At 35.2% G+C, this 72,089-nt stretch overlaps 1 protein-coding gene and 1 long non-coding RNA gene across 2 annotated transcripts; one reads left to right on the forward strand and one right to left on the reverse strand.

The window, feature by feature from the left end:
- Positions 1–26,505: 26,505 nt before the first annotated feature.
- Positions 26,506–37,139, reverse strand: LOC107877077. Its single transcript, XR_007042662.1, has 2 exons — positions 36,815–37,139; positions 26,506–26,996 (listed from the first exon to the last, which is right to left on the reverse strand). It is a non-coding gene; the product is annotated as an uncharacterized LOC107877077 (long non-coding RNA).
- Positions 37,140–41,209: 4,070 nt separating this feature from the next.
- LOC107876415 (glutamate synthase [NADH], amyloplastic-like) lies at positions 41,210–43,584 on the forward strand. The gene is made up of 3 exons (XM_047393942.1): positions 41,210–41,226; positions 42,293–42,598; positions 42,694–43,584. Exons 1-3 carry the CDS (start codon positions 41,210–41,212, stop codon positions 42,965–42,967), a joined length of 597 nt encoding a protein of 198 aa, XP_047249898.1. The 3' UTR covers positions 42,968–43,584.
- The last annotated feature ends 28,505 nt before the right edge of the window (positions 43,585–72,089 follow it).

The raw sequence follows: 72,089 nt of genomic DNA on the forward strand, positions 1-72,089 counted from the left end.
ACTCACTCGTAATGACTCGTCATGAGTGGATATGACTCGTTACCTTGTGTCATAGTCATAACAGTGAATTAGGCCATTAAGGGAAATCTTCTATAACTTCTTTCCACAGAATCAGATTAAGAAGAGGCTTGAAACATTCGAAAGCTAACTTCATGGCCTATCTTTTAAGAGGTCTAAAGCTTAAAAAATTTATGGTATTACATGAATAGTCAATTACCATCCATCTCAAAGATGAAAGACTAGACATAGATAAATAGAATAAAAAATGGTAAATCCAACTCCAAGAGCTCACTAATCTCCAAAAACAACCCTGCACGAACGTTGAATCAGCGGCAACAACTATTACTCAGATCTACACCAAAAAGGTACAGAAGTGTAGTATGAGTACCAAAACCATGGGTACTCAGTCGCATCATCAGCCAGTCGAGATAAATCATGATATAAATATAATAAGATAAAAGATAAAATAAGCTAAGTCAGAGTAAAAGGAGAAAACCTAGAAATAAGCTCCAACGCCGTTGTACATAAATAATTAAGAACATACAAAGTAGTAACATAAAGATCACACCCTTATAACTACAAGATTAGCCCCATAATCCAATGTGTATAGAAAAGTAAATAACCCAACACAGGCCCCTACAAGCTTGGAGGGTAAAATCAAGGAAGCTAAGCAACTAAAGAGCCGAAAATTACCAATTTACCATGCCATAACAAAGAATTCATTCAAACCATACCATCTCACACATAATCCCCAATGCTGGACTTGAATCGAAACTCAATATTATCATCATCATTATTTTTATTACCAAAATTGAACCGGAAATTATATTTATAAACCGCATCAATGAACCTGTCAATAAGTCACACCGATAAACTAACCCAATAAACTATACCAATACCACATCTATTAATTTATGTCATTAACCATGCCCATAATCTATGTCAATAGTCATAATCATAAGTTATTTCATAATCGTATCTATAATCCATATCATATCTATGAGGCATACCATATCTATAAGCCATTAGTCATATCTATATGTCATTAATCGTATCTATAAGCCATATCATATTTATGATCCATATCTTATCTATAAGCCATTAATTGTATCTATAAGCCATATCATATCTATGTCATGTTATATCTATAAGCCTTATCATATCTACAAGTCATATTTTATCTATAAGCCATTAATCATACCTATAAGCCATATCATATATATAAGTCATATAACCCATATCATATCTATGAGATATTGACACCCAATTTTAGCTCTCTGTGCTTAAAATTAACGTTTTCAAGCTTCCTGATCGTTAAAAGGCATGGAACACAATTTTCACAATTGTTAATAAATTATTGATAATCATCCTTACTTTAGGATTTTATCAATTTATTGTCATATTTTTTGTTTTCATAACTTATTTACAATTCTCTGTATGTTAGAATTTTTTATCAATTCATTATTACTTTTCACACAATCATCTGCAGACGTACATGACATGACATTACATTTTTTATTTTTTTAAGTTAATTACATTTTTAAATTTTTATTTATATTTTTATATAATTACACATCGATACCTACATTAGTACATTATTTAATATTGTCCACAAATATTAAGTTGAATTAATTATTTTACACAACATAATAGTTAGTTGTCTTGTCACATCTAACAAGACTACACAATAATATTTTGTCACATCAGACCATAACTACACAATAATGTCATGTCACATCCGACAATAACCATATAATAATGTCTTATCACATCTGGCAATGACCACACAATGACACTACCTTTGGATCATAACTTTACCTGTTGGTAGTGCCAGCTTTAGCCTAAAGCCACTAAAGCTACCGTTTTAGACTCTCAATTTTTGGGGTCTCATTTCTTTAGCAATTATAAATTTATAATTAAGACAATTTTTTATTAGAAAATATTATTTCATTTTAATGTTATTTTAGCTCAAAGAAAATATCATATCACGAATTTAAGATTAAAGTTGACAATTATTTTCAACTTTATCCTTAACATCAAAGAAGATTTATTTTTAGTACTTCTCAATTCTAAACAAAATCTAATAAATAGGGCAATTCTAAATAAAATCTAATAAACAGGGCAATTTAATAACTATACCTTATATTTATTATTTTATATAATGGACGTGAAATGAATTAAAATAATAGTTATAGTGGGATGGAGGGAGTAGAATGATACGAAATATTTCAATAAGATAAAAAAGTTTTATTATTTTTCAAATTCTTATACTACACATAGAGTCCCTATAATAATTATCTCAATTGAAAGAAATTTTTTAAATTAAAATTTATAAAATAATACTTATGATCAACATCATCTGAACAGAAATGAAATGATTTAAGTATACAATTAATTGAAATGAAAATTATTGAGAGAAATTGATTGTAAAATAAATTTATTCATAATTTTGCATCTCAAAAATTTATAGAAATAAACTTCAAATAAAACAAGTATACAAAAATCTTTTTTTAAGGCCTCATTTTAATGTTTCGATTTAGGCCACACAATATATCGAGTCGCCCCTACCTGTTGGTGTAAAGGATGAAAAATCCTTTGATCAATAACTAAAGGACCAAAGGGTGTTCTATAATAAAAAGAAGGAACACCCTTTTATCCTTTGGATAATAAAGGGAACCCATTTTTATTATAAATGGGGGGGGGGGGGGGGTTCAACACTTTGAAGAAAAAATATACACACATTTTTTATAAGCACAAATAAATTTTTCCTCTTTTTCCTCTCCCAAAAAACACAAAAAATACACATACTTCAACTTACCCGTATTCATGCATATACACAAACCTACACTTCATAAATCAAATTTCTAATCTTCTTCTCTTTATCCCTCAATGCTGTCACCACTGTCGGAGCTTCAACCAACGAGCTCCGACCACTACCACCATACTGCCTTTCCTTTTTCTTTTCCTTCCTCCGCTGCTCTACTATTGGTTAGTCGAAGGTGGTGACCGATGAGCTTTCATCTATCAGCCACTACCACAATGCTTCTCCCTCATTTACTTTCTCTCACTGATCTTCCTCTGTTTCTCTACACTGTTGAAGCTTTGCAAGAGTTGATGACCAGCGAACAACCCATCTCCATCACACTATTGCCGCTAAATTTGAACACTAAACGGATATGAGCGACAATGGAGCTTCATTACCACTCTGTTACTCTTTCTCTCTCCCTTTGGTTTGGAAATGGTGGCCTACACCACGAATGGCCGGATCTGGCTAGTTTCATACATATCCAGCGTTGCTCCGACATCCAACATAGAAGCAATGCCAATCCTTGTCTTTAATGTCTCCTATTACACGATTTACTTAGTTAATATGTTTATTTCTAAAGATTTGGGGCGTTTGTGGTGTACTAATATTTTTCACTATTTTTGAGATCTTTTGATATTTTTCAGTGACTTTAAATTTTTTGGCAAGATTCTTATTTAGTCCGGCGAACATCATGATACCTTTTGTTGAGTGATCTATAATTTGCTGATTGTTTTGCTACTGCTTGAATTGCCATTTTACATTATTTTGTTAATATGTCGATCTTTGATGGAAAATCTTACTCCGGCGTCTTGGTTCACGGTATACTATATTCCAATTGATTTGCTATTATTTTGTATTTGCTGGAACTAATTTTTAGATCTTTTGCGCCTTCGCACTTTGTACACAGATAACAAATAAATACCACATTACTTTCGCCAATGAAAATATCTCTCCGTCAAATTTTTTAGGATACCCTATAACAAAAGATGGATTTTATTTCTCAAATTTACTTATTTTATATCAAGTACAAATACATGGCCAACGAAGAAACTCTTGTCGATTTTCGAGGCCTCCACAAATAAAAAGACGGACATTGCATTTACAATTACGTAATAAAAATAAATAAAATCGGGTGATGACGAAATTCTTATAACATCACGACAACACAAAGGTTTTTTCGATTCGTATCTTGGCAAGATGATTTTGGATGACCGATATATCGAGCAACCACTTCGTAGCCATGGCGTATCTAAAATCTAATCTAAGCCCACGCTTTAATAAAAAAAATCTATTTTTATGTATATATGCACACATAATTTTTAATTTATTTTGATTTATTACCAACGTATTTGTATAGGTTCTCAAAAATGATTGTCAAAAATAGAATTCCAGGAGAGTTTGAATTTATGTTTATATTTTCTCATTATTACAATTGTACAAATATCATCCATAGTGAAAACTTTACTTTTGGGGTGTCGGGTGGGGATGTTCTTTATTTATATAATTCTCATCTCACGTTTAGGCAATATTTAGGCCATCAATATTTACATAAAGGAATTTAGTTAATCAAGTAATTCACATATTATGTAGTCTTTTCTTCTCTAATAAATCTTTACTTTTCTCCGTAATTTTAATCAAGTAAAAAATATTATTTGTAAGTACTTTTTCTCTTGATAGCACATCCAAGATACTTTTCTTTTCATACATCATAAAATATTTTTCTTTCAACATGTATCTTATATATTTTTTATACAAATCTTCTATAACAATAGATTCATACTTAATACACATACAACTTTTACATTATTATACTTATATTTTTCAAAAAATAATTTCTCACCACCTCCCTCTTTGATAAATTTAGTCTAGTCAGGTACCACATTTGTGAATTCTGAAGGATGTCAAACCCCTTCCCTTCGGAATAATTTGAACCCTTACCTAGAATCTAAACTAGTTTCGAATACTAAAACATAAGACACATATTAACAAATAAATAGGTTTTCTTATTTTTCTTTAAAAATTAGGTGGTGACTCTGCACAAAATTATAATTCCTGTAGAGTCCATACGTCATATTTTGTTTAACGCTAAAAAACTAGGGCATGACAGAATGGCGAATCTGCTGGGGATTAACAGCAGGTTCTAACCATGATAGACTCAATATTTTAATTGAGAGAGGTATTTTTACATTTTTTGCATACGTTAATTCTTTGATTCTTTATCTGTTTCAAATTGCTTATTGTGTAGGTTTGTTCATTAAGTTTTTAACATTTTTTACACAAATTAGTTTTGTTGTCTTATCAATTCTTTTTTAATACACTATATCTGTATATTGTAAAAACTACTACGCATCATTTTTTACTTCATTTAATGATAATCACAATTTCATCCAGTCTTTGTCTTTGCACTTCACATACTTTGGTTCACGCCGTCTTACACTCCCCAAACCTTCTTTGAATTCTATAGTTTCAGAATTGGTGCATTTAGATTAGTGTGCGTTTTTGCAGTTATTCAGTCCCTCTCTTGACAATTTAGGAAAAAATTCTATTCTTGAAATAGGTCACGTCATATACAAATTCACAAATTTACTTGAACTATATTTTGACCTGATTCTTGTCCTACCAAGATACGTAGGCAACCCAGCATAAGGGATCGGTTTCTTCACTATTTCATAATGATTTTTCGATATTCAAACCGAGGAAATTTTTTTATAATAGTTCAAAGACGCTCTCCAAAGTTCTTTAAAGAGTGTGAATAAATAACTCCTAAAATCATAATCTAAAAAACATTAGTGCCTAGCTGGCCTACATCTAAATCCTCACCTGATTTGGGTTCGAGAACACCTAGTTTCTTCTTTTGAACATCACAAACCATTAAATTTGTGACGTATCATCTCCTCTTTCAAAAGTAAGGGTTAAACACTCTTTCATTCATTATAATCTCGTCAACTGTAGCAAAATGATATCATAACTTCTTCAATGTCTGGCAGTCTCAATCTTGTCAACATATTGAAGTAGTGTCAAAACTCTCTCATGCTTGACATCCATCCTCTCGGTCGTCTGATCGAAATAATTTTGATCCTAAGAGAAGTTCCTTCCTGGTCATCTTTCACATTATTCTCAAGGATGACCATCACTTCTTGACAATCATACATGTCACAAGCAAATTCATAAATTTACCTGAACTACGCAGACCTGATTCTTATTTTCACAAGATACGTAGGCAACCCTCATTTGGGTTCGGCCTCATTCTTTTTCTAATAAATAACAATCAAAATTTTGACTTGGTTGGCACCAAAATAAGTAGGAATGTGCATGAGAAAAAAAAAAGTGGTATGATGGAGAGGAGCGACTTCACGATAAACCATAGATTCTTTTGGTACCTTTTAGTCAAATTTGAGTGACACCTTAAAAATTCTCTTGCATATATCTAAGACAAGAATGAATCCAACCTCATCATTTCATGTGCATTGTGTGGTGAGCTCTAAATTAGTTCATTGCATTGCATTGATGATCTAGAACTTGGCCTAAATGTCTTTTGAGGTGAAATTCTAAGTTACACTTAGTTTGGCAAAAGATTGTAGGCCTTATTTAACCCAATTGTGCCTTCCATAACCAACAAAATGCCATTACTCCCTAGAATCCCCCCTCCCTCTTTGATCCTGAAACTTTTCTTTGGATAACTACATCTGAGTCTATACCTTTTGAGTTCTTACACGCACTATCCCTCTCTTGGCCCACCTCCTTTAGCGCACTAAGTATGTGTAAATTGCGAGTGAAGGTTCAAGATAAAAATGATCGAAGACAAAGAACATGTAGCCATATAAGAAAAAAATGAAAAGGCGACTTCAAAGAAGAAGGAGAAAAATCCCCCCACAAAAAAAAGGAAATGAGAGAAAACTCCAACAAAGGTGGAGAATCATCGAAAGAAAATGAAAATATATTTATTGAAATAAAGGAAAAAACTCCAACAAAAGATTCAAAAGAAATTGAAGAAAATACAAAACAAGGGGCAAAGAAGCACAACAAAGAAGATCGAACGTCAAAGTGCAACAAATGTTAAAAGCACAGATACAGTGCAACGCTCATTAGGAAATTAGTCACTCTCATCCCAGATATCATCCTACCCGTCCCCAAGCGTACATTACAAGTCGATAACAAGTCCTACAAGATCTTATTCTAAGTGTTCTCACATTAGTGGAGACTTAAATGAAGATCAAGCCTATGGTATCACAATTGCATTCATTGAACCTCCTTCTAAGTGTGATTGTGTATATTTGAACGTCTTTGAATTCAAAAAAACATAATACTCAAATAGGTGTGAAAATGAGACATTCTTTCTGAAGAGGACACTTGAAACATGAAAGTAAGCATAGTTGAAAATTTTTATTAGAAGCAAGATGAATAAATCTTGTTGATACTTAGGTATGTCTGAGGTACCACTTGAATCTAAGTAGTTACCCAGATGTCGATCTCGGTTAGCTAGGAAAGATATGTGTGAATTATTATACACACTACTGATTGTTTGTACCAACTGCAGTCAAGGTGTGATCATGCCTTTTCCTTTGAACATTCCTACAAATAAAATACAGTATAATTTTCTACATTTTCATCTTTTAGCATTTCTCACAAAGAAAATACAAAATAATTTTCTACATTTTCACCTTTCAATATTCTTACAAAGAAAATACAAACCAATTTTTTGCATTTCACCTTTCAATATTTCTCACAAATAAATACAAGTCAATCTTTTGTATTTTCACCTTTCAGCATTTCGTACAAAGAAAATACAAATTAATCTTTTGCATTTTCACCTTTTCACATTTCTCACAAAGAAAACACAAAGGAATTTTCTGCATTTTTTTCGCCTTTCAACATTTTTGCAAATAAAATATAAAATAATTTTCTTTCTTTCTCATGACGTTCACCTTCAAATACATGCACTATGATTTTCATTTAAGGCGCCCACCCCCAACTATGGGAAATTGGATTTTCCTTTCAAAGAACATACCTTCACATACATGCATTACACTTTTTATTCAAAGCGCCCACCTCCAAATACAGGTAATTGACTTTCCTATTCAAAGCTCTCGTATCCAAACACAGGCATTCTACTTTTCTATTAGATTTTTTTCTTCTAATTTAAGCATTTTACATTTCCATAGCCCCATCAGTCGAGAGGCTATTGCATTTCCATAGCCATGCCAGTAGAGAGGTTATTACCTTTCAAATAGCTCTGCCAGTCGAGAGGTTATTACATTCCATAGCACCGCCAGTCGAAAAGCTATTACCTTTCAAATAGCTTCGCCCATCGAGAGCTCCTTTATTTTAATAGCCCCACGAGTCGAGAGGCTATTACCTTTTAATAGCTCTGCCAGTCGAGAGCTTCTTTATTTCAATAGCCCGACCAATCTAGAGGATATTACTGCCATGACCCAAAGACACCCCAAGTTGCGACAACGGTGCCTACGGTCACAAGTGACCACAAGCTAACCCATGAGCTAGTACCTGCTGAGAGCACTAAATAAAATAATAATAAAACATGTGTGCAGATGATAAACTACTGAAGTAATACCAATATAAATACTAATATGTGATTACATCACTAGTCTAAAACATCTGATAAATACTAAAAACTAACCGTCTATCTGAATGATAGAAAAATACTGAAAGAACTAGTAACGGACTAACTGCCTGACTGACTGTTTGATTATCTAAAAGCCTCTAAACTGAGTGTGGAGTTGATCGGACAGACCTTCAACTAACTCCAATTAACTGAACATAATAAAGTACTAAAATAACTAAAATAAACAAATTATGTCCTCGATGGATGAGGACTAACCACTACTCCTGCAGAGTATGTTGAGTTGTCTAAGAGCGGTCGAGAAACTAAGCGTCTGACCCTATGTTATAAGACAACATAGCACAAAGAAAAGTATATGATCAGTACTTTGAATATACTGGTACATGGGATAAGGACTGACTAAATTGTATGAGATTACTAAGCATAAATGCATGAACATGTAAAATCTGAGAATACAAGACCAAGCATAAACATGTTTCTGATATAATTTATAAATAACTGAATAACTAAAAATTTGTATGCTTTGGTCAAGCAAACCTAAGCTGAGAGATACTGATTACTAGTATTTGTAAATTGATTAACTAATGTCTGAATACTGATCATGTAATACAAAACTGTACTTAGTCTGAATAACTAGACTGAAACTGTGGGAGGTATTATGTAATAGACATGACTCGATCTGAGCTAATCAGGAATCCAAACTGTAACCCCAGTTAAAAGGATGTCAATACCTTGCCATGGGTACTAACACTGGCTATGTGGATCCACTAAACGGGTGTCCCAAAGGACTAAGGAGTCACCTCTACTGGCAGGTACTCTAATGAGATACGTGTCAACCCTCGACTGGCAGGTGGACATCTCAAACCTATGTTGTCTACATAGTTCTGTAACTCAGGGATTACTACTAAGTTTTACAACCTCTACTGGCAGGTGAGCCCCCATCCCTCGGTTTGCTCAGTGCTAAATTCTACTCCCAACTGAACTGACACTAGCACTGAACTGAACTAAAGTTAAGTGAACATTATTTTTGATAGTGCTCATCATGATCATATCAACTGAATAAATAGGAATAATGGTTTAACTGAATCATTACTTGAAAGATCTGAAGTCATGTAAAACACGTAGGTATTGGGTGTTCATTAACCGCCAGCACTGAAAGACCATAATTTACGACAATAAGCTTTTAAAATAATAATATAGGATCATGGTTAAAAACCCAAAAGCATAGACATTTCATCAATGTTAAACATAGGATATCAACATGATTCACATGGCTAAGTTCATAAATTGGGGAATTTATCATGAAATTCACTTAAACAAGACATGGGAACTAAAATTTAAAGCATGAGGAAATCAAATCTTTCATGGGATCATACATGGGCTGAACTGAATTTGAATTACCAAGGAAAAACATGAATTAAACCCATCATGAACATGTAAAATACCATAGTAAAGGAAAACTCCATAATTTAATTAAAAGAGAAGGTTTTTGGGCTCAATGAATGAAAGGGACCCATTGATGAATACCCCACATACCTTGAGCTTCTTAACTTGAAAGGAAAACACTAATCTTGATGCTTTCTTGAAGGTTTTTGAACTTGGGGAACTTGAATTCTTAATTTCTTGGGGGAAAAAGAACTCAATTTTGTTCTTAGGGATAGGGGAGGGTTTGCTTGAGAGTTATTTGGAGAAGAAGGGCAAATAATGCCTCAACTAATTCCCCAAGTCATGATATGAACAATTGGGTTGAGAGGTAAATGACCCAATTACCCCTTAGTCATTTTAATTCAGAACTGGATGCAACAGGCTCACCGCGATGCGGTCTTATCGTGATCATTGATTTCCCACACCATGAAGCGATCTGCATGACATTAGCACTAATGCTACATCGCGGGCTTATCGCAGTGACCCACTAGTTTCATGATCCAAACTTGACCCAAAACTTGTCCAAAAAATTAGAAATTCCCCTGAGATATACCTTTTACATCTCTGAACATGAATCAACTCAAAAACCAATGTCTTCGAGTCGGGAAGACCAAAATAAAAATACTCAAAGTTAGAGGGGTCTTGAAAATAACTAAGTCCCCAACATTTACTAAAAATTTCAGGCCTTAATCCCCTTATGCATGCAACTAAAAGCTGAATCGAGCTAAGATTAGTACTGGTTATTACAATATCTCCCCCATGGAAACATTTATCCTCAAATAAGACTGATTAGACTAAGAGTACTGTACTAATGTAACTGAGATCACATACTGAACATGCATGACTTGGAACATAATGATATAACTCATTTTGAAACATAATACATGAACTGAACTAATTTTCGTAAATGCGTGTAATGACATGGGAATGGTTACATAGCAGAAACTAAGAATGGAAAAGAGTCAATCTAAGGAAAAATCATTATCTCAAGCTGAATCTAAGTTTGCGGAGAAAAGATGAGGGTGCTTAGTTTGCATATCTGTTTCTGCTTCCCAAGTAGCTCCTTCAATAGACTGATTCCACCAAAGAACCTTAGCCACGAAAAATTCTTTATTCCTTAGCCTATGAATCTGATGATCAAGGATCTCAACTGGGACTTCCTCATAGGAAAGTCTACCCTTAACGTCCATATCTTCTAAAGGAACAACTATAACTGAATCACCAAAACACTTCTTTAACAAAGAAACATGGAACACTGGATGTACGGACCCCAAATCTGCAGGCAGCTCTAGCTCATAGGCTACCTTCCCAAAATGGTTCAAGATTCTATATGAGCCAACATAGCAGGGACTGAGTTTCCCCTTCTTGCCAAATCTCTTCACTCCCTTTATATGTGAAATTTTAAAATAGACTAAATCACCAACCTAAAACTCAAGATCTCTTCTCCTCACATCTGCATAAAATTTTTGACGACTTTAGGCTGTCTTCAGCCTCTCTCGAATCAACTGAACTTTCTTTATTACCTCAAATACTGAATTTGTCCCTATCAAAGAAACCTTACCCGCTTCAAACTAACCAGTAGGAGATCTACATATCCTTCCATAGAGAGCCTCAAATAGAGCCATTTGAATACTGGAGTGATAACTATTGTTGTAAGTAAACTCAATCAAAGGTAAATTTTCACCCCAAATACCTTTAGAGTCAATAACACATGCCCTCAACATGTCTTCTAAGGTATGAATGGTTCGCTCTACCTGACCATCTATCTGAGGATGAAAAGTTATGATGAGATAAACTTAGGTACCAAGACCCTTCTGAAAATCCTTCCAAAAGTGAGAGGTAAACTGAGTACCTCTATCTGATATGATAGACAACGGAATCCCATGTAACTTAACTAACTCTTGAGATAGATTCTAACATAATCCTCAGCTGAAAACTACATATGAACTTGAAAGAAATGGGATGACTTGGTCATTTATCAATAATCACACAAATCGAATCATATTGGCGATGCGTACGAGGCAACCTTGTCTCAAAATCCATGTTCATGACTTCCCACTTCCAAGTGGGAATGCTAAACTCTTGCAATGCACCACTAGGCCTTTGATGCTCAACCTTCACCACTAGCTCCACCACACAACCACTGTCCAGGGATTGAAGTCCCCTTCTCATGATGGAACAACTCTAATGCCCAAACATTTATCTGACATGAACAAACTCAGAAGAAAATGCAGGACATAATTCGCTTCCATAAATGCTTTGATTCTGCCCTTAACATTGCCAGTAGTTACAAACCTACACCTCCGTCAAGCTGAGAAAAACTGAAAAAGCAATGTTTTATTCTTGTGTGTGCGTGGTTATTTTTTGGCTGAGAAGAATGTTAGCATTAAAATACAGGTTTACAATTTGTTATTCAAATTTAATGTGATAAAGTTTTATTTGCTAAATTTGAATTTGGGTCATAAATTGACAAATTAGAGTGAATTCTATATCAATTTTGAATGTTTACTCATCATCTTTGATGTTGATGATGATTACTTTCTTTTTATTAGTTATCAAAAAACTTGGAAGAATCAAAAGGGGAAAATGTTGTTTTGTTGTTTTTCTTTTTTCTGCTGAAAGAATGTTAGGATTTCAAATGCAACTTTTCAATTTGTTAACTTTTTTTATAACTGTGGTGTTCGGGCCAGCTTGTACGTACCTCAACTAATTCCACGAGATACTTGCCACCTTCCGTCAACCCAGGAACCAGGTAACTCGGTCCACTATAGGATAGAACAAATGAGAAAAAATCACCTAGTGTTTGCCACACCCTTGGGTGCTTTTTCAATTTGTTAGTCAACTTTTATGTAATAAAGTCCTCTTTGCTATGTGAATTAGAGGTTACATAGAGGCTATGGTATTATTAGTTAATATGAGAAATTGGAGTGAATACTTCATCTATTTTGAATGTTTTTTCGCCATCTTTGAGATCATTTTGCTTTCTAAGTCGAGGGTATATCAGAAACAACTTCTCTATCTCTACGAGGTAGGGGTAAGGTCTGGGTACACTCTACCCTCCTCAGGCCCCACTTGTGGGATTGTACTGGGTATACTAATTTTTGATGATCAATTTTTGTTTATTAATTATTGAAAAATTGAGAGGATTAAAAGAGGAAATGTTGTGTTCTTGGTCATTGTTCTTTGTTCGTTTTTGTTGATAAAATTAGACTAAGAATGTTACCATTAAAAGTGCAGTTTATCAATTTATTATTCTAGTAGTGCATTTTCTTTTTCTTCATTAAGTTTCACAGTGGGTAATAAAGGTTTCATCATGCTATATGAAGGAGTTGGTGGTTACAAGGAGGCTATATAATATTATAAGTTAAATGGAGGCTTGTGGCGGAGCTGCAGTGATGGGTTATTCTATTCAACAACCTATTTTGGTAAAGTGATCAACTTTCCCTTTAAGGTGGTGAAATGAAACTAAATGAGAATCCATTTGTAATGGATAATTTCAATTTTAAAGGGGAAATTTTGGTAAGATAAGAGAAACTATTAGATTGAAGGGTATAATTGACAAGTTTGCTCACAATGAGGGTATAAATAGCCCCATAGTATAATAAAGGGCAAAGTTAGTCAATTAACAAAAGTAGAAGGATATATTTGACCCTTTTCCCTATTAATAATCATGATCCAAATAATTGAATACATGTTATGAATAATTTAAAAGCTAAATAAAGAGAAAATAATAACCTAAGAAAGTGTGCACCCACCTCATAATTTGTCCACATCGTCGAAAGAATTATCCAAGATTGTCCCTAGTGCTGATCTGCCTAACAAAGTGTATATATATATAATACACTAATCCTACTCCTTGTAGGATTACAGAATTGTAAAGACTAAGATTTCCACTAGCTGCCTTAAAATGTGTGCAACAAAATTTTCTAACAATAATACAAAGCCCAAGCAATGTATAATTAGTAGTGCATTTGGTCGTGGATGAACCCAGTGACGCGGTGCAATACTCAGTACGTTGGGCACATTAACGCAGTGGGTTGGTAATAGCGTTGCTAGACTGGTGCGTTGCTTTGGTATCGTGTTGGCTCACTGGAATTAGCCTCTAAAGTTTAGGTTAAGTGTTGAACGTCCCTCCTTTTTCCCATGCCTTTTGTAGTGTATTTCCAATGAATTTCAAGCCTTTTTATCATCAATATATCACAATATTCAGCTCACAAAGCTTCCTACATCATCACACACCATAATTTAGAGATCATAATTTAGTGTACTAACTCAGCTGATACATATGGAACATGAACACATACCTAGGAATCATATCGAATAATATAAGCATGACGTGTCCATTAATGGATGATATAGCTAAGCTGAAATGATAAAACTTCAATCATAAAATTAATTTCTAAGCAAACTTCAATATACGCTAGTAAATTCACCGTAAGAGTTCAGAGTTAGTCCTTGAAGTGGTAAGGCATGTTATACTTAGGACGAGAGCTTTGAAAAGACATAGAATATTAAATCTTGTGGTTTAGACTAGTATTATAGTGTTATGTATAGAAACTTCTGATTTCAAGTTAGGCTTGAACATGGTGAGAGATATAGTTCAACTCAGAGTTTGGTTGGGGTAGTCATATACTCATGTAAGAAGTATAAGTTGCATCTAATGACGCGTAATATTTAATAGGAAAAATATAGTTGGGGAGAGTGTTTGAGAAGTGTGGATAAGCTTTAAAATTAGTAGTTTCATTGACTAAGACATAGTAATCATATTCTAACTTCTATTCTATATGCCTATATCCCATGTTATAGAGTTGTATCCATGTACATATTCCTTACTCAACTTTCATACCCAAATTATTTCAAAAAAAAAAATTCTTCTCAATTGTAATTAGAAGTTATGATAATAAGAGTCTGAGGGAACTCAAATTTCATTCTTAGTAACTCTTTAAAATTTTATTGCATTAGTTACCACTTTACAGTTCTATATGTATGATCGTATCATGAATGTTTCAAGTAGGATTTAAACTCTCCGTATGAATCAGCTTTTTATACATCAATCAAGTTAGCTCAAAAATAAGTTTCAAGATAGAAGTTTTACCATTTCATCTCAGCTATATCCTTCATTAGTAGACATATCATGTATGTTATTATATATAATTCCTATGAATGTGTTCATATTTCATATGTATCAGCTGAGTCAGTATCCTATTAAGAGGTGATATCAATTACTAGACATGACAAATTTTAGAATTTAGTTTCAAATAGTAACCAGATTCATTTCATGCAAAGTTCAGTCTTTATTCGAGGATGAATTATCCCAAAAGGGAGATATTGTAATATCCCACAAACTCCTATATAAGTTTCTAACTATCCATCATATGTTTAAAGGCCCCAAAGTATTTATGTTAAACCATAAATAAGTCTCATGACCATTTATCTTGAGTGTGAAGTGTTTTCAATGCGATTATGGTAATAAGAAGCACTTTGAGCAAAGTAGAGTTGAAAACATTTTTATTGATTGAGTATTAATATTGGATTCTCCTAAGGTCACATTTAAACAAGTGTAACTCATAGAATATAATTAGTTAGCTGCCATACTATGTATGAAATGAAATATCTTCGAGTCTTCTTTCCAAATCATCCGATTTTACCATAATCTGATATCGGAGTAGAAAGTTAGGCTCATTTTACTTTGGAATGTTTTTCTGTCAGAAGGTGATGACTAAGTTGACGAGCTATCAACAGGTGAAGACTAAGTTAACGAGCTGTCAACTCAAGTTGTCAACCTTAACCAGTAAATGTCAAAATTCAGCTAGATATTGACGACTAGGTTAACGAGCTATCACCAAACTGACGAGTTGTCAACTAAAACCTCCTACAACTTAAGTTTTCTTTGGGGTAATTTGATGTTTTCCTCACATCAAACTCCTCTTCCATGACTTAAATTAGCCAGTAAGTGTTATTTTCCCATTCTTACTCAGTTTTCAAAACTCGTTCTTCTCTCCATTTTCAAGAGAAAGAAGTTAGGGTTTCTTCCTAAAGTTCAACTTCCAAGGATCCAAATTCAAGTTTTCCTTCAAGAAAATCAAGAAATTCAGGTATGTGGAATTTGAACAAGGATAATCTTCCATCCTTGTGCCCAAAAGATTGATTTTTCATTGATTTTAAAGAATGTGACTCACTAGGGTTGATACCCACATTTGTTATGCTTTCAGATTTTGATGCTTACTCATGAAATGAACATTATTTTGCATATGATTTAATGTTTATTTATGTTTTCATCCCTGATAGTGATCCTTAGGCATTGAATTTAATATTTTGATATGAAGTTTCTATGAGATGACAAATAATTTAAAGTTTAAGAATAAATTACTAAGCTTACAAGAAGTTCAAGCTTATAAGTTCAATTTACAAGTACAACAACATTATTAAAGCTCAGTTTTGATCTTATGATCTCAGATAAGACATGAAATCCACAAGTTTCCTTATGAATATGATTTACGTAAGATAAGAATAGTTAGTTTTCAGTTTATAAAATTGTATGCTATTTTAAGATGGATTTCACAAGTATGAGCATTTAAGTATATGTTTTGGGAGTAGTATTTAGCACTGAGAGAAGTGTGGGTTTAGCACATCTTATTTCATGGAAACTACGTGCCACTATAAGTTTAGGGGCCTCGCAAGAGAGTGTCCCACTTTTCCCGAATATGGGCTAAGTTTAGTGATCACTCTAAGTTAAGGTTCTGCTCAGATGGCAAGGATAGAACAACTCTCCTCAACATGGGTAAGACGTTGGACTCTATGACAGCTCACATGGTTTATGTTGGTTATAAGAATCTCCCATAAAATTAAATATTTTAGAAACTAAGTGTAATGACTCTCTAAGTTTATCATATTAAGTTTTATTATTCATGTTTTATGATATTTCAGCTTTAAGCTTTATTCATGTTTTATGATATTTCAGCTTTAAGTTTTATTCATGATCAAGGTGAATCCTTTTACACTTAGCATGCATGCTTTTAAAGTATATTTAGCTTTAGTTTAACTTATTGCATTCACCTCCACATACTCAGTACATTCCAGAATACTAACCACATATACGTCTATGTGGCTAGATTTTTTCATAATGTAGGTATCAGTTGTAGCCCACACATTATAATCAGATAGTTTGCATTTTCCAGCCAATAGGTGATGAGTTTAGAGATTTTCATTAACTGGACTTGTTTAATACAACACTATGAGAAAACTTACAAGATTGGGTATACAAAGAAAACTGAAATTGAATACATCAACTCTGAAAAACTATCTATAAAACCTCTACTAACACTAACTATAGCTAGTTGAGACATGACCCCAACTATCCCTAATCAATACAACTGAAAAAAAACATATAATATTGTAACTATAGTTGACTCGAGTCCTCAAATCAAAAGAACTTATCACCTTCTAGTTGAAAACCCCAAACCGTCTGACCCTGATGTGTGGGATACAATTGTTACCTACATTATAAAACAATGTAGCCATATAGACGTATATGTGGTCAGTACTTTTGGAAGAACTGTGTATGTGGTGGTGAAAGTGATAAGTAAAACTGAACTTGAACATACTTTCAAATCATACATGATAAGTGTAAAAAAGACTCACCTTGATCATGAATAAAACTTAAAGCTGAAATATAATAAAACATGAATAATAAAGTATAATCTAATAAGTTTAGTGAGTCATTACACTTAGTTTCTAAAATCTTTACTTTTATGAGAGATTATTATAACCGACATAAACCATGTGAGCTATCATGGAGTCTAAGTCTTACCCATGTTGAGGAGAGTTATTCTACCCGTACCATCATAATAGAACCTTAAGTTGGAGTAATCACTAAACTTAGCCCAAATGGGGTGAGGAGACACTCTCTGGCTATAAACCTATGGTGGCACGTAGTTTCTACAGAATAGGATGCTTTAAACTTACATTCTCCTCTCGATGCTAAATACTACTACCAAAATATATACTTATATGCTCATACTTATAAAATCCACCATAAAATAGCATATGGGTTTATAAAGTGGAAACCAACTATGCCTCTCTTATATAAATCATATTCATGAGGAAACTTGTGGTTTTCATGTCTTATCTAAGATCATAAGATCAAAACTAAACTTTAAACATACTGTAATACTTGTAACTTGAACAGATATGCTTAAACTTCTTGTAAACTCTATAACTTATTCTTAAAAATTGAAATTATTTATCATCTCATGGAAGATTCATATAGAAATATCAAACTCAATACTTAAGAGAACTTTCATGTATAAATCATTAGCAAACATGAAATCATATGCAAAATGATGTTCCAATCATAAGAAAGCATCAAAATCTCACATCATAAGAAAAGGTGGTATAAATCCTAGTAAGCCAATTTCTTCAAAATTAATTAAAAATCAAACTTTTGAGCACAAGAATGGAAGAACATCCTTTTTAAAACCCCACATACCTAAATTTAGTGAATCTCTTGAAGGAAACTTGAATTAGAATCTTGAAATTTGAATTTTGGCAAGAAACCCTGATTTTTTTCTCTTGAGAGTGAAGAGGAGAATGAGTGTTGAAAAGTTGATAACCGATGAGTACATAATGTTTAAGGGTTATTTAAGTCGTGGTGGAAGATATTAAAGTGAGAAAAAGACCAAAATACTCCTAAAGAAATAGGATGAGTTTTTAGGAATTTCTCAGTTGACAACTAAGTTGACAGCTTGTCAACTTAGTCGTCAACCACTAGCTGGATTTGGACCCTTTCTGGTTAAGGTTGACGACTTAGTTGATAGCTTGTCAACTAGTTGACGACTTGTTAACCTAGTAGTCACCTTCTCTATAAGATTTAAGTTTATTTCTAGTTAAGGTTGATAACTAAGTTGACAGCTCGTCAACTCAAGTCGTCACCTTCTCGAAGACAGACACTCCCAAGTAAAATGAGCATAACTTTCTACTATAATATCGAATTAAGGTAAAATCAGATGCGTTGAAAAGAAGACTCCAAGATCTTTAATTTGGTTAATTTTTCTATTTTCTTTTTTGGTTTAGCATTGAAATTTGATGTTATTATGAAAAGGTTTTTCTGCGTTTTGTTCTTTGTTCTTTGTCAGATTTCCTTTTTCTATAAGTTTTATGTTTCTTTGGGTGTTTAGAATTAAATTGTCCTTTTTTACGAAAAGGATTTTGATTAATTTTGTGTGATGTTGTGCTTTTTTAGTGGTATTTTGGATGTTAATGTGATAGTTTGTTGATGAAAAGGATTATTTTACAGATATTACTAGATTGTCTAGTCTTGTTAATATTGATTGTTAATATTGATTTTTACGCTGCAATTTTAGAAGTGTGTTTTTGAAGATTTAAGGAGGCTGGAGTACAAGGAGATTTACTTGTTCCTAACTTCATGATTCTGTTAAATTCACATAAGTTTTTTGGGACTTGTGTATTTTGTTCAAGGATGAAAAATGGGGTGGAGCAGTTGCGTGGAAAACCAGCAATGCTCTGCCTAACAATCTCAACATTACTAATTTCATGAAAAAAATTCTAACTTGTCCTTACATCACCAACCAAAAATGCCCATAAGCACGCAGCCACCTCATTGTTCACTCTATCACAGAAAAGCAAAAATGGTCAAGTTTGGGTAAAAAGAGTGTCATTCACATCAACGTGTGTCCTTATAACGACATGTTTTGTTGTAACTGAAACTATTTATGGTAAATGCATAAGAATCTCATTTGTCATAGGTTATAGGATCAATGTGCACTAGACATGAATTAAATTCATACAATATCCCTAACACAAATTAAGTTGGGAGTGTCCTTACCGATTGAGTTTCGATCTAAGTTTAAACTAGGGTCAACTTTAAACAAACATTCGTCCTAGAATATAGAGAATTAAGGAGACCAATATCCACTACATTAAAAAAATTTGAGTCTTATTTGCAACGCCTTTGATCGTTTGTTAATCTGCTTTTGAAGTAAAAAAATTATGATAGTTTTACTGAAGACTGATCATGCTAAAAATATTGAGTCGCTGCAGTGTTATGATCCAAGCCAAGGACTTGGACGTAACAGGAATCCCTATTCCAAAACTACAAGGGGTCGAATTCCATAGAAAATAAGGTGTTAACTAAGTTGTATGTAGTTTAAATGACGATTAGCTGACAATTTCCATATAATTGGGGGTTGGATTGAAAGTTTGTTGAAATTTCACTTATTTCAAGTTATGACGTTTAAATTTGTAATATTTAAATCAATAAAGAGAAGACAAACTAGGATTGTGTTCACCTTGACGTCCAAACACTTCGCGTTAAGTGAAATATGAATTTACATCAACACATGCAATTATAAGGCAATTGATTCCAACTACTCATGTAAGTGTTTTTCTACCTAAATAGATGATTTTCACTTTAATTATTTCGAACTTAAAGTGATGGGATTATAACTCCATTTAAGCCTTAAGAGATTAATCTTATCAAAGCAGCAATTTTTAGACAGAGGTTAGAAACCCCGAATTCTTATTATCAATTCCTTATCCTGTTGTTAACATCTTTGTTCAAGCAAATTAAACTTAGAGCTTGTTCCAATATTGGCAATTATCAAAAATTTAATAAACTGAAGGAACTAGCAATATAATTACAAGATTAATCCAAATTCACCAGTACATTATCTCTAAAATTAATTTTCTATCAAGGACTTCATAACCCTAGTTATAGGACTTTTAGACACGCATGGTAATAAAAGAGGTGAAAGAAATATATTTCATAATGTAAAGATAAAATTTTACAGAGGAATTCAGAATTCTAATCTTTGACAAGAACTAAGTTGTGTTTTTCTCCCTATTAATATCGATTCTTCATAGAAATAAGTGATACAAAAATATTCAAAGTATGGAAGATGCCTATTCTAAACCCTAGGTATTTATAGTCTTCAATAAAGTAGAACTGTAAAATTCAAATCTGGGTTGTCATGTCACCCTTAACGGGTTGTCTGACGGTTCCAACAAGGTGACGGTTCTTCACCTGAGCAGTCACTTGACTCTAATTTAGCTCATATTTTGTTTAAGCCTGGCGACTCGGTGATGGTTCAACTAGGCTCTGAGGTCCATCAACTGAGCCGTCACTTGACTTAAACTATTCGATTATTCAGCTTTAGGCACAGCGGATGTGGTGACGGTTCATCGAGGCCCTGATGGTCCATCAGCTGAGCCATCACTAGGCTTCAGTTTCTCAATCATTTTGCTTAAGTACGACGTGTGATGTGGTGGCTCGTCAGAAGAGCCGTCACACCCATTTACAGCATAATCTCCCTTATTTTCTGTTGACTTATTTCATTAAAGTACACACTAAACAGATTAAAAACACCAACAATTGCTAGAAAACTTGCAATTATCCTTAGTTAAAAGTGCAAAATGTATCGGCGTTAGTCGACACATTAACATCCTCAACTTAGAACGTTTGTTTGAGCAATTAAACCAACACCATATCATGCTGGCATCCAGATTTCAAAGGGATAAACAACAGTTTTACCACAAAATGGACCTCATATGCATGGACTATTTATCCACCAACTAACAAAGATCCATGTTTGAGATTACACTACAAATGAGCAATACTATACGTACTCAAAATACCTAATCCAGTAACTGACAGGTTCAAGAACTACTCACATGGCCTCATAGCAAAAAAGTCCCTCACCTAAAATCTAGACATTATTCAGAGACTCGAGTTCAAATCCCTCACTCTCACAATGAACTTCAAACAGTGCTTATGCATACCATAAGCTTGCTCTTACCATTCCACTCAATTTTTCAGTTGGTTGTTTAGGATCACTACAGGACCTTATTTAACTTGTACGAAGGCTTGGGTGCAGGTAGGATGTATTTAGGATTTGTGACTCAACCCTCGTTGACTTACATTATTACACAAATCTACTTTAATTTATGATTCCGGCTTTTACATGTGCCGTAATTCTTGAATCTTTTATTCTTCTTTTTCTTTTTTCATTTTTTTACTTTCTTTTTCACTCTTCAAAATTTTTCCTTCTTTGTGTGCACTCCTAGGATCTTCATTTATTCACTCCCCACTCTTTTCATATCTTTCTTCACTTATCAAACCTTCTTACAGTAGTCACCCTCAACTTAGGCAATTTGCCTAAGTTGAGGTGCACGATGTCCAAGAATGGATTAGGGTCAAAATCGAGGTTTAACAATAGAGAAGGGAAAGGCTAACAGTTGTTGAATAAAAAAGTTTAAAAAAGCTCAAATAAGGATCAAAGGATTTATTTCATTATTTGGACAGTTCTTTTAGGTACAGTGGACTAAGTCAAGCAAGGCCTATGATCCTCTGCTAGACAATCAATTTATCACCTAACAGAATGAACTAGACAAAATCTAGATGCATGCATAAAGTAAGAAACATTACAAAGGTCTTACACACTCATGGAATGGAATAGCACAATCGATGCCAACTATCAGACTTAGAATCAAGTTTAAGCATGTTACACCCACCTATAGATTGCTAATGCCAAGTACAGATCCACAACAGTCAATTATTAAACAGAACCAACACATAGCTATAAAAAAATTTCAATAGGTCCTCATTTTTTCAAAGTCAAAAAAACAATAACAAGAATTGTGACTCATTAATATCATCCTTTTGCATACACAATATACGCATAAAAACGTCATGATGAAAAATATAAACACGTAACCTAAATATACAGGTTCTACTAGATAGCACACTAGGAAATAGAACAAAGGAAACCAAAACCGTCATGGTGACAGACTCACAAGTACCCTACCCTACCACAATAAAAATGCATTGTCCACAATGCATAAATAGTAAAAGTACAAGCTCAATGGATGGAATATTTGTGAAGCCCTTAGGCTTAGGAATCTAGAAAGTTCTTGATGGCCTCCAAATCAGCAACAGTGACCCCGATGGTGATCAGGGTGCTCAAAACAACCTCATCAATCACTAGTGTAGGTGTTGGTAATAGAAGTAGTGTGGTCCCACCTACAGGTGCTGAACTAGAAGATACTCCAGCTAACTCATATTGTACCTACTTTATCCTAGCTTCTTCATCTTTCTTTGATTACTTATCGTTTTCTTGATAGCTCTTTCTTCATTCATTTTATTTCTATTCTTTTTCTTTCTCGATCTCATATTTTCTCCACTTTCACTCTCTGTTGCCCTTATCTCTCATGGGACGCCTCACTAAATCCAGTTTGCACATCCTCACATGATTCCACAATTGTAGGATCCAAGAATCCAATGGTGAGGACTTTTTCAATGAGGTGATGTCATCTTAGGCCTACTTTAATTCAACCGTGAACTTGGCTAAATCAGTAATGAATAGCTCTCTAAGCCTACCGTATACTCTCTCCTCTATATCATCCATTTGGGCATGCAGATTAGCATATGGCTTCAAAGACTCTAAGATGATATGATTCATGAATGGCTTAAATTATTTTGCGGGCATTCAGTTGCTTTTCAAATTTCTTTTGAGTCTTAACTACTTTTAGAAAATTCTCGGAGGTGAACTGATATTTTGAGTAGGTAGGTGGCATGGAGGCAGTGTCGACAGTCTCAGCATTTGTGGGCATAGAAGCAGCCCTGGATGCTGCAGAAGTACCCTGTGGATCAACAACAATAAGTGGTAAGGTCATACCTACAAGAACATCAGATGTTTCAATAGTAGTTTGAGATTGGGGTGTAAATAATGATGGCTTGAGAACTCTCAACTCAAACTTATTGTCATCCCTTCTCTTTTCAATTTCTTACCTCTTGGTCACCTTTACCTCATTATCAACTCCACTGATGATTGGAACCTTGGATAGCTTACATAATTCTACGATAAGACATGGGAAAGGCAGTGCACTAGAAATTTTGTGAGCTCTCACAAATAGGCCATCCGCAGTTACTTGGCCAAAGTTATCCTTTAGCCTCTCTATCAAACTCTCTACTAGTACAACTTTCTGTGGGTATAGGTTAGCATTTCCATTAGTAGGCATCAATCATAACCTAACTAACACCCACTAAAATTTTGAATCTTAGTAAGGATTTAGCTATATGCTTATTGTTATATAATCAAGATGGTTCTCCATTATTTGTTATTACTCAGGCCAACAACGGACATTGAGTTGAGGTCGTGCTCATCTAATGCCTGAGCTCTAAAGTGTATATTGGAGTTGTATAAAGATGGTTGAATAGGATTCAGTTGATTGTGTGATCTGAAATATTGATTGAAACCCCTCGACCTGGAATTCTCAACCTATTTCTCATGTCAGACACCTTTTGTCCATTTAGGCAATCTTTCCCAAGAATAGATAATTTGTGAAAAACTCCCAGACAATAGTGGGATAGTACAACTTCGGAGGTTTGCTCAAACAGCCTAGCTCACACTCATTGAACCTCCGGTCAATTTTCGGATATTCTAGTAGTTTTGTGGTCACTCTCTGAAACTTTTCTACATATGGACATTTTATGCTCCTTGATTGTGTTGGATCAAGGTCGTCATACTAAAACTTTTTTACCCTTTTCAATCTGTCATATGATGGCCTCTCGTACCCCTAGATCTTTGCTTTAAATCATTGCCTCATCGTCCTATTAGGTGCTTCTTCCAGGTTGGAAGTCACCTCAATATTCACTCCTTTATTCAGGCTAGAGCTCGAGCTCTCATTACTCACCTCATCACTACTGTAATCCTCACTCGACGACTCGTCTTCCTCTTTAGACAGCTTTTCACTATCTGAAACTTTTCTAGTAGAGATATTCTGAAACTCCTCTTAGGAGGTATGAGTGTGGATATTCTAGTAGTATTGCGGTCACTATCTGAAACTTTTCTACATATGGCCTTTTTATGCTCCTTGATTGTGTCGGCTCAAGGTCATCATAATAAAACTTTTCTACCCTTTCAATCTGTTATCTGATAGCCTCTGATAGCCTCTCGCACCCCTGGATCTTTGCTTCAAATCATCGCCTCATCTTCCTATTCAGGTGCTTCTTCCAGGCTGGAAGTCACCTCAATATTTGCTCCTTTATTTGGGCTAGAGCTCAAGCTGTCATTACTCTCCCCATCACTATTGTAATCCTCACTCAAAGACTCATCCTTCTCTTCAGACAGGAGGGATGAGTTCGGTTCTTCTCACTCTGTCTGATAAAGACTAATTATAAATATTAGGAAATTGGAATGATTTTTGTAAGAATTTCTTCGTACTAAATATTAAAATGATGTATGTGCTAACTGAAGTAAGTTATATATGAATCTCCTGTTATTTAATTTTGAAAAACCCTCACCGTTGCCACCATACCATCGTACTTGAACTCTACTAGTGAACCGCTGGTGGTATGGCTGATCCAGCCACAAGCCAGTTAAGTGGGACTGTCCAACAAGCTCGTTTCACTTCGCTTACATCTATTAAAGATTTTTTGAAACGATATCCTCTTTCTCCTAGTAAACAACCTAATTTATCTAATGAGAATACAGTTGTGCCTGGTGATTGCCACTTAATGCTCTGATTTAGGAAAAAAATCAAATGTTGATGAGATAAAAATCACAAAGCCAAATTATGTAGATTTTATTAAACCTAATAATTCAATGAGACATGGCATCAAGGTTAATCAGTTATTTGTACCTATTAAGGAAGTGGAATACAATAATGGTGTGCCAAGAATCAAATGGACAGAAGAAGAGGTGGAGAAGATGAATGTTATCGAGGAATTACCATTGGCAGTGATAGGGAAAAAAAATTATGACTGGCCTGAATTAGATGATTTACGAACTCAAATCCCAAAATAATGCAAAATTAAGGGTGATTGCAAAATAGGTCTTCTTAGACACGGACATATTCTCATGATATTTAGCCTAATGGAACATTTTGTTAACACTTTATCTAAAACTGTGTATTACATTACAGCAAAAGATGGTGTAGCATATCAAATGAGGCCATCTATTTATGATGCAAATTTTAAGCCTGAGGTTGAGACTACAAAAGCGATGGCTTAGATTTCATTCCCTGACTTACTATCTATTTTTTGGTGAAAGAATCATTGTTTTCATTGGCTTCAACAATGGGAAAGCCTATCCATTTGGATTCAGCTATGATTAATAACACTAGACCTAGTTGTGTGAAAGTTAAAGTTCAAGAGGATTTAGCTACTAAATTACCAGAGTATGTGAAATTGGAAGTTCAGAGTTCCAAGACAAATGAAGCAACAATTCAAAAAGTTAAAATGCAATATGATATATTACCAAAATATTGTCATACTTGTAAACTTCAAGGGCATATGAAGATGAGTGTAGAAGCTTGCATCCGGAATTAAAAAGGAGGTTACACTTGAGCAGCAAGGGAATGGACTAAAGGAGGATTTATTAGATATACTTGTTCCGAAAAGGCATATCAATGGTAAATTGGTGTTGGCAAAGTTGAATACAACCAGCAGAATGTTCAGATTATAGAAAGGAACCACCAAGCTAATTAGTGATGCAAAAGGAGGTGACATCTAATAAAGGGGTTATTACTGTAAATCTGTTTGATGTATCACAGTTTGAGGAAGTATGAGAGGGATATGGAAAAAAGAATGAGAATTTAAAGGTGCAATAAAGAAATGTTCAGAATGGGGATGATGCAAAATCAGATGAGAAGAAAATCCATCATCAAGACATGAACATGCACGAGAGGAAGAAACAAACAAAATTTCAGGAAAATGCTAATCAGGAGAAAAGTGTAGGGAAAGGGTGTTAGGAAGGAAAATACAACAATGACAAAGTTCAAGACAATACACAACAGTGGCAAAATACTAAAGAAGAAGACAACAACAACATTTGAAACAAAAAAATACAAAAAAGTGAGAAGCTACAAGAAACTACAGAAGTCAACTTGCTTCAGATGATGGTAACTGGTGAAGATTCTGATGAGTTAAATAGAGAACCTGTAAATTAAAAAGACTGACAAAAAGGAGATAATTAATTTGAGCAAAGAGGATATTGACCAACAGTTAGCTCAGGCCACATTCCACACACCTTTACAAGTTGATGCATCTGATGCAGTGACAAATGATCAATTAGATGGATCATACCCAGAAACAACTCTCATGTTAGAGTCATCTAACCCAAGGTTGGAATTAGCAACAGTTAATGTTGAGACAGCAATTGCAGGTTCCTGCACAAAATCAACACCCATACAGTCACTATATAATCTGGTAACTCATTAAGTTGGCACAGATGAAAAGATTTTAAAAGTTGATGAAGGAGATGTTGAGGTAGAAGATAAGGAGGAAGTAGATTATTGCAACAGTGATATTCAAGTAATGTTGGAAGCAGGTTTATCAGGAAAAACAGCCACTAAGGTTCTCAAAGGCAAAAACAAGGTGGAAAATATGACTACTAGGACCAATCCTAGGAGGAATATGAAATCTTATAAGGAAGATGAAGGCTTTATTTTGGAATTTAAGATCTATAAGAACTCAAAACGCATTCCATAGAATACAGATGCTGCATAATTTCATAAATTTTTCATTATTGCTTTAGTAGATACTTTTCAAGAAGTGAGGTAGATTCGTAAGTATAAAAGGAGACTGGGTATGAATTATGTCAATACAGCATTTAGGGGTGTACATACCGAACCGTTAAGTCAAACCGAACCGATGAATCAAACCAAACCGAGGAAAAAAACCGACTTATGGTTTGGTTTGATTGGTTTGGTGTTCAAAAAAAAAACCCGATCATTCTTGGTTTGGTTTGGTATTAGCAAAAATAAAATCAAACCGAACCTAAACCGAACCAACATAATACATACATAATTTTAATTTTTTATACGTAAAAAAATATTACTTATAATCTACTTTCTAATTACTTTTGTAACTATTTTATATTCAGAAAATAGATATATATTCTTGGACCTTTAGTTATAATATTTAGGGAAAAGGACATGAACTGACCATTTTAAAAAGAAATGGCCCACACTATGAAAATATGAACAATTCAAGCCAGTCGGCCCAATTTATTTCCTTTTTTTAACCACTTGGCCCAAAATCACTCTCCTTACACAATTAAAAAAATTAAATGCTCTTTATAGTTGTTACTCTTAAATCACTTTTCTTTTCTAAATATACTTTCTCAAATCTTCTTTTTTTCTCCTCTATTATGCATCGATCAATCTACTGTATTTTATGATCAATATCAAAAATTGATTTGTTGTTTCTTGCATTGGAGCATTGAAAACTATGGACATGAAGCAAAAAATAGGAAATCAAGGAAAGTTAAAATTAACGGGTAAAACGGTCAATTTCGACCTCAAATTTGTTGTTAATGATGATTATTTTACAGAATCATTACATACAGGTTTGTACTTGAAGCAATGTCATAGTTCTTTAAACTTGAAGAAGAAGAAAATAAAATAATGAGATCTCAAGGTAAGAGAAAAGCCAAGTCTTGGTCCATGTTCTTCTCAGAGGCTGATTCAATCACGGTGAGTCGGAGATGTTCTTCTTAGAGGCTGACTCAATCACGGTGAGTCGGAGATGTTTTGATGCATGTAAAGATAAAAAAAAAAAAATATGCCAATAGATACTCTTTTATACCAGATTGATACACATTTTTTAAAAGAGAGAAGGGGAACCTTTGCATGCACATACAGTCTCTATACCCAATTGATACTCTTTTATACTAGTTTGATACACTTTTATACCACATTGATACACTTTAAAAAAAAAAAAAAAAGGAGAACCTATGGATGCATATACAGTCTTTATACCCATTTAATACATTTTTATATCACATTGATACACTTTTATACTACATTGATATACTTTTTAAAAAAGGGAGAGGGAATTCTTTGCATGCACATGCAATCCCTATACTCAGTTGATACTCTTTTATACCACATTGATACACTTAAATTCAACATCAGATATCCACTGACCTCCGTATTTTATCATTATTGAAACTAAAACTGAAGTTGAAGCCATTATTTTGTATCAATTTTGAGCAAATTTACAATGGGAAAAAATTATAGGAAGCTAATTGAATGCAGATTTTTGGAGATTTTATACAAAATTTATGGAATAAGAAAGATTAATTGAAGTATCGAAAAAGGTAAAAGAATGGAGGTTTGGGAGTTTGAATGGAAAGGAAATTGTGAATAAAAAGGAAAGAAAGAAAGAGAAAGTTACTTTAACGACATTTTCGATTATGTTTAAGCGTATAACAGTGAAGGTTAGCTACTGAAATTAGTTTGTGGCTATTAATAGGGTATTTAATTTTGAGTGCTATTTTTATGATATTATTTTAGTTTTACGTGTTATTGTTGTCCTTTTTCCTAATATTTATCCATTAGTTACAAATTAATACAAAACCCAATATTAATATAAAAACCTATAACTCTTCAATTGCTTCACTTTACATTTTACTTTCCAAGTTTTTACAAAGTTCTTATTATTTCCTCATCTTACTTTCATCTAACTTTTCTCATTCTCCTCATTCGTCAAGTTTTGATTTAGGTTTGTTTCTCTTCTTTCTCTTTTTTCTTGTGGAATTATGTTATAGTTAATTATTTTATGGAGTTAAATTTTTAATAAGTTGTCTCCAATTCTTCATTCTTCTTTATGCTCACATTTTATGTGAAGGAAACTTTCAGACAAGCTATTGTGACTAGTGACTTACAAATTGAACCACTGAGTATCCACATAATATTACTTTGAGAGATAGTAGTTTAAACGTCTTAGTAATTTGTCAACTTAATTTTAATTGGAACTACTCTATGACCATTATTTTTATTTTTTTATCGTTTTAGTGAAAACATTTAATTTTTTCTTCAATCACATTATAATTGTAAAAAAACTGAGAAAAACCGAAAAACCGAAAAAACCAAAAAAAATCGATTAAAACCGAAATATAAAAACCTATTGTATATTGGTTTGATTTGGTTTATAGATTTAGAAAACCGACATTGTTGGTTTGGTTATATTTTAATGAAAAGCCAAACCAACCCGACCTATGTACACCCCTAACAGCATTAATGGCAAAATCTGAATTTTTATTCAAGAGCATGTATATGTTGGTGTGATTGTTGATTCAAAACAACAGTTGACATTAAATCTTCAGTTTCAAGAGTCAGGTCATTCTTTGGTTGTTACTGTAGTTTATGCTAAATATTATGCTACTGAAAGATTGGAGTTGTGGAATGACATTTACAACCTCAGTAATAGTATGTCTCTTCCTTGATTGGTAGGTTGTGATTTTAATGTCATCCTTTTGATGAAGAAAAGATTGGAGGTCTTCCTGTTTATCCTCAAAAATATGAAGACTTTGCTTTCTGCATAACTTCTTGTGAGCTTTTTTGTAACACCCCTCATTTTTAGGCTAGAATTCAAACCGTCGTTCCTATGCATATGGACCCGAACCTAATGATTCATTGTTAATATATGTGTGATGACAAATTCTATAGTGTGGGAATACCTTTGAATATGAATTGAGGTCACAAATATCTCCTAACTCAGAGATGAGTTGAGAATGTTTCTATCGATTAAGTTTTAGTGAACGCTTCAACTTGTGTCAACTTTAAGCGACCATTACTCTATGTACATAATGAGTTACATGGCCTACTTTATACCAAAAGAAATATCTTTTAAGACTTCTTTCCAACTCAACTGGTTTCACCTTAATTCGATATTGGAGTAGAAAGTTATGCTCATTTTACTTCGAAGTATCTGTCTGTCAACTAAGTGACGACTACGCTGATAAGCCATCACTTAGGTGACGACTAAGCTGACAAGCCGTCAACTAAGTGAGACCTATCAGCTCTAGTCGTCAGCCTAGGACAATAAGGGGGAAATTCCAGTCTGAAAGTGACGAGCCGTCACCAAAGTGACGAGCCGTCACCTAAGTGACGGGTCGTCAACCTTGGTCATCAACTGAAGTATTTTTGTATTTTTCTTTGGTTTCTTTAGGGGTATTTTGGTCTTTTCCTCACTCCAAAAACCTCCCCCACGAGTTTAAATCATACCCTAAGCTTTATAATCTATCTTCTATCAGTTTTTAACATTTCAAATCCTCTCCACTCTCAAGAACAAGGAGATATTAGGTTTTTCTTCAAGGCAAGAATTCAAGCCTTTCAATCCAAGATTTCCCAAGAAAAGTGTCAAGATTAGGGTTCTATTCTTCAAATAAGAAACATAAGGTACGTGGGCCTATCCTAAAAACTCTACGGGTATAAGTTATTGTTTTAAGCTTTTGAAAGCATGTTATGATGTTTATACAAAGGTTTGAACAATTGTTTTGAATAACCAAGTCATGAAACCCTTTTCAATGATATATATATATATATATATATTTTTATTGTTTTGGTCTTGAGGCCTCCCATTAAAATTGATTTTTACTCGTGTACATGTAAGTATGCATTTTGGGCTTTGCAAAGATTAAATCGAGAGCATGAATGACGAAACCCCTCTCATGTTATGATGCCTCTTGATTTTACATGTTGTGGGTTGTTCAAATGCATGTTTTGAAGCATGAGATAAATGTTTTACAATTGTTTTGAACTTGATATTGATTATGAATTAAAAAGAGGATGCTTTCTTGTTTATAAATGTTCAAAATGATAATGGAAAGAGTTGCATGGATTGTTATAAAGGAATTGACCATCATATGTTGAAATATTTAAAAGGGAGAATCTTTGAATAAGTTCTGCACATGTTTTGAAATAAGGACTCCCTTGCATTGTTTAAATGTTTTTGGTGGTCAAATGACTGAGTTGATTGAAAAATCTAAGGAAGAACATTGTATGGCTTAGACATACGACTTGCAAGTCTTGGTATGAGGATACCAAGCAAATGAATGCCATAGTAGATTCAGAACAGACTAAAATACAGATTTTACTCAGATTTTAAATTCAAAAAGATGCATGTTTAAAAAAGGTTAAAAATGGGATTAAAGAGAGTTACATAATTACCCAAAGAAAGTACGAGTTGAAAGACTCAACGCTAGAAACCGTGATTTGCCGACACGGGATTATGGTACCCTGCTTTGTGATCTTGTGTACCTTGATTCATGTCGTCCCAAATTAGGACTATGGTTAGGAGCCCTGCTTTATGATCTTGTGCACTACTATGACATGTTGATTTGATTGGGGATTTTGTCACCCTGTTGTGTGATCGTGTGTGTCCCCCTTATAGATACTCCAATCCTTGCGACAGACTTAGATTGGGGTCTTGGCCGCCGAGTCAAGGGTGGATTCCATATAGCCCGTGGAATTACATATTGTAGGGTGTACCATCTAGCTTAGAAGAATAACAAAGAGTAGAGTCATGATCTCAAGAAAGTGTTCTAAAATTTATCAAATTATGCCCATGTGTTTTCAAATGTTTTAAGATGATATGTTTTATGAAATGTTCTCACCTATGTTGTATAAAAATGTATTTTGTTTTTGGATTGTTCTACGTACCAGTACATTTGTATTGACCCTCTATATTTCAAGATCTGAGGATCAGTCCTAGGGGCCAGCTAAGCAGTAAATCATTGTCAGACGATTGGAGTTGGTGAGCCTCCCTTATTTCGGAAGGCCTTGTCTTAGGGGATGATTTCATTGTTTTTAGTTCATGGTCCGATCGGGGCCTTGTCCCGATTTCAGACAAATGTTGCTTTCAGTTGTCAGTAGAGATTTCACTGACTTGTACAGATGGTTTTGAGTCTTGTTGAACTTATACCGTGTTGTTAGTTGATATAATCAAACGACCATGTTTCCGTTTGTTTTTGTTTTTTTCGCATTTTATAGTTTCTGAATTATGTATATGACTGCCAGTTACAAGGGCTCTTGGGCCTTCATGGTTTGGGATGCTCGTCGCAGCCAGGGCCTCGGTTCGGGTCGTGACATTTTTTATATTAATTTTAAGAGAAGTCCTTTGGTGCAATGAAAGAGCAGGACAAGAATGTTCTTTTAAAAGCCTTGATAGAATGCTTATGAATCAAGTTTTTGGGGGATTATATGGTCAAGTAGTAGTGGAACACCATTACAGTTTAGGTTCTGACCATGCTCCAATGCTATTGACATGTGAACAACAGTCTACCTTTGTTAGGAAACCTTTCAAATTTCTCAAATTTTGGGTGGAAGATGAGGAATTTCAAGATATTGTAAAGTAGAGTTGGGTGTCTCATGATGATGCAGATATATTTATCAGCTTAAAGCAGAAGATGAAAAACACTATATCTGCTTTGTCTAGCTGGAGAAAATAAAAGTTGGTGATATATTCAAGCAGTTAGTAATCAGAGAAGATATTGTGAGAATAAAGGGCATCACTATTTGAAAAAGACTGTTCTTTTGAAAATAGATGTATTTTACAAAGAGCTCAGGCTGAATTAAAGAAATATCTTCATTATGAGGAAGAATTCTCGAGACAAAAATCAGGGATTTAATGGTTTACTGAGGGTGACAAGAACACTAGATCTTTTCATAATCTAGTAAAGGGAAAAAGAAAGAGATTGTCCATACATAGAATTCAAAAAGGGAATGGTCAGTGGATTGACGATGGAGATCAGGTGGTTGTTGAGGTTGTCTCATTTTTTTAGAATCAATTCACAGATTGCAGGGAGGAATCAGAACTATCTCTATTAGATCATATCCCTTCTTTTATTACTGATGAGCGCAACTCAGGTCTTAATGCTCCTCCATATAAAGAAGTTAAAATTGCAGTTTTTGACTTGAATAGGGATAGTGTTTGTGGTCCAGATGGATTTTCTGGTCATTTCTTTCAAAATTGGTGGAGCATTGTTGGAGAGGATGTGAGTACGCATGATATGGAATAGTTACAGCTTACGGAGGACATGACCCTTGATAGAAAGGTGTGGAGGACGCAGATTAGGGTAGAGAGTTAAGGGGTGAGAGCGCGTCGGTAATAGTAGGGGAGCGTCCTTTTGTGTCTGGAGTTTCTTGATCGTGGTGTTGTGGCAGTGGTATTATCGTGTGGCTATTTTGCGTACCGTATTAGTTTATATGCACTTATCTTTGGTGTTTGTTATACTGTTAGTTTATTTTGCATACCGTACTAGTTTATATGCACTAATCTTTTGTGTTTGGTATACTGTAAGCCGAAGGTCTATCGGAAACAGCCTCTCTACTTCATCTGAGGTAGTGGTATGGTTTGCATACACTCTACCCTCCCCAGACCCCACTATGTGGGAATACACTGGTATGTTGTTGTTGTTGTTGTTGTTATTGTTGGAGAGGATGTGTTCAGAGTAGTCTTGGCCTTCCTTGATGGGTGCATATTACCTAAGGCTATTACCCATATTAAATTGGTCCTCCTACCATTAAAGGATGTGATTCAATCCTTTTTAGGTATGAAACCAATTAGTTTAAGTGATTTTCTAAATAATGTCATTTCTAGAATTGTTCATAACAGGATGGATTGGTTACTTCCTTCCTCAATTTCTAAAAACCAATCTGATTTTGTGAAAGGTAAAAATATTACTGAGAATGTGCTTCTGTCTCAAGATATAATTATTGATATAAGTAAAAGGGGTAAACCAGCTAATGTTGTTATAAAGCTGGATATGGCTAAAGCTTATGACAGAGTTAATTGGAGATTCTTGATGTTGGTGCTTCAAAAAATGGGTTGTGATGTTAAAGTGAGAGATATGATTTGGAGGTTGGTGGCTAATAATTGGTACTAAATACTAATTAATGATCAATCTTATGATTTCTTTCATTCTACAAGAGGTGTAAAACAGGCTGATCATTTATCTCCTGGCTTATTTATCTTGACAGTTGAAGTATTATCAATAATTTTTGTACCTGCTAATTCAAAATCTCTAAAACTAGTCGTGAATATTCTGGAAGAATATGAAAGCAGTCTGGGCAATTGATTAATAAAGAAAAAAGTTTCATTTTTGTCTATCATAGGACAGCCCAGGCACTATCAGTTAGGTGGAAACATGTACTGGCTTTAAAAAAAGGTAACTTTCCTTTGATGTATCTGGGTTGTCCAATTGGACATGCAAAGAAAAGGAAGATTCACTTTGCAGATTTGTTGAAGAAAGTTCAAAATAAGTTACAAGCTTGGAAAGGTAAGCTCCAATCATTTGGGGGTTAGGCAGTTTTAATTAACAGTGTTTTGGGTAGTATTTCTATATGTCAGTTGTCTGCTATGATTCCTCCAAAGTATGTAACTTATCACTTACATAGGATTTTTGCAAGATTCCTATGGAACTTTAAAGAAGAAGGCAGAAACAAGCATTGGGTGGCATGGGATAAGATCTGTAAGCCAAAGAAAGAAGGTGGATTGGGTTTTAGAGCATTATTTGATGTTTCTAAAGCCTTATATGCTAAGTTGTGGTGGAGCTTTAGGACTCAAAAGTCTATACGGGCAAATTTTGTATGAAATAAATATTATCAAAAAGTGAGACCCCAAATGGTGGATTGGAGAAGTGGAACACTGATATGGAGGAATATGTTGGAACCTAGAGACTGTTTGATCAAGAAATCTAATGGGAACCAAAAAGGGGGCACTCCAGCATTTGCTTTGATAATTGGACTCAACTAGGGGTTCTTCAATTTTATATGCATGTCTCTAATGTTGGTAATCATCAATGGAAAGAGGTTTCACAGTTATAGATAGATGAGAAGTGGAATACTGATGTAATGCAAACTTTATTCTCTGAGGATGTATATCAGTATATAATCAATAATGTTGATTGTGCAGAAGTATCAAAAGTTTGGGACAAGTCATGGTAGGTGTTGAATAGCACTGGTAAGTTTACAGTAAGGTCAGCATGGGACTGAATAAGGCAAAGAGAAACTGTTTCTAAAAACTTTAAGAATATATGGTTAAAAGGGATTCCATTTCAAGTTTCTTTCTTTGTGTAGAGATTGTGAAAAAAGAGACTGCCTATTGGAAAAGTAATAATCAAATGGAGGAGTAGTGAAGCTGCCACTTGCAGCTACTGTGACACAGAAGAGTTAGAAACATTTGATCATTTTTTCATGCATTGCCCTGACTCCAAAATTTTATGGAGTATTTTTGCTGCAGGTACTAATGTTGAAGGATATTTTTTACAGATTAAAGAAGTTTATAAGTGGTGGAGAGATAATGTTGCTACAAAACTTAAAGCATTATTTAGAGTAGTCCCTATGTTCATACTTTGGCAGATTTGGAAAAGAAGAAACATTGTAAGCATGGAGGACAAATGTCTCTCAATAGCATGAAGTTGGAAATTTGTAGGAATTTATGGTACTTGGTGAAATGTACATATCCATGGTTGTCAAATATCCCATCTACATGGATTGATATGGTATATTTTTTGAAAGAATACACCCCCTAGGATTAATTGCAAACTAGTGTACTGGAAGGCCCCTAGGCTGGGAATGTATAAATGCAATTCAGATGGGGCCGCAAGGGGTAATCCAGGACCCTGCTCAGAAGCCTTTTGTGTGAGAAATAAGTGTGGAGATTTAATAGATGCAGAAGGAACAAAATTATCAGAAAACTCTAATCTAATTGCAGAGGTTATAGCTTTCAGGATGGGCCTAGAATATTGTATTCAGCACCAGCTTATTTCTTTAGTTGTGGAAAAAGATTCTTTAACTATAAAGAATATTCTGGATGGAGTTTGGAAAGTGCCTTGGTGTATAACAGTGGAGATAGGAAAAATCAAATTCAACTTGCAAAATGCAACAGTTGAAGTGGTTCACACATATAGATAAGGCAACAAGCTGACGGATTTTATAGCTAACCATGTTTTCTCTTTTGCGGGGATGGACAAAATTCATTATTCCACAATTCAGGATCTACCAAGGAAAGCTGAAGCTACCATTAAATTGGACAAAAATAAAAGTTTTAATCTAAGGATAAGGAATATCAAAGCAGTGCTTTTAACTTCAGTGTAACTGGACAAATATGAGAATGGTAAAGGAATATAATACAACTCACAGCAATGACACATTCATCATCAACAAAAGAGAAGCTACAGTGAGGTGTCAGGTATTACCTGATATATCACTTAATCTGAGGAATAGGGATTGTTGTGGCAATACATGCATCTGGAATGGCAGATTCAAAATCCACCTACTGAAACAATTAGGAAGGGTGATAATGTGTAATCAAAAAATTAGGAAAAGGTAATGGTAGCTCTAAAGCTTCTTGTTGTTTAGGCAGTGGTATTAGCTTGTATGAGCTCAATCTTCCAAGCAAGAGAAGTAATAGAGATATTAATTACTCCTTTTGGCATTTGTGAGACTTGTTGAATGCCCATGGTAAATACAACCAAGATTCAACTTTAGCTAACGATTCTAATCCTTCTTTTGTTGGGGTGAGATGACACTCGCCGTTTCGACGGCCGTGGAAGAAGACGATTAAGTTTCTGCTTTGAGCTGATTTTTCATTTTGCATTTGTTTTTTATGTTTTTGCTTTTATTTCTGATGGATTTTTTATTTTGGCCTATACACATTGTACAGATTTTGTGCTATTATCAATAAATGGACTATAAGGACCACTTTGAATTAGAAAAAAAATAAGTTATATGAAGTTAAAAATTAAAATAGTTGTGAGGAAAATGACATCTTATCATAGTTAATTGGATCTCATTTTCCATAGAAAATGTTCGGTGATGCTTGATTAGAGAGAGATTTTTTTTAACTCGAGAAACATATAATCTATATATATATATATAAAAGGATCATCGAAGGTTGTTGATGTGGCATGCCCCAATGATCAGGAAGTCTATTTATCTTTTTTTTTTGGTTTTTTTGATGGTTTTTTTATTCATTATCATCTATTTTTTTAATTAATAAAACTCATTAATTATCATTTTGTCATTACCAAGCATTAATCATCATTAATCAAGCAAAATCTTAATCCACCAAAATCATCGATCTTCCTCCTTTTTCCCTGTCGGCTTTTCCTCATTTCACCATTTTGGCATTGGCATTTTGTTGCAAGAACAATTAATCAGGTGATTTTTTTTAAAATTGATTTTCATTTATATGGGTTCTGTTTGATTGATCTAATAAACCAGAGGAGAATTAAGAACTGCTGGCGTATGTGAATATGTTGCAATCACAATTAACCAGGTGATTTTTTTTAAATTTGATTTTGATTTATCTGATCAAATGAGTCCTGTTGGATTATGGTTGATGTTTGGGGTACTTTCTAAAGTTCTTATATAGGTGAAGAGCTTCTAAGCGGAGAGATTCGGTAATTCAAGAAGCTACTGCAGAGGAGAAGCAAGAACTGCTGGCATATGTCAATATGTTGCAAACACAATTAACCTAGTGATTAATGAGTTCTGTTGGATTATGGTTGATGTTTGGGGAACTTTGTAAAGTTCTTATATAGACAAAGAGCTTGTAATTCAATATTTGATTTAACATTGTATCTAAGCATATCTTTATCTTTGTTGGGTCCTCTAAATTGTGGCTGAAGGAGTTTGCTTTAGGAGAAATACTTCAGATCTTGCACATGATTTTTAATATGAAGAAATGACTTATACAAACTCAATTCGGATGGCAACCGGTTAAGATTACACTTTCATAGATCGTCCTCGATTCAGGGGTGGTTGCTGCAACATAAAATACTTGGTGACTTCTCTAGAAAAGCTCCTCCACCTTTGGCTTGTGATAATGAGGTTATCGATGACCTAACAATCTTTGCAAAATATGGTTCAGTGGACATAGGGAGGCCTAATGAGGCAACATGGTTGTTTGCCTTTAGCCCTCCAAATGAGTTCAATCCATTAATGTACTTAACTTTTGTTGTTTTCTGGAAAGATTTTTTGCCTGTGCCTACAATGGTTATTGAGCTTACTATTGCTGCTCAGAATGTACTCATTGTTGCCATTGTTTTCTGACCATCATTTATTTGCTTTTTTAATATTTTGACTTCTCTCGATGAAAATCCTTCCATAACTGGTACCAATATGTGGAATTTTGATATGTAAAATATGTGTCTTGTGTTGCAGGACTGCTTTTGAATGCCTATGCAAAATTGCTACTTAGACATATGAGCTTAGTCTATTTCATAACTGAGTTAACTATTTTTATTTAGAGCATTTAAGGAGAAAGAATTTTCTCAAAAGAATTCCTTGATGGAGGGTGTTTGTTCATGTAAAAGAGACCACTATGCTGATAAGAACATAACTAGAAGAGGCTTCTCCAGTAGATACTTCAAATTTGGGAGCTTAAAATGGCTCGACTCCTCCCTTTTTTGCCAACCGCGTGTTGTCAATTTCACCGAAGTAGCTGTCCGTCCCTCCTTTAGTTATGCATTCGTAAAATATATGAGGTAACTGATTCTCTCTGCTGCATCCTTTTGAGGACTATGGTTGAGTACTTGTGTTTTTTCGGCAACTCTTATACTCTCTATATAAACAAGAAATCACCAAATATCATTCATTTTCGATACTCCCAAGGGACATAATCCAGTATTCAACCATCTGGTGGACTCATGCAGCCTTTCTAATAACTGTATTTATGCTTTTAGAGGTTGCGCCCTGCAGGTAAAGTCCTTGCTTGATAGGATATGTGCATGGGATATGTGCATAAAACATATCGATGGTAATTATTGCTACTCCGGTTGATGATATATCATATGTTAATCTATTCCTCTACTGCGACTAATTTGACAAAGAAGGATCGTCTCTTCTAAAGGGAATATAATTGCTTTTATTTCCTGTCTGTCATGGGGTATTTGAGTTAGTTATTTGCTTTCAACTGTCATTTCTCTTCTGAATATGGTTAATTTCAAATATTTAGCTTGAGTTCGAGGATTAGGATAGCAAGTTAGTTAGTAGTCGTGCCCTTTTTCGCAAGGTTTAGTATGTCTTTTTTCTTCTTAATTGTGTTGGTTAATGTTAATTTCAACTTTAGTGGTTTGTAAGATGTTTAAAAATTGGATTTTTAAGCTGGATTTTAGAAGGCGTTTGGCTAATATGGTTAATTTCAACTTTAGTGGTTTGAAAGATGTTCAAAATTGGATTTTTGAGCTAATTTTTAGAGGAGGTTTGGCTTATATTGGTTAATTTCAAGCATTTAGTGGGAGTTCAACAATAAGGTCAAAGGTAGTTAGTAGTCATTCCAGAAGGAAGATACAAGGTTCAGTATGAGAAAGGTTCTTCTGCTGGGCTTCTTCATTATGCTTATGGAAAAACTGCTACTCCAGTATAATGGTTAGTTTTTAAGCTTTTGTGGGTTCTTGTATTTTTTCTTCTTAATTGTGTTTATTGATGTTAAATTTAACTTTAGTGGGTTGTGAGATGGTTAATTTCAAATATTTAGTGCGAGTTCGAGGATTAGGATAGAAAGTTAGTTAGTAGTTGTGCCCTTTTTCGCAGGGTTTAGTATGTCTTTTTTCTTCTTAATTATGTTGGTTGATGTTAATTTCAACTTTAGTGGTTTGTAAGATGTTTAAAGATTGAATTTTTAAGCTGAATTTTAGAAGGCGTTTGGCTAATATGGTTAATTTCAACTTTAGCAGTTTGAAAGATGTTCAAAATTGGATTTTTGAGCTGGTTTTTAGAAGAGGTTTGGCTTATATTGGTTAATTTCAAGCATTTAGTGGGAGTTCAACAATAAGGTTGAAGGTAGTTAGTAGTCGTTCCAGAAGGAAGATACAAGGTTCAGTATGAGAAAGGTTCTTCTGCTGGGCATCTTCATTATGCTTATGGAAAACTGCTACTCCGGTATAAAGGTTAGGTTTTAAGCTTTTGTGGGTTTTTGTATTTTTTCTTCTTAATTGTGGTTATTGATGTTAAATTCAACTTTAATGGTTTGTTAGATGGTTAAATATTGAATTTTAAGCTGAGTTTTACAAGGGAATTAGTTAATATGGTTAATTTCAACTTTAGTGGTTTGTAAGATGCCCAAAATTAGATTTTTGAGCTGAGTTTTAAAAGGGGTTTAGATTCAGCTTTAGTGGTTTGTGAGATGCTCAAAATTAGATTTGAGTTGAGTTTTAGAATGAGTTTGGCTAATATGGTTAATTTCAAGTTTTGTGGTTTGTAAGATGCTCAAAATTGGATTTTGAGCTGAATTTTAGAAGGGGTTAGGCTAATATGGGTTAATTTAAACATTTAGTATGAGTTTGGGGATTAGGATAGAAGGTTAGATGGTAGTCGTTCCCTATTTCAAGATTCCAGAAGGAAGATACAAGCTTTAGTATGAGAAGACTCATCTTGCAGAGCTTCTTTATCACGCTCATGGCAAGACTGTAACTCAGGTATAAAGATTATCTTTGGATGTTTGTTGTATTTATTGATGGTAATTTCAACTTTAGTGGTTTGTAAGATGGTCAAGATTGAATTTGTTAGCAGAGATTTTGATGGGTTTTTACTAATATATTAATTTCAGTATGAGAAACCCTATCCTGAATAGCTTCTTCACTATGCTCATGGCAAAACTGCTCAGGTATAAAGTTAGTTCTCAGGCTTTTATGGGTTCTTTTTTCTTCTTCTTAATTGTGTTTATTGATGTTAATTTCAACTTTAGTGGTCTGTTAGATGATTAAACATTGGATCATTGAGCAGAGTTTTTGAAGGGGTTTGGCTAATATGGGTTAATTTCAAACATTTAGTGTGAGAGGTATAGTGATCAGCTCTTAATCTTTGTGGGTTCTTCTCTTTTCTCTTGTACTTTAATGGTTTGTTCGATGGTTAAAGATTGGAATTTTAGGATGAGTTTTACAAAGGGCTTTTCTAATATGGTTAATTTCATGTTTATTGGTTTGTAAGATGCTCAAAATTGGAATTTTTTTAGTTGAGTTTTAGTTGAGAAATACAGTGCACAATGTAGACCCTTGTGGTTTGGCCCTTCCCCTGACCCGCACATAATGAGGCGCCTTAATGCATCGGCCTACCCTTTTAGTGTTAGAGGTATAGAGATTAGCTCTTAAGCTTTGATTTAAGTTCAACTTTAGTTGTTTGTAGATGGTCAAGATTGGATCTTAAAGCTAAGTTTTAAAAGGGGTCGGGTCAATATGGGTTAATTTCAAACATTTAATGTGAATTTATCTGCCCTACCAAGGCTGGGCTAGGCTTTGATGGATTCGTAATTTTTTCCTTCTTAATTGTGTTTATTGATGTTCTTCGGGACATTTCCCACTAAGCGATCTATATGAATCATTAATTTTCCTTTCATGGAGCTTCTTCCTTATTCATATAATTCCGTATTTCAAAAAAATGTTTTAATTTTAAGTAAAATACCGGGGCCAAGTGTTATTTTTACCCAAGGCTTTGCTACTTCAGGTATTTTAACTGAAATACACCAATCTGAAATATTAGTACCGGCTCTTCAATCTGAGTGGTTAATAATGTACGTAAGTACTGATTGATCCTTATAGTAGTACCATACTTTTTCAGAAAAAACGTGCTTGTACTGATTGATCTTTATAGTAGATACCATTGTTGGTTAGACATTTAGACTCTACCATACATAACTTTGATAACTCACATTCTAATTGTTCTAGTTCTAACAGGAAAAGAGTCGCAATTGTTAGAAGTCGACCCTCAGGCCTTGCTGCTGCTGATCAGTTAAATAGATTGGGTCATAGTATCACAACGCTTGAACGTGCTGTTAGGATTGATGGTCTGATGATGTATGGTGTGCCCAACATGAAGACGGACAAAATTGATGTCGTTCAGAGATGGGTTGACCTTATGGAGAAGGAAGGGGTAAAATTTGTAGTCAATGCAAATGTCGGAAATGATCCTGTGTTCGCCTTGGATTGCCTCCGTGAAGATCATGAAGCAATTGTTTTGGTTGTTGGAACGACAAAGCCAAGGTGAGTACCATGGATGGTGTTGTATCACTTTTTGGTTTAGTATCTTTTTTGAATTAGTAATTGCTCACTCAAACTACTTCTTGACTTAATGGTAGGGACTTTCCCGTTCTTGGAAGAGACCTCTCAGGAGTCCATTTCGCAATAGAGTTTCTACACGCAAACACAAAAAGTTTGCTTGATAGCTATCTGCAGGATGAAAAATACATGTCCGCCAAGGGCAAGAAGGTGGTTGTTATTAGTAGAGGTGTTACTGGGACAGATTGTATAGGAACATCTTTTCGTCATGGTTGCAGCAGTATAGTTAATCTAGAGCTTCTCCCTCAGCCACTAAATACTAGGGCACCTGGAAATCCTTGGCCACAGGTTTGATCATGTTTTAGTTGATTTTAACCTCCTTACTTAGTTAGACTCTTGCTTTATGATTATTATGTGCATGATAGTTTCAGTGGCAACACAAGGTTTTTGACAGTTTAAATCTTGAAGGAACTGCTTTTTTTTATTTTCTGTGGTAATTGCTAAAATTGACTTTATTGTCCAAGTTGGGATATGTCATAAAGTGGTCATGGAACTTCTGTTGATGAGTTTTTCATCAAATTCCTGAATGTCATTGTGACCTATCCTTTGCTTTTTGTTATTGGCTGTGGCCTCGTATCTTCCGTGTAGATTATGGGCATCAGGAAGCTGCTGCAAAGTTTGATAAGGACCCAAGATCCTACGAGGTTTTGACCAAGCGGTTCATTGGAGATAAAAATGGAAATGTGAATGGATTGGAGGTGATACGTGTACAGTGGGAGAAAGATGCAAGTGGAAGATTCCAATTATTGCCTCTTTTTACCTGGTGCTCTGATGAAATTGTATTGATATTGACTGGTTATCGCTGTGTTTGAATTTTATTCAGACGATAGCAGACAAATTGGGATTAGAAAAGGACAACAGGTCTAACTTCATGCCTGATTATGGACATGTACTGCTCATGATGACACTGAATTACCACTAACGTAAATATAAAATTGATCAAAAAAATAATAAAAATTTTATCGCCACCAGTTTTCCTAATGTGTATTAAAGATCAATTGTAACATTAAAAAATTCAAATATTTTTTGATGGAATTTCTTAGTACTAAAGATTAAAATGATGTGTTTGTCAACAGAATAAAGTAATATAGGATCTCATTTTCCTTATTTTAATGGAAACATGATTTCCTTGGAAAACTTTGTTTAGTAATCACACACTAGAGGACAACTTCCTCATGAAAATGTAATTTTTGAGAATAACTTTGATCATATTAAACACGCTTATACACCATATAAATTAAATTTAATTTTCTTGATTTTCCCGGAGAAAAAAAATCATCAACAAAACAATAAAAACCAAAAATTCTTTTTTTGGGTACCTTTCTCCTAACAGAAGAGTTCATAAGTCGTTTATCAAACCTATTTTTTCCCAACCCCATCCCACTTTTTCAACAACTCCACATCGTTATCAGCTTCTAAAATTGAAGGACCTTAGAAGAAAGCAGCAAACTTGAAGTGGGGCTAATGAAAGCCTCATTTATTTTTAAAATATTTTTCATTTTAGTTCAACTTCTATTAATTTTGGTGGCAGGGACTAACATTAGGTGGCAATGTGGTTGCTTAGTCTATTTGAGGATAAATTTGCAAGATTTCTTCATAAGAGAACCATTCTCAAGTCTCCGTCATTTGAGGGCATTTTGGTCATTCACTATCAATCACCAAAAAGATTTAAATAAAAGGCCAGCCCGGTGCACTAAAGTTATTGCTATGAAGGGCCCCACCACAAGGGTGTATCATACGTAATCTTACCTTGCATTTCTGCTAGATGCTGTTTACAAGGCTTGAACCCATAACCTCCTGGTCACATGAAAGCAACTTTACCAGTTACTCCAAGGCTCCCCTTCAATCACCAAAAAGATAAGTAGAAGAAAAAGCTCTTGTTGTTTAGAAAATGCTACTTATAATAAAGATTCATATGAATTTGGTTATGCTATTATATTGATAGCTGGTTTCACAAGGCTCGTCCTAATTCCGAAAAATTCAAAGATAAAAATAATAATATTAATTTAAAAACATAATTTATATTATATATTATTTTACTTTATAATCAGTATAATCTAGTAGTATATTGAGAAAATTGAAGGAAAGGTGTCTTTTAAGTCTTGAATGAAGGATTGATGACATTGATCAAATTAAAAGGTCAAACATAATTAGGATACTTGATTAAGTTAATTGTGGACTTGATTAATATTTTTAAAACTCTCTAATATTTTCAAAAATATTAATCAACCCACACCCCCTCCTTTTCAAATCAACCGTCTCTCATCTTTCACTCTCTCTACAGTCTCTCTCAACTCTCTCCCAACCAACAGTTCTACAAAATTTCTCTCTTCTATTCCCGACAACTTCAAGCTCTGGCAACAAATAGCCGGGGCATTTCTTTTTGATTTTCAACCATTAATCTATGCGACAAACAGTGTTCACCAACGATAAAAACTTTGAGTTCTTCATCATCCCATTTCTTATTTCACAGGTAAATAATTATGTCTTTTTAAACAGAGGAACTTGAGTCAACTTCTCTTCTAGTATTGGTTAACAATTTTAATATTTCTTGCTTAAATTTGAAATGTGGACTGAATAAAACCCTAATTTCTAGCATTTCTTCTCTACTCTTTTCGGTGTGAAATATAATTTTTTGTTTTTATTGTAGTTATTGTTGTCAAACTATTGTAACGCCCCGAGTCTATACCCCAGATGCTACATGGTGCTCATAATTCTGAAGGATCACAAGCTAACACATAACTGGTACCTGTTGAAATCACTGAGTAGTAATACTATAATAATGCGGAAATTATGCGAAAATTGCCATAAGGTTCAAAACATAAATCAAAATACTGAATATTGAAAATCAATACTGAAATCTGAACATCTACCTATAAATACTCTAGTCTGAAAAGCCTCTAACTAAACTGTCTGAAAGTGGAGTTGATGGGACAAGTCCCCAACTACTGAAGTACTGATAACTGAAAATAATGAAATAACAACTCTGTCCTCAAACTATGAGGACTCACCACTAAATCAGTTGCTGATAATTTGGGCTGCTAAGTGCAGTCAGGAGCCCGTATGTCTGAACCTATGATATAATACATTATAGCGCAAAAGAACGATATGCGTTGGTATTTTGAATGTACTGGTATGCTAGGTGATGTAAGGCTGAATGCATGGGTTCATATGTATGAACAATAACTAAATGAGAGTACATGTATATCTGAAACTGCTATAGATACTGATTATGTATGGCTATGCACATAACAACGTAAATTGTAACTGAGATTTCATTAACACTTGATAATGAATTCTAAAAATTGAATGACTGATATTTGAGTTTACTAATATTGTATTACTGTTAACTGAGTGACTGATTCTGTAGAACTGAACTGAGTTCTATACTAAGCTGGGTGATTGTATTTGACAGTCCTGATTCAGAAATTGAGCTGAGATTTTATACTGAGTCTGAAACTGAAACTGTGGGAGTGTCCATCTAACCGACATACCCGAGTATGACTGAGTTGGGATCCAACCTGTGAACCCAGTTGGAAGGGTGTTAGCACCTTGCTAAGGGATACTAACAATGACTATGAGTTAACTCTCTCTGACAGAAAAATCTTTCATCAACCCTCGCTGGCGGGAAAACTCATACGAGATGTATCAACCTTAGACTGACAGGAAGACATCTCAACCTACATTGGCTACGTAGTTCTGTAACGCAGGGATTGCTAGTAAGGGTCAAACCCTTTACTGACAGGAATGCCCCCATCCCTGGGTTCGCTCAGTACTGATTCCTACTCCCAACTGAATAGACACTGAACTGATTTCTAGACTGTACTAGGATTGACTAAACTATTACTGATCGTATTGTCTAACTAAACTGAACTGAGTTCACTGAGTTCTATTGACAGTCTGAGTACGATGAATTTTGTTAACTGACTGAATATGCTGAGTTCTGTAACTGTCTAAGTACTATTGGACGTGACATTACTAAGACTATTCTAAAACTACTGTAAATCTAGGTAAACAACTAGATTGTCAGGTATTAAATACCCCTAGGACTCGATAGCATAAATTGTAAAACATAGCACAATCTTGAAAACATGATAACTAGTTATTTTGCCACTATTCATTCATTGAGGCATTTTAACAAACACTTGCATGACATGAACTTGTATACATGCTAACATAATATGATTTCATTACTTATCTCACATGAACAATTCACCAAACACTTGCGGAGCACAATCTATGCACACAATAATGAACAACATGTAGGCATCATGATTACCAGACTCAACTTACAATTTCATGGGTTTTTTTAACATAAATCCACATACCATTACATGTGTAAATTAATTTACATGAAACTTGAATTAAATCATGGATTAGAAACCCCAAAGAACATTATAATCATGAATACAATCAATTCAACATAAAACTCATGAAAGACATCAACTTGTAATTTAAAAGGGGTTCTTGAACTCCAAGGGTAGAAGGAAACTCTTGGATGAACACATAACATACCTGATTGTTAATTCTCTGAAAGTTGTGGAGATTTTTTGAAGCTTGAATTTTGAATTGCAAGCCCTAGGGTTTTGTTCTTGAGTAATTTTGAGAATAAAGAATAAATTTTGCCTCTCAAGTGGCTTAATCTCGTGTTTTGGGGCTGAAATAAGGTGGAAAAAGACCCAATTACCTCTTTGAACGTGGGCTTTTAATGACTGAAAAAGTGTCCAGTGATGCGTAGACCGACGCACCGCATTGATGGCATCAACGCGATGACCAACACGCTGCATCGAGTTTGCATTGGTTCACTAAAATAGCACTATAAGTTGGGAAAAAATTATCCATCGATGCGATGGGCGATGCGACGCGTCGATATCACGTTAAACCACTATTTTGGTCACCTGAATATGATTCAAATGAGGTTTGAAAAATTCAAATCTCACCCGAAGTGACCTATTGACTCACCTGATCATGATTCAATCCAAGGATCGACATTTTAAGGTCATAAGGGTCATAGAGTAGGATCGCTAACTTATGAAGGCTAAAATAATTTTAAGCATAAACACTTAGCTAAAATTTCTAAGTCTGGGACCTCTTTTCAAGCTTTAACGGACTGAGTTAAGCTTAGGATTTTGTGGGGTCTTACAATATCTCCCTCTTAGGAACATTCGTCCCCGAATGAGACTGACTAAGCTGAGAATACTGATAGACTAAATTTATATATATACTAAACATACACAACTGAATCATGATTACATGACTAAAAGTACTGATATACTGAGTTATCATACTGGCATGCGTAACTGTAGCATGACTAAGTTTTGAAAACATGACACATGATGGAGCTATTTCATGAAGGTATGCATGATATGAGAATGCTATGCAACTGAATCGATACAGAGTTGTAAAGGTAATCTGAGCATGGAACTGAATGAATTCAAGAAAAACTGTTACCTTAAGCTGATTCTGAGTTTGCGGAGAGGAGGTGAGGATATTTGGTCTGTATATCTGCTTCTACTTCCTAAGTAGCTCCCTCAACGGATTGATTCCGCCAAAGAACTTTGACTAAAGGAACTTCTTTGTTCCTTAGTCTACGAACCTAATGATTGAGAATTTCGACTGGGATCTCTTCATAAGAGAGGTTGTTTTGAACATCTATACCCTCTATAGGGACTACAACTGTTGGGTCACCTATACACTTTTTTAGCAAGGAGACATAAAACACTAGGTGCACTGAAGCTAAGTTTTAAGGCAACTCAAGCGCATAAGCTACCTTTTTGAACCAACTGAGAATTCAGTAAGGACCGACATATCGGGGACTGGTCTTCCCCTTCTTGCCAAACCTCTTCACTCTTTTCATAGGAGAGATTTTCAAATACACATAATCCCCTATCTCAAACTCGAGATCCTTTCTTCGCACATATGCATACAATTTCTGTCTGCTCTAAGCTATCTTATGCCTTTCCCTGATCAACTAAAATTTTTCTAAGGTTTCAAATACTAAGTCAGGCCCTACCACTACGGCCTCACCACTTCAAACCAACCAATGGGAGATCTATATCTTCTCCTATAGAGTGCCTCAAAAGGAGCCATCTAAATATTGGAATGATAACTGTTATTATATGCGAACTTAATCAAGGGTAAGTGGTCATTCCAACTACCCTTAAAGTCAATGGAACACACCCTTAAAATATCTTTGAAAGTATAAATGGTCCTTTTTTCTTGACATCTCTCTGAGGGTAAAAGGTTGTACTGAGGTGAACTTGGGTACTAAGACCCTTTTGGAAGGATTTCCAGAAATGAGAGGTACACTGGGTACCTCTATCTTAGATAATAGACAATGAGTCTCCGTGCAATCTGACCAACTCTCTAACATAGAGTTTGGCATAATCCTCAATTGAATAAGAGATATAGATTGGTAAGAAGTGGGCTGATTTAGTCATTCTGTCTATAATGACTCAAATAGAATCGTGCTGACGACGAGTACGAGGCAAACCATCACAAAGTCCATGTTTTTTTCCTCCCACTTCCACATAGGAATACTGAACTCCTGCATGGAACCACTAGGTTTCTGGTGCTCAATTTTGACCTGCTGATACATAGAGCACTTAGCTACAAACTCTGCAATGTCCCTCTCCATCCCACTCTACCAATAGATCTTTCGCAAATTGTTGTACCTCTTAGTGGCCCCTGAATGAATAGAGTAATATGCACCATGCACTTATGCAAGAATTCATTTCCTCATCTATACCTGGCACACATAGCCAACCCTGGCAACACAACCACCATCTCTTTCTTGAGAGAAAATCTTTACTTTTTTATCTCTGACTGACTCTTTCAACTTAACTAGACTAGGATCTCTGTCCTACTTTTCCTTTACTTCCAAAATCAGAGATGATTTTGAACTATTATACACCCACACACTATCCTCTGCTGATCAACTAAGCGGACACCTAGTCGGGCAAGCTGATGAACTTTCTGAACTAACTTTATCTTACCATCCTTCACGTGAGCAAAACTACCTATAGACATCCTATTGAGAGCATCAACCACTATATTGGCCTTGCCCGGATGATACAGAACACACATGTCGTAGTCTTTCAATAGCTCTAACCACCTTCTCTGGCGTAGGTTCAAATCTTTCTAAGAAAACACATACTGAAAGATCTTATGGTCTGTGAACACATCTACATGTACCCCATACAAATAATGCCTACAAATCTTTAAGGCAAATACAACAGCTGCTAACTCAAGATCATGAGTTGGATAATTCTTTTCATGGGGCTTAAGTTGTCTAGAGGTATAGGCTATGACCTTACCTCTCTACATCAAAACACACCCCAAACCAACTCTAGAAGCGTCACAATATATCACAAACCCATCTGAACCATCAAGTAAAGTCAAAACTGGGGTTGTAGTGAGTCGAGTCTTTAACTCCTGAAAACTTTTCTCATAAGAATCTGAACACTAGAATTTAAATTTCTTCTAAGTTAATCTAGACATGAGGGATGCAATAGACGAGAATCCCTTAACAAACCATCGGTAATAACCAGCCAAACCCAAGAAACTCTTGATATCTGATGGAGAGATAGGTCTGGGCAAGTTTTTTATTACTTCAGTCTTTTGGGGATCCACTCTAATGCTATCATCGGAAACTATATAGCTAACAAAAGCTAATGACCTTAGTCAAAATTCACACTTACTGAATTTGGCAAACAACTGATAGGTTCTGAGAGTTTGTAACACTATACGGAGATGGTCTGCATGATTATGCTCAATGCGGGAGTAGACAAGAATGTCATCAATGAAGACTATGACGAACATGTCCAAATACTACTTGAACACATAGTTCATCAAGTCTATGAAGGCTACTGGATCATTGGTAAGACCAAATGACAAGACTAGGAATTCGAAGTGACCATACCGAGTTCTGAAAGCTATTTTTGGAATGTCATATTCTCTTACTTTGAGCTGATGATAGCCTGATCTGAGGTCTATCTTAGAAAAGTAGCTGGCACCCTGAAGTTGGTCAAATAAGTCACTGATTTTGTGAAGTGGATACTTGTTCTTGATTGTGACTTTATTTAACTGACGATAGTCAATACACACTCTAAGAGAACCGTCTTTTTTACACACGAATAGAACTGGTGCACCCCAAGGGGATATGTTGGGTCTGATGAATCCTTTATCTAGGAGATCCTTCAACTATTTTTTTAACTCTTTGAGTTCTGCTGGGGCCATTCTGTATGGTGGGATACAGATGGACTGAGTATCTGAAAGACGGTCTATTCTAAAGTCAATTTCCCGCTCAGAAGGCACTCCTGGAAGATCTTCGAGAAACACATCTGGGAATTCACATGCTACTGGAACTGACTCAAGATTAGAGGTTTCTAAACTAGAGTCTTGAACTCTACTGAGATAATAGACATATTCTTTAGATATCATTTTTCTCGCCCTAAGGTAAGAAATAAGCTGACCCCTAAGTGCTGAAGTACTATCCCAGGTTTATTCGAAAACTGAAAATGGACAACTTTATTTCTGTAGTCAACTAAATTATAGCATAAATGAAGCCAATCCATACCGAGAATAACATCAAAATCGATCATCTCTAATTCTACTAGGTCTGCTGAAGTGGCTTTCGGAGTTACCATAATCAGACAGTTCCTATATACCCGTCGGGCTATGATAGATTTACCTACTGAGGTAGAAACTAAGAAGGGCTCTGCTAGGATTTCAAGACTGACTCCGAAGTCAACAACTATATAAGGAGTTACAAAGGATAAAAAAGCAACTAGATCTAGCAAAGCATAAACATACAAATAATAAACTTGTAACATACCAGTGACCACATCAGGAGAACTTTTCTAACCTTGTCAGGACTAAAGTACATAAAGCCTATTTGGGTGTTGCCCACTAGTGGCACTAGAAGCGGCACCCTACTGATTCGGGCGACCAGACTGAACTGAAAGGCGATTATGCTGACTCTGCGAACCCACCTGAGGACACTCTTTGACCATGTGGCCTAGCTTGCCACATCCAAAATATACATCACTGCCAGCTCTACAGATACCCTGGTAGTTTTTGCCACACTTCTGGAAAAGAGGATTTGTTCAGGCACTGCTAACACTACCTTGGGGTTTAGGCCTGGTTCCCTATCTTTATTGTCGTCTCTGATTTTCAGCACTGGAGCACTGGCTGAGGACGGAGCTAGAATGAAAGATTTTGGGTGGAATTAAGAATGATTTCCACCTTCTGACTTAGGCTGAGTGAAGTTGAAGCTATCTATTCTAGTTCTTTTATTCTCTCTCTTCTTATCTTTATTCTTAGCCTCCTCTCTCTGCTGAGCATGGACCATAAGCCTGGATATGTCCATCTCCTTAATCAGCATTGCGGTCCTGCACTCCTTGACCACATTGTTAGACACAATAGACACAAACTTACTTATCTTAGGTTTGCTATCAGCTACCACATGAGGAACGTATCTAGCCAACTGAGTAAACTTGAGAAAATACTCTTTCATTTTCATGTTGCCCTGCTTCAGACTAATAAACTCTAAAACCTTAGCTTCCCTCAACTCCAGTGGGAAGAACCTATCCAGAAAAGCAGTGACAAACTCCTTACATTCTATGGGCCCTACATCCGCGATCCTCTCTGCCTTTCACTACTTGAACAATGAGTGAGCCGCATCCTGCAACTGATATGCGGCCAACTCAACACTCTCACTAGCTATCAACCCCATAATATCTATGATTTTCTACACTTGATCAAGGAATTTTTGTGGGTTCTCCTCTAACTTAGACCTGGTAAAGTCTGGAGGGTTTATTCGGGTGAAGTCTCGAATCCTAGCTGCAGCAATATTGGCCACTGGGTTGGCTAAAACGGTAGTTGAGTGATCATTCTAGGATGCCACAGAGTGATCTAAAGTGGTAAAAGCATCTCTAAATTTTGCGGGGGAAACATGGTCGTCCAGGGGATCTGGTTGGATGGGCGAAAGTGCTGGCTGATTTTCTATTCTCCTTTCGTAGTCCTTTTTGGGAGGTGTAATACCTCATACTTTTTCCTAGATAATTTCGTCTCAAGAATATCTAGTATTATCTTCTAAATTGAATGATGATTATTCCATGAGGAATTTTTAAGATTTTCCCCTTTTTCATGTGGAAAATTCAATAAGCTTTTCATCGATATAAGATTCATCCTAATCCGATAACCGGGTCAGAAGTTACGACTATTTCAAGTTTTCATCATAAAATAGTGCCATATTAGTCAATGGATCACCGTGCCATAAGAGGAAATAGCATTTGGAAAATTCCAGTAGGGGTCCACGATTATGGCGCGTCGCACCAGGGCCTAAATTTAGAATTGTCCATTCCCCAGTGTCTCAGCGCGATTTCACCCGCATCGCACTAAAGTTCCAGGTCACAAAGGAAGAGGCAATATGATGGCCCCACGTCGCACCATCCCTCAATTTTCCAATTGTCAAATTCCAGTGACATCGAACAATAGCACCACGTCGCGCCAGGGGTCCAATTCGAAAAATTTTTACTGAAATTAAATGATGCGTCCATGGTTAAAAGGGTCAACTTCCCACCCCTATTTAAGCCCTTTAACACATAATTCAGCCACTTTTCACCTAAAATATACTAGTTTGTCTCAAGAACAAGCTAGGGTTTTCATAGAAGATCCAATTTCAAAAAGGTTTCACTGTCAATCCTCACGAAATCACGAACTAAGGTATGCATAGTGTTCATTCATGCACACCTTTCATCCATGAAGCCCAAGAATCCTTTTTCTAAATTCAAGTTTATGGATTTTCTTATAAATTTCATGATTGAGCTGCTTTTGTTCATGTGGATAATGAGAAATTGAATTCTACTCCATATTGGGTGATAAATTTTATGTGGGTTAAATTATTATAGATATAGATTCATGCAAACCTATGACTAAACCCTTAAATAATTAACTTAGAATTGAACTATGATGTTTAATTATTGTACAATGATGTTTACATGTACCATGCCATCAATATGTTTGATTAAATGCCTAGATGAAGGAAAAGTGCCTAACTAGCTTGATACTATAAAATCCCCATGTATGTAAAAGTTATGCCTATCACATGTTTTGATGAAATGTTTCTATAAATGTATTATGGATTATGATGTTAGTTATATGTTCAAGTAAGTTATGCTTGGTCAGTTTCGTTCTATCAAGTCCTGGGGTACTCGTACTTGAAACATTAGCTGTGTGCCTAGAGCCATGTCCTGTTTTCACGATACTCTCAGTTAAGCTATAAATCCTTAGACTTAAGACAATCTTATGACTCAGGAAATCTCAATGATCTCATAAACTCAGTCAGTTGTCAGATATCAGCAGTATTCCGTCAGTCAACGAAATTCAGTAACTCAGCCCATGTTCAGTTCAGTAAATCATGTTCAGAGTCTATTCAGATGGGAGTAGGAATTAGCACCGAGTGAGCCCAAAGATAGGAACACACACTATCAAATGAGGATGTGATTCTTAGAAGTCATCCTTGTATTTTAAAACTATGTAGCCAGCATTGGTTGAGACATCAACACTGTCTGATGAGGGTTAATGAGGTGGATAAGAACTGTCAGATAAGGGCCCCACCGTTGTATTTTGGGGACACTATCAGATGAGGGTCGCCCATAGTTTTTCCTTACCAGTGGCGCGGTATTGACACCCTTCCAATTGGGGTTACAGATTGAACCCCAACTCAGCCATAATAGCATATTCGGGGCATGTTGATTAGATAACTACCTCCAACAGTCTTAGTATCAGTCTCAGTAAAAGAACTCAAATAGTTTTTCAGAATTTAGGACTGTCAAATACAGTCAAATCAGATACAGTACAAAACTCAGCTAGTTTTATCAGATTCAGGTTTGTCAGATACAGTCACTCGTGTTATTTGTTATCAGAATTCTGTCATTAGTTATGTTAGTCATCAACATACTCATGTTAACAGATTTCAGATATAGTTACTATGTATGCATGTATGTATTCTCACATTTATATTAATCAGTTAGCTAGTATTGTTCATACATATGAATCCCATGCATTCATCCTACCTCACATGCATACCAGTACATTCAAAGTACTGACGTATTTGTGCTATGGTGTCTTATACCATAGGTTCAGAGACACGAGCTCCAAAGCATCAGTAGATTCCAGTTTTAGTCATCAGAGTTAAAAGTGAGTCCTCATCCTTCAAGGACATGATGATTTCTCTATCATCTCATTAAATAGTTTATTAGGTGGGATTAATTGGGGACATGTCCCATTAACTCCTTACTCATTCAGACAATTATATTTATAGGCTTTCCAGACTATCATGTTCCAGACTTCAGTATTTTTAGTTTTTTTTTGGGTATTCTATTACCCCACACAGATATTATATTATTCAGATTATGTTCAGTTTTGAATCTTACGACCTTTCAATTCATGTTTCTGCATTATTCAATATTTTGTGCAATATACAGGTACAGATATTAGTTATGGGTTAGCTTGTGGTCGTTTGGGGTCATGAGCATCATGTAGTATTCCGGGTACCATTTTTGAGGCGTTACAAACTTAGTATCAGAGCCAGGTTTAATAGAGTCCTAGGAAGTCTGAAAACCACATCTAGTTGAGTCTTGTACATGGGTGTGTTGTGCGCCACATTTATGTACAGAACGCTATAAGATGTTTTAAGAATAGTTTCCCCTCTTTTATTATTCATGTCGTGTCACTGAGTATAATCTCAATTCAATCTCTCAGTCTAATTTATTTCTCCCTTTCTTCTATAGAACATGCCTCCTAAAAGAAGAAACAAGAATCAGCCAGCCCCTCAGCCTGAAGAACCTTTGGGTGAACATGTTTCTCATGTAGAGTTTAGGGCCGCATTCACTACTCTTGCCCAGTCAGTTGCTGCTCAGAATGAATGACCATCTGTCGTTCCAACTAACCCAGTGGCCAATTTATCTGCATCTAGGATTCTGTACTTCACCCGAATGAATCCTCCATCCTTTCTTGGGTCTAAGACAAACGAGGACCCTCAGGAATTCCTAGATCAGGTGCAGAAGGTTATATACATAATAGGGGTTACGTTTAGTAAGAGTGCTGAGCTAGCTGCATATCAGTTGCTGGATGTTTCTCATACTTGGTTCAAGCAGTATAATTCAGAGAGGGTAGACGATGCAGGGTCAGTTGAGTAGGAGAAGTTTGCTTCAGTGTTCCTTGATAGATTCTTTCCCCTCGAGCTTATAGAAGCTAAGGTGCTAGAATTCATCAATTTCAGCTAGGGCAATATGACTGTGAAAGAGCATTCTTTTAAGTTTACTCAATTAGCCAGATATACCCTTCATGTAGTTACAGATAGCAGGGCAAGGATGAGTAAGTTCATTTCAGGGGTGAATGATAACGTGGTTAATGAGTGTAGATTCGCCATGCTAAATAGTGACATGACTTTAGCTAGGTTCATGACTCATGATCAGCAAGTAGAGGAGGAGAAGATTAAGATGAGGGAAAAACAGAACAAGAGAGCAAAAACAGGTAGTTTCAACTTTGCTCAGCCTAAGTCAGAAGGAGGAAACCGTTCTCAGTTTTGTCCTAAGTCATCAGTTCCAGTTCCTTCTTCATCTAGTGCTTCAGTTCCTAAGTTCAGAGAGGGTAACGAAGATAGAGTGCCAGGATCTAAGTCCCAGGCCAGTATTAGCAGTGCTCACACCTATCTTCTTTGCCAGACTTGTGGCAAGCACCATTAGGGTATTTGCAGAGTTAGCAGTGGTATTTGTTTTGGATGTGGCTAACCAAGCCAAAGAGTTGGAGACTTTTCTCAGCCAGGTCCTCAGGGTCAACAAGATCGCTCCTCAGCCCAGTCCGATCGCCCAACTCAGCAGGTTTCCACCTCCAGTGATACTAGTGGGCAATGCCCAAATCGTCTCTATGCTTTTTAGTCCCAGCAAGATTAGAAAAATTCTCCTGATGTGGTTACCGGTACGTTACAGATCTTTCATGTGCATGTTTACGCTTTGCTAGATCCAGGAGCTTCTTTGTCTTTTGTCACTCCTTATATAGCAGTCGATTTTGGAACCAGTCCCGAAATTCTAGCAGAGCCCTTTTCAGTCTCTACCCCAGTGGGTAAAATTATCATAGTCGAACGGGTATATAGGAACTACCAGATTATGATATTTCAGAAAATTACTTCAGCAGACTTAGTCAAATTAGAGATGACTGATTTTAATATTATTCTTAGTATAGATTGGATTCATTTCTACTATTCCACAATTGACTGTAGAATTTCTGAATGAACCCATCCTAGAGTGGAAGGGTACTGTATCTTCTTTCAGAAGTCAGCTTGTTTCCTACCTTCGAGCATGAAAAATGATATCTAAAGGATGTTTCTACCATCTTGTTCGAGTTAAGGACACTAGTTCCAAAACTCCCAGTCTTGAATCATTCCCAGTAGTGAATGAATATTCAGATATCTTTCCCAAAGATCTTCCAGGAATTTCTCCCTAAAGGGAAATAGACTTCGGCATTGATCTTCTTCTGGATACTCAGCCTATCTTTATTCCACCATACAAAATGGCACCAGCAGAACTCAAAGAACTGAAAGAGCAGTTGAAGGATCTCTTAGATAAGGGATTCACCAGACCCAGCATTTCCTCGTGGGGTACTCCAGTATTATTCGTGCATAAGAAAGATGGTTCTCTTAGAATGTGTATAGACTACTATCAACTTAACAAGGTCACGGTCAAGAACAAGTATCCTCTTCCCAGTATCGATGACTTGTTTGACCAACTTTAGGGTGCTAGTTATTTCTCTAAGATAGACCTCAAATCTGGCTATCATCAGCTTGGAGTCAAAGAATGTAACATTTTGAAAATAGCTTTCTGTACCCGGTATGGTCACTTCGAATTCCTAGTCATATCATTTGGTCTTACCAATGCCCTAGCCGCTTTCATGGACTTAATGAACCGTGTGTTCAACTAGTACTTAGACATATTCATCATAGTCTTCATAGATGATATTCTGGTCTATTCCCGTAGTGAGCACAATCATGCAGACCATCTCGGGATAGTACTCCAGACTCTCAGAGATCATCAACTATTCTCCAAATTCAGTAAGTGCAAATTTTGGCTAAGGTCAGTAGCATTACTTGGTCATATTATTTCGGATGATCGCATTAGAGTAGATCCTTAAAAGACCGAAGCAGTAAGAAACTGGCCTCGCCCTGTCTCTCCATCAGATATCAGGAGTTTCTTGGGTTTGGCTAGCTATTAAAGACGGTTTGTTGAGTGATTTTATTCTATTACATCCTCTATATCTAGATAGACTCAGAATAAAGTCAAGTTTTAATGGTTAGTTCCTTGCGAGAAGAGTTTTCATGAGTTGAAGACTCAACTCACCTCAGCTCCAGATCTAGCTCTTCTAAATGGTTCAGATGGGTTCATAGTGTATTGTGATGCATCCAGAGTGGGTCTAGGTTATGTCCTCATGCAACATGGTAAGGTCATGGCCTACACCTCCAGACAACTTAAAACCCATGAAAAGAATTCTCCTACTTATGATCTTGAGTTAGCCGTCATAGTCTTTGCCTTGAAGATTTAGAGGTATTGTACGGAGTTCAAGTAGATTCTTCATAGATCATAAGAGTCTTTAGTATGTCTTTTCTCAGAAAGATCTTAATCTTCATCAGAGAAGATGGTTAGAGCTCTTGAAAGATTATGACATGAGTGTCCTTTATCATCTGATCATGTCCAACATAGTGGCCGACGCTCTCAGTAAACTATCCATGCGTAGTGTTTCCCATGTTGAGGACAGTAAGAAGAAGTTAGCTCAGGAAATCCATCAGCTTACCAGATTAGGCATTCGCTTAGTCGATACAGATAAGGGTGATATATGGGTTTGGAGTAGTTCAGAATCATCTCTAGTTTATGATGTAAAAGAAAAGCAAGATAGAGATCCCAGCCTTCTCAAGTTAAAAGAGTCTATTCAGGATCAGAAAATAGAGGTTTTATCCCAAGGGGGAGATATTGTTCTTCGTTGTTGGGGTCGTCTCTATGTTCCAGGAGTAGATGACTTAAGGTAGCGAATTCTTGCAGAAGCGCATGGTGTGCGCTACTCTATTCATCCAAGGGCCACAAAGATGTACCATAACTTGCGGGAAATCTATTGGTGGAGTAGGATGAAGAAAGATATTGCAGAGTTTGTGGCTAAGTGCTCTACATGTTAGCAGGTTAATATAAAAGCCTAGTAGGTCCATGTAGGAGTTCAGTATTCCTACTTGGAAGTGGGAAGTTGTAAAAATGGACTTCGTGATGGGTTTGCCTCGAACTCGGTATCAGCATGATTCAGTCTACATCATTATAAACATAATGACCAAATCAACTCATTTTCTTCCAATTCATATCTCTTATTCATCCAGGGATTACGCCAAAATCTACATCAAGGAGTTAGTCAGATTGCACGTTGTTACGTTGTCCATTATCTCAGACAGAGGTACCCAGTTCACCTCTTATTTTTGGAAAGCATTCCAAAAGGGTCTTGGTACCCAAGTTCATCTCAGCACAACCTTTCATCCTCAGATAGATGGTCAAGCAGAAAGGACCATTCAAACTTTAGAAGATATGCTAAGGGCGTGTGCAATTGATTTCAAGGGTAGTTGGGATGGCCACTTGCCTTTGATTGAATTTGTTTACAACAATAGCTAACATTCCAGTATTCACATGGCTCCATTCAAAGCTCTCTACGGTAGGAGATGTAGATATCTAATTGGTTGTTTCAAAGTTAGTGAGGCCTCAATCATAGGGCCTGACTTAGTATTCGATGCCTTAGAAAAAGTCCAGTTGATTAGAGAAAGACTCCGCGCTGCTCCGAGCCGACAGAAGTCTTATGTAGATATTCGTAGAAAAGATCTCGAGTTTGAGATTGGTGACTATGTCTATCTAAAGATCTCTACCATGAAGGGAGTGGAGAGGTTCGCCAAAAAAGGAAAACTCAGTCCTTGATATGTCGGTTACTTCAAGATTCTCAGTCGATTGGGCAAGGTAGCCTATGAGCTTGAACTGCCTTCAGATCTACCCTCAGTTTATTCAGTCTTCCATGTCTCTTTACTCAAGAAGTTTATAAGTGACCTAGCCGTTGTAGTCCCTATTCAGAGCATTGATGTTCAAAACAGTCTCTCTTATGAGGAGATACCAATCAAAATCCTAGACTATCAGTCTCATAGATTTAGGAACAAAGAAGTCCCTCTAGTTAAGGTTCTTTGATGAAAGTAGTCCGTCGAGAGAGCTACTTGGGAAGCAGAGGCGGACATGCATACCAAGTATCCTTACCTTTTCTTCGCCAACTCAGATCAATCTTAAGGTAACTGTTCTCCTTAAGCTTACTCAGCTTCATGTTCAGTGTTCATCACAAACTTGGTATGCAGTTTCATGCTCATGTTCCTATTATAAACTTGGTATCAAGTACCATTGCATATTCAGTCATGCACTCATGTATCAGTTCAATTATGTAATTATGCATCAGACATGCATTCTCATTATGAGAAACTTAGTTCTTTAAAATACTCAATCATGCTTTCATGAATCAGTTACACATGCATCAGATATGTATGATCAGTATTATATGTTTAGCTTGTCAGTCATGTCAATTATGAGTTCATGTTCCAGTTATTCATGTTCAATACACTACTAGAAATGAGTGCTATGGGAATGCTTATTTAGCGACGGTTCTTGAATCGTGACAATAAACATCCTATAGTGATGGTTTTAATCGCCCCCTAAAGTTGTCTAGTCTATTAACATAAAAAATAATTACAACCATTGCAATAGGTGTACTCTGTGGCAACGATTTTTAGAACCATCGCTATAGGCTATTTTTGGAATGGTTGTTTTTTGACGAAATATAATTTTTCCCGAGAATTTTCCCTCCAACATTTTATTTAGCCGCTTCTTTTAATTTTATAGTAATTAAAAAATAAAAATAGTACTTTTTGTTGTTAGGTAGGGTTTAGAAAGCCCCAAATCCATATATACTCGCATCTTTCTATTCTCAATTCATCACCATCAGAGACTTCCATAATCGACTCATCTTCTTCTTCGACGTCAATTCTTTAATATCAAAAAATTAGTTAGTTAATTCATCTTCTCTTCGTTGTATACATCTTCAATTGGTTGAATCGGTTGAAGATAGTTGGATACATCTTCAATCGGTTGTTCAAGTGAAAGACACTTTGGTTTGGTTTGTATCGGTTCAACCGCTCTTGTTTATCTATGTTCAATTCAGTTTGAATCGTTCCCTACAACAGCCTCTTTGTCAAGGTTAGGAAAATGTTCTAGCATTTCTTTTTTGCTTTCTTCTTATAACCTCATTTGTTTTTCTTGATACAAAATTTACGAAGTTCATTACTGTGTTTTAGTTGATCTGGGTAATTCCTTGAATTGTTGGTTGTGTAATTTCTTTGAAGTTTTGGGATTGTGCTGGAATTAAGAATTGTAAGTAACGAAAATGGGATTTAGGGTTTTGTTAGGATTGTTCGATTTTACCGTTGGTTGTGTAATTTTGTAGATTTTTTTTCTATTAGTTTAATTTAGAAATACTACGTGACCGGTTTTGTTTTGAGTTTCAATGTTAAACAATTATTATTGTCGTTGTACGAGTGAAACTGTAAGAGTAGGAGAGAACCAGGAATGATAAAAATTTAAAAAGGTTTGCATTTATTTACAATGGCTATAATATTGTTATGTAATGACTTTAGCAAATCTTTCATAATGAAGGTTAATAAAGACAGTCTAGATTGTTTCAAAGCAGAAAATATGAATTTTATGCAGACAAGGAGACTCGGGGTTGCCAAACAGTATGACAACCCTTGCACTTACTCTACTACCTAACCTTAATTACTAAAACCCTCTCGGAAACTTCCATCTTTGCTAATGACAAATATATCGTAGCAGTACTGCTTAGCTAACTGCAACTACTGTAGAAAGAAAAATTGGCTGAAAACTTTTGCCTTAGAGAGCTTGAGCGCCTCCACAGCTTCCTCCACCTTGGTTTCCAAAGATTCTGGTGACTCCAGTAATAATAATATCAGTTTAGCATTGTACATCTCCAATAACAGCCCGATTATCTTTGTAGAAAGCTAAGCTCGGGCTGTAGAAAATATGTAACTTTAATTATTAAGACGGATTTACTAATCTCCCATAGGAAAAAGATAATACAAATGTTTTAATTTCCTGCTTTCTACCTTTCATTGTTATTGAACTGATATGACATTAGCAGGTTAGTCATGGAACATAACTATATATGCTCTTGAGAGTCATCATACGCATTCAGGATTTGACTTTGACTTCTTGTTACTGTGATATAAAATTGTTGTGGTAGTAGCATGATCTTGACTGGTCCTTAATATGTTGGCTACTTATTAAGTCACACGTTTCTTTGGATTGTGTTTTCAGTAAATTATGCTACCTAACATCTTTTATCCATTTACTTTGAATTTAGTGGTAATGTATGCCTATCATCTTCAAGTACTATGTGACCATTGCTTTACAATTTAAATTTAAATGTTTTGGTTGTGAGTTGGACATATAATTGTTATCTAACTTTGAATGGTGTATCTTTTTCTTCCTGGAGAATACCCAGTTGTAACTTATGTTCGAATTCACCACTGTTTGAGTTAACATTTTGAACTTTGGTCTTTCCATCAAGTTTTATCAATGTACCAATATAAATTGTGTACAACCTTGGTCTTTGAAACAAGCCTTACTGATGGGCCATCTAGTATACACAAATAAGTTAGCCAAAGATATTTATTTACCAGTTTATACAGTTACCAGTTCACTTAGCCTGAGTTATTCATTTAGTAAGGCATCTTTTGATATTAATAGGTTATACTGTATTAGACTTTTCTTTATTTGCTTTTGAAAGTGTTTAAAGTAATAGTTTCTTTACTAATCTATCTTGAATTTTATCTGTTAACTTGTATTTGCTATGTTGGGTATTAGAGTACGAAGATTGTGGGGTGGTTGTGATGAATATTGAAAAGAAGAGTGTTGTCTATGACTTTCAACCACCTGAATGTAGAACTTTTCCTGAATGTAGAACTTTCACATTATTATATCTATTGGACATGAACAACCACCCTTCCCTACTCACATTTTCACTCCAGATAAAGTGTACACTTTCATGATACGTAGAGCATATGATTTTTGTTATCTGATATATATGATATAAAAAATTGAAATTAAAAATTTACCAAAAAAAGAAAGTATACTTTCTCCATACTGGATAGTGAGTTGAACACTTTTGTATTACATAGCTTTACTGGATGTAACTTATTCAGGCACATGGATTACTTTTGTTTGAGTTGATCTAGGAAACACCTGTCTTTCACTTCCTATTCTGAATTCATAAGACAGCGGCTGAGATGTTTTCTTTCTTTTCCAGGTTCTTTCACATTTGACAACTTCTAATCTGTAATTTCGAGGGAGACAGGGAAGTGACATTAATAAAAGCCATTTGTCTTGTGGGGAAAAGACTGAAGGAGGCAAAGATCAAAGATTCAGGTATGCAAATAGGCTAAGTGTTTAAATCTACTAAACCACAATGAGAACTGAACAATCTTGTCATTAGTAGCTCATTTCACCACTACTAGAAATAGGGGCTATGGCAACGATTCTTTTGCGACGGTTACACAACCGTCGCTATGTAAAACCTACAAAGATAGTTATAACGTTCTCATAATATGGTAGTATCTGTTGGTACTATTAACTAAATAAATCATCGCATAATATGTTACTATCTGTTGGAACAAAAGTATCTAATATAAAAGGGTTAGGTTAAATTATTTGAACAATGGGAGCTATCTTTATATTATTCTTTGTGAAATCTATGTTATACAGATTATTTTACTTGCCTAATGATACTGTTTGTACGTCGATACTGAATATACTCATTTTTTTGGTCAATATTTGAAATGCTTAACATAGGATATTTAATGGATATTGGAGATAAAAGTTGGATGTATCTTTTAAGATCCACCGATGAGTATGAACATGGAGTCAAGGATTTTCTCAATAAGGCATTTGAACAAGCTTCTCTAGGAAATGAGATATTATACCCTTGCAGATTGTTCTTTAATCGATATTGGCATTATCGAGATGTGGTTTAAGATCACTTGTTTGGTTATGGATTTGCTCCTAATTACACTAAATGGGTTTTCCATGGAGAAGGAATTTCATCAAAAAATATTCCACATCCAAGGCCTGAAGGAGTAAGCCAAGGACTATCTGATGACAAATATGATGATATTAATAAACTACTTCATGATGCTTTTAGAAATGTAGAAGATGATCAGAGGCATGAAGGTATTAGACAAGGACTACCTGAAGATATTAGGCATTTTTTAAAATTAGTGGAGGATGGAAAATAAGATTTATATTTGGGGTGTTAGAGTTTTTCTAAGCTGAGTTTCACCATTCGGTTGTACCTTTTTAAATGCATTCACGGGCTGAGTAATGTAGCTTTCTCAGACTTGCTAGACTTGATAAAAGAGGCTTTTCCATTTGCTCAGATTCCCGAGTCTTTCATAAAGCAAGAAAGGTGATAAGAGATTTGGGTCTCAATTATGAAAAAATTCATGCATGCCCTAATAATTGCATGTTGTTTTGGAATGATAATGCAAATCTTGATAATTATGTTGTGTGCGGGTCTTCTAGATGGAAGAATGTTCATGATGAATTGACTAATAAGACCACTACAGTTCCGACAAAGGTCTTAAGGTACTTTCCTTTAAAGCCCAGGCTTCAGAGGATATTCATGTATTCTAAAACATCTGTAGCTATGAGATGGCATACTACTGAATGACCCAAAGATGGAAATTTAAGACATCCTACCGATGGGAAAGCTTGGCAATATTTTGATTCCATGTATCCTGACTTTGCCAAAGATATTCGTAATGTTAGATTGGGTCTTTCAAGTGATGGTTTTAATCCATTCAGAGCAATGAGCATTTTTCATAGCACATGGCCGGTTATGTTAATGAACTATAACTTATCACCGTGGATATGTGTAATACCCCGCATGTTTCTAAGCTAGGAAGTGAATAAGTATTCCTACGTATGAAATCTCCTATCCTGTGACTCATACTTGAGTACATGACTTACAATGAATATCCTAGTGATAGGATAGCTTATGATGCATTAAGTATGTTCATATGAGTCACTTAAGGTAATACAAGCTAAGAGTTTTTGAATCCATCAAGTTTTAGTGTTTTATTTTGCAAGGGTCATCTTTGAATGAGTATAACTCGATGTTAATGTGGTATTTTGGCTTATTTAGACCGACCAAATTGTATAGAATCAAATTAGCTTTCCAATGATACCAATTTCACCTTAATCCAATACTTGAGCGAAAAGTTATGCCCATTTTTGTGAGAGACAGTAAGGATAGGCGATTGGTTAGGCTCCGCCCAACCCAAACATAGGCGATTGGTTAGGCGCCGCCCAACCTAGCTTAGGCAATCACTTGGGCGCCGCCTAAGTCAGTTCCAGGTGCCAAAAACACTCCGTTTTGAGTTATTTTAAGGGTAATTAAGTCTTTTAACACTCCTTAAGTCTTTTAACACTCCTTACACGTCCCTAAACTTAACCCTACAAAATATATAGCTTCTAAACATATTAAAACCCTATTATCATCTCAAAGCTCATCATCCAAGAGCACTAAAAGAGAAAAACAACTAGGGTTGCGTAACTAGGCTTGAAGATCCGATTTCAAGGAAATTGCTCCGTCAATCATCAAGAATCTTCCTTCTAAGGTATACGTGAGTTGGTTCATGGACTCCTTTCGTCCATGAAGCTCAAGAACCATCTTCTAAATTTTGTATTATGATGTTTATGTTATTGGTGGTTTAAGATTTGTAATCTTGATGAATCCGCCTATGCCTAAGATGTGCATGTAAGGTGTTTGTGAAAATACCTAAGGGAATAGAAATCATGCTTTTATGACATAATAAGTCCTAAATGACTATTCCATGTTCTAAGTTTATGTTCAATGTGATCCCCGTGCTATTGTCTTGAATTTAAGAAGTTGTACGAGATGCTCATGATATTGTTACGATATGGAATGACCATGTTATTGAAGCCATGCAAGTATATACATGTTGTGTGCATTCCTGATCATGTGATTGTTGAGAATCATTCTTATTATGAAAGCCTTACTTATGATATTGTGAATTGTGGACTCAAATCTTGTAATCAAGTCATGTCATGTGTGTCAGTTTCCTCCTATCGAGTCCTGGGGGTACTTGTACCCGAAAACTATAGCTGTGTGTCTAGAGTCATGTCATGTTTCACGATATCCGAACTCAAGCTATGATTTCATAGACTTCAGTCAGTCATGTGACTCAGGAAAACCTCATAATCTTAGTCAGTTGTCAGATATCAGTAACATTCCGCCAGTCAATGGAATTCAGTAAGATTAAGTCATGCACAGTCAGTTATTCATGTCCATTCCCTCCAGATGGGAGTAGAGGTTAGCACCGAGTGAACCCAAGGATGGGAACTCACCCTCCAGTTCAGGGTGTGATTCTTAGTAGTCATCCTTGTGTTCCAAAACTACGTAGCCAGCGTAGGTTGAGATATCTTAACCCATTAGATTAGGGTTGATGAGGTGGCTTAACCCGTCAGTTTAGGGTTCCCACCATTCTCATTGAGTACCCGCCAGATAAGGGTCACTCACAGGCTGTCCTTACTCGTGGCACGGTATTGACACCCCTCCAGTCAGGGAAGAGATTGGACCCCAGCTTAGCCATAACGACATACATGGGGCATGTCGGTTAAACACTACTTCCCACAGTTTTAGTATCAGTCTCAATAAAAGGACTCAGGGCATTCTTCAGATTTTAGTATATATAAGACTGTTAGACACAGTCGTCCATGTTATCAGTTTCAGTATCAGTCATGACAGTTATCAGTAAACCATGTATTAGCTTACAGGTCATGCTATCACGTATTCACAGTCCCAGTTTCTATATATGTGTGTTTCCACTCCCACGTTCATATTAGTTAGTCGGTGTTATTCATGCATGAAACCCTTTGTGTTTAGCCTACCTTCCTCATATACTCAGTACTCCAGTTGTACTGACGCATTTACACTATGGTGCTTTCTTTTCATGTTACACCATAGGTTCCGAGACATGAGCTCCAGCCCAATAGTAGCGATAGCATTCCAGTCGCAGAGACACAGTGAGTCCTCATTGATTCGAGGACAATATGATTTGAGACATTTATTTATTTTTTCAGTTCAGTTTTACGGAGTTAGTTGGAGACATATTCCTTCAACTCCTTATTTAGATATTTTAGAGGCTTTCAGATTTATGTTTAGACTTAGCTTCAAATTGAGTTGTTTTGGGTATTTTCACCCACATGATTTTATTCAGTTGAAACTTATGGCCTTACAGTTCTATGTATTCCGTATTATTATATCATGATTTGTAGTATACAGGTACAATATCAGTCATGGGTTAGCTTGTGGTCCCTCGGGGTCATGAGCACCGTGTAGCATTTTGGTTCAGCGAATCGGGGTGTTACAATATGCATGAAGCCGGAGTATATTATGTTATCAATGATTATTCCAGGTCCCTTATCTCCTGAAAATGATATTGGTGTATACTTGCAGCCGCTAATTGTAGAGTTGAATGAACTATGGAAGGTGGGAGTGGAAACATTTGATGCTGAAAATAACCAAACATTTAATATGCGTGCATCTTTACTATCGACGGTTAGTGATTTTCCAGCACTAGCAATACTTTCTGGATGGAGCACCAAGGAAAGATGGGCATGCCCCACTTGTAATCATAATACTTGCTCTCAATATCTCAAACACAGTCGTAAGATGTGTTACTTGGGTCTTCGAACTTGTAATCATAAGTATGTAGTATTCACCTTATATTTTTAACGTATAATTAATAAGATTAGTTTAGTAAAATAAATCCTTAATAAATATTTTTTACGGTAAGTGTCAAGTTAATAAAAGTAAAGTAAAATTAAGCGAAGAAAGTAACAACAAAATTAATTGTCTGTGACTTTAAACCATAATTACCACAATCGTACTTTTAAATATATGTGTAATAATTGATAAATAATAAAAAAAAATATTTTAAAACTTATAATTAATGCCAATAATAAATACACAATTATTTCTATCTAGCTATAAAATATAGAAATTTGGAGGCCTTATTATAAAATCATATAATAATATCTATACATTATCATAAGGAAAAGGGGTCAATAATATCTTGTACTATTATGAAATATAAAGCAAGAATAAGAATAAATAGAGAGAGAGGAGAGGAGACTTCTTTATTTCTCTTAAGGGATTCTTGAGAATGATTTACAATAAAAAAAATCTCTATTTATAGGAAAAATTACTCCTAATTAATCTCTAATTTCTTCTATTTTTTTTATAGCGGAAGGGCCTTCAACTAGAAGAAAAAGAGGCAAAACACAAATGCACAAAGTACATGGACGGCAAGAGAAACAATTGATCATATTAAACCAAAACAACCAGCCTGTTGGTCCTACAGATGAAGTTGTGAGTTGAGCAGTTTTCTAGGCACATTGGCGAGGAAAGTGACCCTTTGCCAATTAGATATATTTGATTGGAGGTATATGGATACTAAACAGGACTTATGGGATTATACCAAGGTTTGTGTTCTAAATATTTGATATATTATTGTTAAAACTTGAATATCAAGTTACATATCATTATTGAAACTTCTACCCTTTTCATTTCCTTAATTAAAGTTGTATTTTTTTTGTTGTTCTAACTGAACGGAACCAATTTGTAGGCCAAATATGATATTCCTGATGCCGCAAAATATTGGGTTATAGAAAGAATTCCAGAATCCTGGTGAAAGAACAAAGTTGATTTGAAGAGAGATCATTACGATCCATGGGAAAATAATGAAATTTGACTGAAGAATAGACCCGAAAGTGTTCTAGAATGTCAATTTAGAGAGCTCCTCATGTATTGGAAGTCTGAAAAATTTCAGGTAAAACGTATTTTAGCATCTACAATCATATTACTATTAGTGCTACAAATGAAGCCTTTTATTATTATAGTTAACGTTAATGATTTATTTTTTCAGAAAATGTCCAAAATCAATACTGAGAATCGCAAGAAATTGATGAATCCGCACACTACTGGGAAGAAGAGTTTTGCTTTAGTTCACAACAAATTGGTGTGTTTTCTTCTTTATTGTTTAGTTAAAACTTGTCATTTAAAAAGTTTTTGATATTCACTAAATATCATATGAATAGGAAAATGAGAAGGGGTGAACTTTGTCGTTAAAGGAGATGTTTGGGGTCACAAGAGCAAGAAAATCTGATTGTACATATAAGACGTCTAATGAAGACACCATTAGTAAAATTTTATGAATCTTATTTTTTTTCAAGTTTATATTGACATAAATGATCATTTCTTAATTTTTAATTATTTTAATGTGCTTAAATATAATCATTAGGCTCAAATGGAGGAAATTAAAACACAACAAGGTTCAAATGAACAACCCATTGATGCATTTTCAACTGTCATGGGTGCTGAACATCCAGGACGCGTAAGATTTCTTGGAGGGGGGGGGGGTTACAAAGAATTCTTTGAAAAGATTAAATGATGGATCTGGATCAACATTAAATGTCACAAATGATGTTGTGCAACAAATGCAAGAAAGGATGCGAAAAATAGAGGATCAAATCGAGGAGCAGAAGAGAACTGTTAGACAAGAAGTTGTTGCAGATATAATTGCTCAGCTTCAGAATGCAGGAATAGTTGATCCTAAGATACTGACGGCATTATCCAATCCTTCACTAATGCTTCGATTGCTACACTAGCAGCTGAACGGGGAAACAGTCAAAACCATCAAGGTTAGTCTTTGAAGCTAGAATACTAATTGTTGTGTAATGAGAGCAAGTCTAGTGAAGCCATGTAGGGCTCTTTCAATTCACTAGCATTATTGTTATTTGTTGTTCTTATTGTTAAACCCATTTTCTAGTTAAAAAATCAAATGTTGTAAGCCTAGTAAAGCCGTGTGGGGCTCTTTCGATTCACTAGCATTGTTGTTATTTGTTGTTCTTGTTGTTAAACTTATTTTCTAGGTACAAAACCAAGTGTTGGAAGCCTAGTAAAGCCGTGTGTGGCCATTTTTGATTCACTAACACTTTGTTGATCATCTTGTTGTTCTTATGTTAGCTTAAATTTCTTGATACACAATTAATCTTTGTATCACCTATGCTCCAAAACTAATCAGAGTACCCAAAGTTTTAGTCATGAATTCTCTTATGATAACTAGTCTTGGAGTATTTCTGCATTGTCAAGCAAGTGTGAAAAAACCCATTCAAGTGTTACAGCTGAAGTGTGAAAACGTTCGTTCTTCTTGTTGTTTTGAGAAAATTGTAAAGCCTTTTGTTTAAACATTTTTGGTTGATGTTGCTGCTGTACTTGTTGTTGATAGTTGGTCTTTTTGTGCTTTTTTCTGCAGTGAAAAAGTGCTCCTAAACTTGTTTTTCATGTAATGGAAGTGCATCACTGATTTGGTGATCACTAGACATTTGTATGTCATGTGGAGCTGCAATTTTGTCCTCGTTTAGAAGCCGATTTTTGGTGTTATCATTGTTGTTATGTCGCTATTTTTCACTATTTTCAGCAGCCTCCTTTTGTTATTTTCTCTTCTTGATCACATAATCCGCTCTTTTGATTGTGCAAGTCATGTTGTTGTGCCGCTATGCTTGTAATAAGTTAGAAATAAGTTAAAATTAGTACCGACCAGGTTTTATAGAACAAATTTTTGCAACTTTACTAGTCGATAAAGGTCTATTGGGACAGTTATTATTGCTATGGAGACGGTATGGGAACTATCGCATAGCTCAATTTTTCCAGTGATGATAAATGAGGCACAAGTAATGGGGTTGCTGGATGCATCCACTATGTCACATTGATGATGCATTGGATGTGAGGAAGTTGACACAAATCAGATTTATCAATTAATTGGTCTAGTCCGACATGGTTGTCGATCTCAGTCTGTGGTTTCGTTAATATTTCTGTATTGTCAAGCAAGTGTGAAAAAACCCATTCAAGTGTTACAACTAAAGTGTGAAAAGTCCATTCTTTTTGTTGTTTTGAGAATATTGTGAAGCTTTTTGTTAAAACACTTTTGGTTGATGTTGTTGCTGTACTTGTTGTTGATAGTTGGTCTTTTTATGCTTTTTTCTGCTTTTTTAACTGCTCCTAAACTTGTTTTTCATGTAATGGAAGTGCATCACTAATTTGGTGACTACTAGCCATTTGTATGTCATGTGGAGCTATAATTTTTCCCTTGTTTAGAAGCTGATTTTTGGTGTTATCATTGCTGTTATGTCGCTATTTTTCACTATTTTCAGCAGCCTCTTTTTGTTGTTTGCTCTTTTTAATCACATAATCCCCTCTTTTGATTATGCAAGTCATGTTGTTATGCCGCTATGCATGCAATAAGTTAGAAATAGGTTAAAATTAGTACTGACCAGGTACCATCGAATAAATTTTTGCAACTTTACTAGTCAATAAACATCTAGCTGAAATTGGATGTAATGCTAGGCATTTTATGAACTTGTAATCAGTTCCAGGTTCCCAGTGATTGCCTATCTGATCAGTGTCTATCTGATCACTTTCTTTGTCTTGAGGAAATGAGATGAGCCTTTTGTCACTGCCTCTCAGCTTTCTACTCCTATGGGATTGCCTTTCCTATTACGTATTCTAACCATATGTATTCTAACCATGCTTTAAGGAAATGCGATGTGCCTTTTCTCAACTTTAATTTTATTTTTCTTATTGTTACAAGTGATCATGACATAGAAGCTAGTTGGAATGAAATTGATGAACTAGACTTGACCTAAGAGATTGATCACGTTGGCTTCATGTTACACTAGTTCATAATGAAAAACTTGTGTATTTTTTGATTGAGATTGATCATATTTGACCAAGTAGTTTCAAACATCTTCTATTTTTGAACACTTAAAACTTGTGTATGTTTTGGTTTTTTTGAATGGTCAAAAAATATTTGGTTTCTTATTGGTGGATATTTTTGGAATTAATAGTTACTAGTACTTTTGATTACTAATCTATATGTACATTTTGTGTTATGGTAGCTTTATAAAATCATTGCAATAGCATAATATAGTATTGTTGAATAGTTTAATAATAATTTTGTAATAGCATAATATAACTGTCACTATAGCTAAAATTAACTATTGCTACTACTCATTTTTAACCGTCCCAATAGGTTACAAAATAACCGTCCTATAAAGCTTTTAGGACGGTTTATAACTGTTACAATAGGTAGCATTCCCAACATAAATCAAACTATTACAATAGCTTAAAAACAGTCGAA

The sequence above is a fragment of the Capsicum annuum genome, chromosome 7 (genome assembly GCF_002878395.1).
Source record: "Capsicum annuum cultivar UCD-10X-F1 chromosome 7, UCD10Xv1.1, whole genome shotgun sequence".
NCBI lineage: Eukaryota > Viridiplantae > Streptophyta > Magnoliopsida > Solanales > Solanaceae > Capsicum > Capsicum annuum.

Coding starts and splice junctions, on each gene's coding strand:
- LOC107876415 (XM_047393942.1), top strand. Junction 42,599..42,693: donor GTTGGAACGACAAAGCCAAG/GTGAGTACCATG, acceptor ACTTAATGGTAG/GGACTTTCCCGTTCTTGGAA.